At 38.1% G+C, this 72,089-nt stretch overlaps 4 protein-coding genes across 5 annotated transcripts; 2 read left to right on the top strand and 2 right to left on the bottom strand.

Moving 5' to 3' along the window:
- Positions 1–40,898: 40,898 nt before the first annotated feature.
- Positions 40,899–43,826, top strand: LOC125219026 (WAT1-related protein At1g44800). Its single transcript, XM_048120868.1, has 7 exons — positions 40,899–41,154; positions 41,242–41,304; positions 41,932–42,048; positions 42,245–42,485; positions 42,734–42,892; positions 43,024–43,175; positions 43,445–43,826. The coding sequence occupies exons 1-7, from the start codon at positions 40,967–40,969 to the stop codon at positions 43,614–43,616; spliced, it is 1,092 nt and encodes a 363-aa protein (XP_047976825.1). The 5' UTR covers positions 40,899–40,966; the 3' UTR covers positions 43,617–43,826.
- An 811-nt stretch (positions 43,827–44,637) lies between these two features.
- Positions 44,638–47,543, top strand: LOC125222976 (gamma-glutamylcyclotransferase 2-3). Its single transcript, XM_048125904.1, has 8 exons — positions 44,638–44,870; positions 45,666–45,742; positions 46,436–46,489; positions 46,586–46,642; positions 46,728–46,768; positions 46,841–46,912; positions 47,131–47,210; positions 47,305–47,543. Exons 1-8 carry the CDS (start codon positions 44,762–44,764, stop codon positions 47,385–47,387), a joined length of 573 nt encoding a protein of 190 aa, XP_047981861.1. The 5' UTR covers positions 44,638–44,761; the 3' UTR covers positions 47,388–47,543.
- Positions 47,497–50,204, bottom strand: LOC125222975. Of its 2 annotated transcripts, none has more exons than XM_048125903.1 (6): positions 49,825–50,204; positions 49,645–49,750; positions 49,102–49,313; positions 48,974–49,001; positions 48,684–48,792; positions 47,497–47,834 (listed from the first exon to the last, which is right to left on the bottom strand). In XM_048125903.1, exons 1-6 carry the CDS (start codon positions 50,086–50,088, stop codon positions 47,753–47,755), a joined length of 801 nt encoding a protein of 266 aa, XP_047981860.1. In that variant the 5' UTR covers positions 50,089–50,204; the 3' UTR covers positions 47,497–47,752. The 2 variants fall into 2 exon arrangements, with proteins under 2 accessions (XP_047981860.1, XP_047981859.1); XM_048125902.1 differs by having other exon boundaries at positions 47,497–47,823.
- Positions 50,205–51,331: 1,127 nt separating this feature from the next.
- LOC125220400 lies at positions 51,332–52,189 on the bottom strand. The gene has a single exon (XM_048122574.1). The coding sequence runs from the start codon at positions 52,187–52,189 to the stop codon at positions 51,332–51,334; it is 858 nt and encodes a 285-aa protein (XP_047978531.1).
- Positions 52,190–72,089: the final 19,900 nt, after the last annotated feature.

Raw genomic sequence — 72,089 nt, 5'->3', positions numbered from 1 at the left:
AAGGGCAAGCCTCCCTATAAAAGAAGCCACTTGGAGAGAGAGAAGGAGTTTCGGAGTTCAAAAGTTCGCAATTAGAATTCTCTCTAGAAGATCAGTCCTTCAGCATTGTCCAGTTTTCTCATTCCTCGCCACAGCTATGGTCACCTGAGTCCAGAAGTCCACCGGAGAAGTTATCATCCCACCGTTCCAGCCAGTTGGTCGTCGTAGTATAGCAGTTTCACCGCCTGGAGTGGCAAAAATAATTTTTACTCGCTTTCTAGTTTAATCTTTACTTGCTTTCTTCGTTGGATCTGTTGCAAACATTTTTTTTGTTGCCTTTTTAAGTACTTGGTGAAGATCCAAACGTTTTAGTTATGAAGTTTCTATTTCGTATGTCTCTTTGGTTTGAATTTGCTTCGTTCTGCCTAGGAAAGTTAGATTTAGTTGTCGCTTTTAATTTTTAAGTGTTGCGCATGTTCTTGTTAAGTGATCTAACCCTGGAGTTGTTAGCTAAAAATTTAAGTTATGTCTCGCTTTACGTTTCTGTGCATGAGTTTCACACTTTGCGTCACCCTAGCCACTTCGCGTGTTAGCCAGTAGGAGAATCCTGCAGTTCGGTCATTAATCTTAATTTGCGCATTTCTAATTAATGGATCTTGAGTTTGAAATTATTAATCTGAGTTCATCCATGGAGTTCTAGTTCATGTAATTGCTGTTGATACTTGTTGGAGAAGAAAACATCACAATCTACTTTTGCTTTGGACCACTTTTACTTTTTGGTTACTTTTTGCTTTTGCCTTTTACTTTTCAGTTGTACCATCTAGACCTGTCAGAGCAGCCACCCAACCACCAAATATACCCTGATTTCTAGTTTCCTAATTTAGCAACTGTCTACTTACCTTGATCCCTATTTCCACGAACACAACCACATGTCGGTCATTTACACGCCCACCAGTCAGTAAAGTACCACCTTTATTTCCCGCCTAGGTAGAATCTCAATCCAAAAGCGTGGTAGCTAAACAAAACCACCCAGGAATATCACCACAGTTATCCGAACGTGTCCATCCTTGTGGGATTCGACCCTTACCTCCACTATACTAACCAGTAGAAGTGGGTTGAGGAAATTTGTTTGATAGCGTCCTAGGCTCCGGTCGTCGTGTCAACGGCTCAGCTAGGTTGGGATTCTCATCATGATCAGTTGGATACACCCTTGCATTTACTCACCCGACTGAAGATACCTCAAGGCCCACCAGTCACATATTAAGTCGGCAGAAGAGAAACTTACTCTATACATATATGTGAGTGATGTATTTTCATGGAGGACAAAAATAAAAGTTCTTAGAAGAAAAGAGGCGAACGAGAGCTATAACAAATGGAAATGGAAATAGATTGAAGTAAATTTTCATATATATATTTTTGTTAAGTCTAGAAAATATGCACACACAAAAGTCACGTGTATATATATGTATATAGTTTTTTGAATTGAATTTTCCATATGCTATTTTAGGATAAGTGGAAATTAGTAGATGGAATCAGGAGTTCAATTCAATAACATATCGTATCCAGGTGTGTATAAATCACACTTTTAATTTTACATATTTTATGTGATTGATTGTTATGTATTAAATTTGAGTGAATATTTGATTTATATGATGCGAGACTGAAATAGTTATGTGTTATTTGATATTGATGGTGTAATATGATGGTGATATGTGATTGGTGTAATAGATATATTTATCTATAGTATCAGAGTTAATTGGTGGAATATATGGATATGTAATTGATGCAATAGATATTATTTGCATATGGTATTAGAATTAACTGGATCATTGGATTAAAGAGGATCTGTGATAGTCTTGTCCTGGATCTGAAATCACAGTGGACATAATGGGACCTTCGGGTCAATCATATTGGGACCTTCGGGTCAAATCATATTGGGACATGCGGGTCAATTCATAGTGGGACCTACGGGTCAAATCATAGTGGGACTGAAGAGGACACAACTAGTGTGTGGGTAGTCACTGTGTGCACAGAAAGAAATAACAGGTTTCCTAGGTCCAGCAAATCCGCTAGATCACACGGTCTAGGAACTCAGCTGGTCGTCGGAAAATCCTGGTCGTCGGACACACAGAGCACTTCTTCAAAAACCCTCAACCACTTTACTAAAACCTAGCACAGGAAAGTAGGGATCGATCCCACATAGATGGATGCGTAATAATCATGCTCAAAGATTTGGGAATTGTTTTTGGGTTGGCTGCTGCCACGCATTTTTTTGGGTTGAGGAAATTAAACTTAAACTTGGGATTTTAAACTGCTAAGCTAACAGCTAGATCTATGCGAAACAACAAAAGCATGCACGTAAACTAGAACCGAAACAATCACTAGATCTGAGAAACTATTCTAATTACCTAGATCTGGGAGATAAACTGACGGTGGGGACCATAACTGAAAAAGCAGAGTAACGGACGGAAAGCTGGAAAAACAACTAACTAAGGTAATAACTAACAACGACATCATCTTCTCCAACCAATTTGCATAAAAACTCAGAAGAAAACAGCATGAGTGAAATCGGAACAGAGCAGACTGGATTTTCACAATTTTAATGAAGAACAATTAAGAACTAAACAGATCTATGGATGCTAGACGAAGCAAAACAGAAAGCAAACAGAAAACTCAAAATCCATGCATTACTCGACTTCCTCTGTTCAGATCCAACCTCGGACGCTAAATCCACTCCGGATCCAAGCATCCGACACAAACTCCAGCCAAAAGAAACATTTCATAACTTTAGATTCAACCAATAACCTCCAATCAACAACAACACCGCAGATCTACAGCCAAATTCCCAGATCGAGCACCAAAGTAACAAAAACAGAGATCAACATGCAACTTGCCCAAATAAAAACTCTTAACAGCAGGATCAACGTAGATCAACACGAAATAACACAAATATAACGAAAACTAAAATATGCATAGATCATTGGTAACATCAACAACCAAATCGACTTCCAAAAGTGAAGTTCGAACGAAATAGAGTGCAAAAGAACTGAAAGTAAATAGATTGTATCTTCGCCCTCATGCGGACGGTGTTACGACGGAATTTCTCTGAAGAATTGACCCTTTGAAACCTAAAACTACCCCAGAACTCCCATTTCCCAAGTGTGTGTTGTGTGTGAGCTAAGAGTGAACGAAAAAAAGTGATATCTTGTGCGTTGCATGCTCCTCTATTTATAGGCGTTGAAGTGGAGCCCAGCGAGGTATAGATAGACTTTGTTACCCTCAGCTATTGACTCCCTTCTTTTCCTTAAGTTCTGCTCACTTCTCCTTCATTTTTTCGCTAGATTGTTTCCTCCAGCATCTCCTGGATCTAGCGATTCTGTCACACACCTGGCTTAGAAACTGTGTTAGACCAGTAAAATGTAGTGCTTTTCACTATATAACCGATGCATGAAATTAGCCTTATCAGGACCTTCGGGTCAAATCATACTGGCATATTGGAAATCCCGGGCAGATTCCAGGCTTGAACTGTCACAGAATATTAAATTGAACAGAGTGGCATATGCATATGTACATGGAATAATTGTTAATTTGTTGGTTATTGTTATATATATTGGTTAAAGAATATATTGATATATGAGATATGGAATTAAAGGTAAGGTTTATATACACTGAGTTGTGGCTCATATAAACCACTATTATTTTTCAGGAATAAGATATCAGTAAAGCTTTTGGTTGACGTGGGTCGTAGGAACTGCACGTATCATCAGGTTCGGCGGCTGACGCGTTTTGGAAACCTTCTCCTCCTCATCATTTTTGCATGTAGATAAATATATAGTATATAGAGTGGTGAGAGGGTCCCACTACAATTTAGAATGTTTGAAATATGTACTTGATAAATAGTGGTTTTTGAAATTATATAATATGTGCGCTTTATATACTCGAAATGTGGTTATTTGTTTTAAATATTTGAATTTATTTATAGTAAGTGCATACGTCATAAGGGTTGAGGTGTGACAAAAGTATTGTTTATTATTTATTAATTTTTATAATTAAAGTATAATCATTATAAGTTGTAACTTTTAGTCTTGTTCAAATTTATTATCAATAAAATTACAATTTTCACCTTATTGTTTGAATTTTATTTATGCATATTTTATTTTATACATAATAAAGACGAAAAAAGATAAAAATAAAATAAAATCAATCGCTCATACTTAAAGTTAAACCTTTTGATTTTTAAAATATCGATACTTAAATTGGAAGAGAGTGTATTGGATTATTCTCTTTAATAGTTACACATTCTTGGATGTGTTACTCTTTCTTTCAATGTGGGATAAAAGTCATTATTTATAACTATATGATAGATCTCACATCATTCTTTGTCTATATTACTCCCACTACTCTACCTTCTATTATTATAATTTAACAACAAATATTATTACATGAACTATTATTCATTAGTTGTTTATCATTATCGATTGCTTATGTTTGTAAATTTATGTATATGTTAACTAATGAATACTATTATACACATTAAAAGAATAATTATTATACAAATTGTATAAACATAACGATAACTATTATACAAATAAATATTTTTCTATATACAAATCATATTTCTCAATAATTATTTATATTTATTTTTATCTATCAAGAATATATTCAAACAATAATTTTGTTTATATATATTATACAGAAAATGAAGAAAAGTAAAAGACAAAAGAAAGTTTTGTATCCCACATTGGAAAAAGATGAATGAATGCTCTAAACATGTACTTATAAAAGAAAGAGTAAATGCAAAAACTGGTCCTGAACATATGATAATTTTATGATTTTGGTCCTAAACTTGATCTTTTGGAGTTTTTGGTCCTGCACATTTCAAATCGGATCACAATTGATCCTCCGTTAACCATTCCGTTAATATTTAACAGTCAACAGTATTAAATCCGATTTTGACCAAATTAAATTGTTAAATATGATTAATTACTACTTAATTTCATCTTCTTCCTCTTTTCTCTCTCACATCATGTTCGTCGCCACCGTCTGCAATTGCCGCCGCCGCTGCTTCTTTGTCACCGGGAGTCCAGTTAGAGCAGCTGCGGTCAGCCACCGTCAGCCCATCTTTCACTCTTCCCCCTCCGATTCACCCCTTCTCTGTCATACCTCTGTCACTCTCTCTCGCTGTTGTTGCCGACATATCGTCGCCACTGCAGGCATCGCCGCCGCTGCACTCTTGGAGTTTCACCAGCGGGTGCTGTCCGCCGGTTGCGAGGCTGCTGATCGAAGTAGGAGTCGTCGCCGTCCAGCCCCGCATCAACTTGGTTTGAAATCGAGATGGAATTGAGAATCCTCATTGCTGATTTTTGACTCACAGAACTCTCTGCTTTCACTAGGGGCTGGGGCTGGTCACGATGCACCAGCAGCAGCGAATCGCGAGGCACCGGACAGCAGCCTGATTTCGAGCAGGAGACGACGAGTGCTGGAACGATGGCAACCAAATCGCCGAAAAAAAGTTGGGTAAGGGGTTGTCTAACCAGGAAGGCCAATGACGTCGCCGGCGACTTCGTTGCTGAGAGTGAAGGAAAGGAGAAGGAGAGGGCGACGAATAGGAGTGGTTCGCTGATTTGTGAAGGAGAAGGAGAGGGCGGCGAGGAATCAGAATTAGGGAATTAATTAGTGTGTTAAAAATCAGAATTAAAATTTTAATTTGGTCAAAATTGGGTTAAACCCGTTGACTGTTATAAAATTAACGGAACTATTGACGGAGGACTAATTGTGATATGATTTGAAATGTGCAGGACCAAAAAATTCAAAAGATAAAGTTTAGGACCAAAATCATAAAATGGTCATATGTTCAGCACCAGTTTTGGCTTTTACTCTAAAAGAAAATACTTCAACACATTTTATCCCACATCGAAAGTTTAACATAAAACATTCAAGGATGTCTCTATAAATGAGAAAATCAAGAATGGTTTCATAGAATTCATAAGCAAAAAAAAAAAAAAAAAAAAATTAAAAGTGAACCGGCAAACCGGCCCGGAACCGATGGGTTTGGCCGGAAACCGACGATTTTGAACCGTCGCCAGAACCAGCGGTTTTTTGAATCGGAACCGGAACCGCCTAAACCCTTGGCGGGCCGGTTCAGGTTCAACAGTTTTTTGAACCGTGAACCGCCGGTTCCGAACCGGAACCGACAGTTTTTGAACCGTGTGCACCTAAGAGGAACCCAACAAATTAATAATGTCCCAATTTGCAATACCTAGCCTCCAAGATCATCTCTTTCTCATCGGCCGACGCCTCTCCAATTTGGCACCGCTGTCGTGTTCCAACCGCTGCTGCGGTGTAAAGTGGCAATAGATACTTTGATTCCTTTCTCATCTCTTCCTCGTCCACAGCTAGTTCCCCTTTTGGTCTTCTCTTTGATTCCTTTAATAAAATTGAACTACTACTTCATTCAAACAAAAGTCTTAGGATAATACAAATCCAAATCTTTTTGGATCCTAACAAAGCTCAACAAATACTCTTTAAATATAGTGTCAACTGTATAAATGATATCTGATTTTTTCATGGTACTAGATCTTTATTTTATATTCCTTCCGTCCGTTATTAAGAGTCTCATTTCATAGCGACATGGATTTTAACAAATGTTAAGAAAAATAGGTGGAAAAAAGTTAATGGAAGGAGGTCCCACTTATATATATTACTTCTAAATGAAATGTGAGTAGAATGAGTTAGTGGAAGGTGGGATCCTATTACCTTTTATGGTAAAAGTTAACCGGAACTCCTGTTCGGGGACGGACTAAAATGGAAAAATAGAACTCCTATTCGCGGACGGAGGGAGTATCGTTTTTGGTACCTATAAATCACATTTTTGGTACCTAATGCGATTTTTTCTTCAAAATATCCTCTAAACAAATACATTTTCCTATTTGTGTCATATTTTGTGCTTACACAAAACTAGTACCAAAAGTAATATTATAATACTTCTCTCATTCTCATCACTCTTTATACTAATATTATTAATCAATATTAATATTATTATTTGATATTATAAATTAATAATTTATTTATTTTTTAACATCATTCAAATATACTTAATTATAATTATAGTTATAATTATATTTAATAATTATAATAATATGTTAAAATACTAAAAACTAGTAGAAATTAATAAATAATTATAGTAAATTATTTAAATTATGAATCATATAATATTAATTATTATTATTATTTTATATTAAATTTAGCTAATCAATATAGTCTTAATAAATATTTAAAATTGTAAATTATATTCATAATGATATAAAAAGTTAAATATTTTTAGTTAGATGTTTTTCAATCCTAAAATGAGCATAAAATCATTTAATAAAAAATATTCAATTGATTTAATTACTTTAAATAATTAATTTAATTAAGTGTTTGTTCTTGATTTATATTATGAATGCAATTAGATGCACGTATAAAACAATAAAAAGAAAGAAGAAAAAGAGGAGAAAAGACAAAAGAGGAAACATAAATTAAGGAGAAAACAGAAAGAAGAAAGGAAGATAAAATACTAAAAAGAAAGAAGAAAATGAAGAAAAAAAAAAAGAAACTAAAGAAGAAAAAAAGAAATAAGAAAGGAAGAAAAAAAATCACATTTTTGGTACTGTTGAATTGAAAATTTTAAAGGAGTGAACCACAAAAATAGTCCCTGGACTATGCATTTATCTCGCCAATGAACCCTGGACTTTAAAAATATCTGTAGACAACCCTGGACTAAGCGTTTATCTCGAAAATGATCCTTTTTTCACTGTTTCGTGACGAAAATACCCTTTTGGGGGGTTTGGGCAATTTGGTCTTTTTATACTTTTAAATCTGATATTATTTCAGTGATGTACTAAATCTGATATTATTTCAAAATTATCACTCTTCTTCCCTTTTGCCATCCTTAACTTTGTTTCTTTATTTCGATATTAGATTTAATTTTATAAAATTAAATTTTAAATTTCAATTTTTAAATATCAATAAATTTTTTAATTATTCAATTACTATTAAATAACAAATAATAGTTTTAATCAATATTTGATAGTGTCTAATATTTAATCAATAAGGTACGACGATGCCGCCTTAGTTTAGATGCATATTTATTTAGGTGCATATTTATTTCGGAATAAATCGTGTTATATGATCTATTTATTTCGGAATTTAGATGTATATTTAGGTGCATATTTATTTCGGAATTCATAAATCGTGTTATAGATCTATTTATTTCGGATTAAAACTAAGGTGTCATCGTACCTTATTGATTAAATATTAGACACTATCAAATATTGATTAAAACTATTAATCTTTTATTTAATAGTAATTTTAATAATTCAAAAAATGTATTGATATTTAAAAAATCAAAATTTAAAATTTAATTTTATAAAATTAAATCTAATATTGAAATAAAGAAACAAAGTGAAGGATGGCAAAACGGAAGAAGAATGATAATTTTGAAATAATATCATATTTAGTACATCACTGAAATTATATCATATTTGAAATGTAAAAAGACCAAATTGCCCAAACCCCTCAAAATCCCCCAAAAGGGTATTTTCGTCACGAAACAGTGAAAAAGGACCATTTTCGAGATAAACGCTTAGTCCAGGGTTGTCTAGGATATTTTTAAAGTCCAGGGTTCATCGGCGAGATAAACGCATAGTCGAGGGACTATTTTTGTAGTTCACTCTTTCTAAAAATATCTTCCATAACCAAAAAATCACATGTTTGGTATCTAGGGTTATTTTTCTCCCGGTTATAAAAAACGATATAAAATAAAGATCATGTACCATTTATGGGGATGTCAATCTAGCCCAAAATCCGCGGGTCGACCTGAATAATCCGATAAAATCATAGGGTTAGGGCCGAAAAATCGCAACCCAAATACAGAATAGGGCTACACGGGTTGACCCGTTCGGGTCAGCTAGTTATGCAGGCTGGTCTGGGTGGGTTGCGGGTTAGCCCATGGGTTGAGCTTTTAAAATAAAAATATAATTAAAATTTTGGGTTATATGCTTATATGAAGTATATATGGTAATTACAATATTAAAAGCAACGTTGATATGAAATATATATGGTAATTACAATACTAAAAGCAGCATTGATACGAAGTATACATGGAAATTATGTATTCTCTCTAAAATTGAGAGTTAGGGTTATATGAAATATTACTTTTATTAAATGTCGCATTACTTCTTTCCTATCGAAGACAATGATCCGGTTGAAGCTTAATAAATTATTGATGTAGAAGAATGTCATTCAACTCCATAGAATTTATTTTTGACATACTACTATCTATATTATCTTTTTTTAACTACTTAGAATTTATTTTTTGGGTATACAATTAAGAATGTCATTTAACTCCTTTTAAATGCATGATTTCCATTCAATTGTTATTAGTACTAGTATCACGCATGTGTTATGCACAGATTAGTATACTTTTAAAATATTAATTTTCAATTTTGAATTAATTTCACAAAATTAGAATCAATATTAATAATAAACAATATGAGTAATAATTTTAGTTATATCAGAATTAAAAATCTATATAAATCAACATTGAAGCATAATAAATTTGAAAAAAAATCACATAATATATTCTTTAAATATTAATCATGATAGGAAGATAAAAATATATCAAAATAAAGAATTAAACACAATAGATAACTACTCATCATTTTTGAAACTTCATTATGCACTAACAAAATTAATTTGCAATGCACAAAATCAATGATCAATATGTATTGCTACTTTCGTCCAACAATTTGTATAGTTTTTAATAAAATTAAAGATAAATTCAATTATACACTAAATTTACCAATAGAATAATCCATTCATATAACTCAACCTACTTATAGATATGTATAAAAAAATTAGCCAATTATAATTTCAATATAAATTTTTTAACATGGATCAACTATAAAGTAACATAGATCGACTAAAAATCTAATCATTACTATTGAAAAAAATTATAATTATTAAAAAGAAAAAGAAAGAAAATGGTGGTAACATCAATCTAAAAAAACATAGTATGGAATAAAAATGGATGGAAAGAAACTAAAAATATAACTAAAAAGAAAAAAATACCAATGAGTTCATATAATATTAATAACAAATACGATGTTGTATCAAAATTGATATAAAAAAATGATGAGAAAAACAAAAAAATATAATTTAAAAAATTTTAAGAAAAGAAAAATAAAATTAATAAAAAAAAAGGAACGAAAACATAATTAAGAAGAACAAAATTAGCCAACCAAAGAAATTGGGACCTCGAGCTCACTGAGCATGGTGTGGAATGGTTCCATGGCGTCAATCTTTAAGAGTTACTCTTATGGTAAGAGCAAAAATAATATGCTTTAGTTTATAAGGTAAGGAGGTATATGTGGATATCCAGCCTTTAAATGACATATTTATAGGCTACAATATTATGCAGTAATCCTTGATGTAACAGCAAAATTTAGGGACTCATTAAATCACTCTTTAATCATACACAATTATTTGTAACTCCCACGCATACACAATCATGTATTTATAAATTAACAAAATACCTGAGTGAGCAGATAACCCCAGAAAAAAGAAGACTGAATTAGGCCTATGTAGCACTATTCCAATTAGTGAGCAGATAACCCCAAAAAAAGAAGACTGAATTAGGCCTACTGTAGCACTGTTCCAATTAAATTCGTTTGACCTAGGGAGTATTGCTATGCTCATATTCACCTAAAACAAACAAACAAAAATGTCAGTAATCACTAAAATCTATCTTATCTGGCTAGTATGAAACTTACAAACTTAATCAATAACCACCTACTACAAATGTAAATTTGGACGTGAGAAAAATGCACACATGGTGGAGTTGCCCCACTAATTTTAATTTATAATTTCTTTTTAACTTCCCACTCACTCCACTCTTTTAAATTTCTCCAAAACTCCCCCAAAACTCTCATTTTATATATTGTACCACTCACTCCACTCTTTTAAATTTGGGCTAACTGCTTTAAAAGTCACGAACTTTCTCCAAATTCCGGTTTTTCCCACAACCTATAAAATTGGCGTGTAAAGTCACGAACTTTGCCGGGTTGATGGTATCTCCCATTTTGACCCGACCCTGTGTTTTCCGGTAAATAAGTGTCCTATGTGGCATGCCTGAAAGCTGACATGGATATCATCGGAAATTCTGAGAATGACGTCGTTTTAAACACCTAAAACGACGTCGTTTCATCCCTAAGTCCAAAATTTGGTTTATATTCCCAAATCAAACATGAAAATTGAATCATCCTAAATCGCGATTCACCCACTTCAATCGAGATTTTTCTTCCCTCTGTGGCGCACGCTTCACCCGTAATCTCGTGGGCAATATCAATTCATTACCATTTGTTAACAAGGTAAGATCATAGCTTCAATTTTAGGGCTTGAAATTCTGATTTTTGAGACATCAGATTTGAAACCCTGAATTTTGAATATGCGATTTAGGGTTCTGTTGGTTTTGGGTTCAATGTCGTTTCTGGATTGAATAAACTTCTTCTTGATTTGTGGTTGGGTTTAGGATGTCCATGGCTGGGTTTAAAATTGAATAAACTTCTTTCCCGATTTTGAATGTGCAATGGGTATAATAGTTCATGATTGTGTTTTTGGTGTAGGATGTCCACGTCTTCGCGGTCTTCGAGCAGAATGACTTGGCCAGGTTTGAGGCAGTGGTCTGTGATCATGGTCTTGAAGCCGATGTGGTGACATCAAATACGGATGCCAATCCCGGACGACGCTTCTATCGTTGCCAAGTATGGAAGGAGGACGATTGCAAATTCTTTCGTTGGATTGATCCATCGTTGTCGCCGAATCAAGAGTACTTTTTTAAGAAATTGAAGATGGATAGGGACAACGTGCAAAGAGCGTTGAGAGATAAAGTTGCTATGCAGGATGCACTTGATGAGAGTGTCCGTCCCAAAACCGCTGAAGTTGAAGCACTCCAAGGTGTTGTCGCAGATTTACATCGTCAAAACCGGAACTTGAAGGTTGTCATTTGCATTTTATGTGTCGTCATTTGGATACTGACGTAGCTTATCTAATAGAACCAATGATTGTAGTAGACTATGCAAGTTGAACTCCAATGTAATACACTACGGAAACAATAATATTGTAGTGATTTTTCTCCTATGAATGCATTGATTAGTGAGTTCAAATATAACATTGAGTAATTATTTTTCCCTATGAATGCATTGAGTTACGAGTTCAAATTTAACCAGGATGCTATACATTAAGAGTTCCTGTCCAACAAAGAAGAAGAAATATAATAGAAAGAGGAAGCTGCCACAAAACACACAGTTGAATTGATCATAGTTTGCTGCCATAAAACACACTGTCTACACATAATTTAGTACCCAACCACATATAGTTTGGTGCTCACAAAACACATTGTTAAGACATAGTTTGGTGCTCACAAAAAAACATTGTTTTCTTCCACACATTCAACATCTTCAACCATTGTTGTTGCTTTGCTGCGTGAGGATTGAGCCATCACCTCCTCCCGAACCTCCTCCAGCATGTCCTCCAGCACGCCCTCCAGCACGCCCTCCACCACGGCCTCCTCCACGGCCCCCCCTTCTTCCAGCTCTCCCCGTAATAGCAATGGTACCATTTTCGGCATTAGATGGTGTCTTGCGAGGCCTTCCCATCTTGGCCTATAAATTGAGTAATTGCAATGTTAGTAATAATAGATAGAGATAAAATATAGTTGTACAATTAAAACTAGAGTTTAATACCTTTGGTTTAGGTTGGACTTCAACTGGATCGTTTTTGCAAGTTCTAGAGTTGTGGCCTTCTTGGAAACACTTCTGGCATGTCATTACACATATCTTTCTCATTCTATTAGGCCTAGCTGGATCCTTCTCGAATGGATCCCTCCTTCTTACCTTCTTGGGCCTACCGGGCATCTTTTTCACAGGTGGAGATACAACCGGGTACCCCTCAGCAACTGGCCATAATTTCTCCCCATTTAACGCTGGCAACCCATATCCATAAGCAACCTTATACTTGCTCAATGAGAAGTATTCATGGACATAATCATCAACATTCTGCTTGAGGAAGTGAATAACAGCACATGCATGAAGGCAAGGAATTCCAGTCAAATCCCATTTCCTACAACCACACTGCCTTGTGGAAGGAGTCACTACAAACCTATCCTCAAAGTGGCTAACTTCAAATTTCCCCCCAATTGCATGAATGGTGGTACAATTTCTGCTTTCATAAATCATAGCTTCAATTTTTTTCCTCACTTTTGGACACACAGTAGAACTACTCCCAGCAATCTCCATTTCTACACTCTTTCTATAAAGTCTCTCCATGAGTGTGGTTCGCATTTCCTCAAGCATGTCTACTACATGTTTGCTCCTAGCCTCCAGAATATAGGAGTTGAAACATTCACAGACATTGTTAAGAATAGCATCAGAGCATTGTACAGGTGTTAGAAAAGCCTTACAGAATCTGCTTGGGTTTTTGTCCATTAAATCAGCAAAAGCCTGTCCATCTTCCTTCTCTAGCTCTCTGCATGCAATCTCATACTCTTCCATATAAGTACATCTAACCAGCCTCCAGAAAAGCTGCTTCAAAAGTGGACCTTTGTTGGTTTTTTTCCAGTTAGCATAGATATGCCTTGCACAGTTTCTATGCTCTGCAAATGGAAGTAGATTCTGAACTGCATTCTCAAGTCCCTATCAAACAACATTGTAAGTGAAAACATAACAAATTAGACAACAATTCCAAATAAAACATATATATAACTGGCATAAATTAATAAGTTAGCATAGTATATACCTTTTGCTGATCACTGATAATGGTAATTCCTACTCCTTCACCCAATGCCAACTCTTCAGCAAGAATATTAATGAACCAAGCCCAACAAACTTCATTCTCAGCCTCAACCACTGCCCAAGCAATGGGATACATTTGATTGTTGCCATCAGTTCCTACAGCAGTTAACAATATCCCACCAAGATATGTCTTAAGGAAAGCACCATCCAGACCAATCACCTGTCTACAGCCCTCCTTGAAACCCTTTCTTAGACCACTAAAACCAATGTACACAGCCTTAAATACAGCACCCACATCCACATGTAATTCAAACCGCCCTTCTCTGTCAGACCTACCCAACTCCAGCATATAACTCCTCAGCTTTGCATAATGATCTTCCACTGTTCCCATCAGCATCTCAATTGCCTTTCTCTTGGAATGGTATAACCTCCACTTGGCTGCATCAAATGCAAACCGCTGCATCAAGTCCTTACCTAATTCCTTGCAACTGAACTCTGGTCTAAGCCTAAACACATGCAAGTATTTTCTGGCAATCCAATTAGATGTCACAATCTTGTTTCTCATAGCCCTAGGACATGTGTGCTCTGGTTCCAGTTTCTTAATTACTATACAACCCGTTTTACTCACAACACTCCCAGAACAGAACCATTTACAAGGACTTTTGCAACCTGCCTCAAATGCCTTCCTATTTGCTCTCTTGAAGTGGATCTCCCAACCATTTTCAACTGCATTGTCTGTCAGAGCATCTCTGGCTTGAAAACCATCAATAAATCCCATTCCAATACACAATTTTAAATGCTTATGATCACATCTTGGATCATACATCACTTTGGCATGTCTTTCCATCTTTCTTCTCCCTTCATCTTGAGAATCAGTTGAGCTAGAGTAGATATCACCTTCTTCTGAATTCTCATACTCAGACACATAGTCACTTATTTGCCCACCACTGACTAGGCCATAGAACATGTCATCAGTAACAACAAACTCTTTCTCCTTATTTTCTTTTGCTTTCTTCCTTCCTTGTGTGTATTCCTCATCCTCTGACACTAATTCCTCAACCTCCATGTCATCATCAGTTTCCTCATCTTCAGAAGATGGTATATAACTCCCATCATCCTCACTGTCATATCCCATACCCACTCCAATACTTTGATCAGGCTTATCTCCCACACTCTCATCAGGTCTAGCTCCCACATTCTCACCCACATCCTTAGATGTGGATTTACTAGCTCCCACATTCTCACCCACATCCTTAGATGTAGATTTACTAGCTCCCACAGTCTCACCCACATCCTTAGATGTAGATTTACTAGCTCCCACATTCTCATCCACATCCTTAGATGCAGAATTCCTAGCTCTCACACCCTTACCCACACTTTCAAACACTGACTTCTGGGAAGACTGGAACAAACTTTTCTTCACACTGCTTTCAACATTCTTTTCCACAGTATTTTGGGTGGAAACTGATTTGAACTTGCCAGCCTTTGAAGTTGTTTCCTTTCTACTCTTTTTGTTACACTTGCTCTTATTCACATACTCAACATTAGCCTTTCTCACTGACTCAAACTCAACCACTCGATGCTTGACAGCTTCATCACCCATAGTGTCTCCCCTACCCACGGATTTATCTTCAACAATTTGCTCTAGGCCACCCTTCTTCCCACCAACAACATACACATCACATACTTGATTTTTAACCGTGGTTAGAAACTTCAGCATTAACATCACCTCCGCATCACCTTTTATATCAATTTGCTGCACTCCCCATTTTCTCTTGAAGCTAAGTCTATCCCAACTGTCTAAACCTAGTTTGTTCAGTTCCTCCACTAGGTCGAAGTAACCAAATCTATCTGGATCAAACCCAATGCCTTCCCATACTTCCCCACCTATGTATTTCTCGCAAAACTTCCCATCTGGAATGAAATTCCCTCCATGGTAAATCCGAAGGAGAAAAGGCTTACTGAAAAATTATTGGAAAAAGTCAAAAAAACAGAACCAGATGGGGGAGGGGGGAGGGGGGGCAACGAATTTAAACAATAATGCAAGTGGGGACCAAGAATTTTAAACAAAATTGATGCTAACTGGGGACCACCGCCGAACCCTAAATTTAATCAAAATCGATGCAAAGCAAGATCAAGTTAATTTAAACAATGCAAAGTGGGGACCAACCAACGCTTTTGCAGTAAAAAGGGCAAAGATTCACTTACGGGTTCGGATTCGGCTTGTCCGGGAAGAAACCCGGCCACATCTCCATGTCGAAGAATCCTTACGCACTGCTCGTCGCCGTTGCAGGTAAGCCTATGGACTCGTCGTGGTCTTGCTCGTCGACCAAAGAGGGGACTCACGCACAGCTCGTCTCGTCGTCGGCGTGCTGCTTCAGAGAGAGAGATTTCGGATATACAATTTTTAGGGTTTGAGAATTTGAGGGTGAATTGAGGTTAGGTTAGGTTAATTTTGCTTGTAAAATTCGAGTGTAAATTATTTGTATTTACTGAATTTAAATTTTTTAAAGTATTAAATTTTATTTTGTAATTTTATTGTGTAATTTTCGTTGCATAGTCAATAATTATTGACCAAGTCAGCCGCCACGTCAATTAAAAGATACACGTCAGCTCACTCTTTGACCGGAAAAACCATCATGGGAAATCGGCGACTAAATGCAAAGTTCGTGACTTTACACACCAATTTTATAGGTTGTGGGAAAAACCGGAATTTGGAGAAAGTTCGTGACTTTTAAAGCAGTTAGCCCTTTAAATTTATACAAAACTCCCCTTTTATATATTGTATAGATTTTATTTTTCTTGATCACTTTGATTATACTATACTATTTGTGACAATTTGTTTTATTTTAAGTTAGAATACTGGATTGGATATTAAGTAACACATAAGATCACTTTTGGCCCGAATTACCCATGGGTTAGCTCGAAACCCGAAGATTTAGGGTTATAACTGAAAATTTATAACCCGAAAAATTCACAACCCAAATAACTCGCACTCAAATAGCCCGACGACCCAAGTGGTTTGGCCCGAACCCGAGCGGGTTAGCCTAATTGACATCCCTAACCATATATATAGTTCACTCTTAAATATAAATGAGTATAAAATGATAGTACATTTGTTAAACATGAGCAATATATGTGTATTAGATATTTCTAGATATACATATTGAAAGAGGGAAATGCTAAAATGACAACGCTATTTTGGGTGATACCGTACCACCAATCTGAGGCGTTAGATTTGGCGTGAGATGCAATTTTAAAGTGACACTTGGCAGACTCAATTTTCTTAAAAAAATAATAAAAAAAATGCAAAAGGCTATAACTGGGAATAACAATTCCAGCCGTTTCTCTCTTCACGCCAATTACGGTCTTTATCTTCCTTCTCTCTTTCTTCTATTTTCAGCATTAATCTATCAAATCTTTAGCCAAAAACCGCCCCCGCTATATTCAGTCTCTGCAATTCTTTTTATCTTCTGCGCCATATGCATTATGTTCTCCGTGATTTTTTCTTCAATCTTCAGTCAGTAGTCAATCCATGGAGAAGAAGTTCCCGCCGATATTCATTTCACTGATTTTGAAGACGGTTAGTGTATTCACAGTTTGTTGGTTTTCGATTTGTGATTATTTTTATGCAATCGTGTAGTTGTGAATTTTTTATACCTGAACTCAAATTCACGAATTTGATATGTGGACTACCGAATATGCATCTTCCTAGTTGAACTCGTAAATGAAATTTATGAATTTGTCAGGGAGTTCACGAATTTGATGAAGTTTATGAATTTGTCATCAAATTCACGAATTTGATTTGTTATGCTACATTGCTTGGTTAAGCATGTTGTGTTGCTTAGTTATGCCTATTGCTTGGTTAAGCATGTTGTGTTGCTTGGTTAAGCATGTTGTGTTGCTTAGTTAAAAATTTCATTGCTTGGTTAAATATGGTGGATTGCTTAATTGTTGGGCTCCATTTGCATTTGATTGTTGTTAAAAAATATCCTTGCTTGCTTTTCTAAAATTAGTAATAGATGACCAATTGCAGCGCTTTAAATACTGTATTGCTTCTATGTTTGCATGGCAGTGCTTGTTGTGCTTTAATTCAGATTGTGCATCGCATGTGCGCTTGACTGAATACCATGTATTGCTTGCCTCATTTGTAGCTAAAGCTTATTCTATATCCTACACAGTTCCTTGTGTGCCCGATTGCGATGACAAATTAAAACCATTCTTTGGCAAGAAATTCGACACCTTGGACAACGAAATTGCTTTCTATGATGCTTATGCTCGTGAATCGACACACGGAAACATGGAACCAAATCTTCACGTGAGTGTGTTACTTGGCAATATATTGTGTGCAAAAGGGAAGGGTTGAAGTATGGGATTGAAATGGATCACATTCATGCACGTGAATGATTCATTAAAAAGCGCAGACAACCACCTTGAAGAGGCACATAAGAAGGGAGCCGTTGATGTTGAAAAGATGCTGGCAGAGTTCCCCAAACCTTGAGTGGTGACTGTCATTGTTTTATAAAAATGGCAATAACTTTGTTTTGATTTGGATGTGTTCAGAATATTGCTTTGTTTTGGTTTACGGATTGCTTGGTTTTAGAATTTGGTTTACCGCTTTGGATGGTGAATATTAGCTGCTTTATTTCAAGTTTATGTATTGCTTGGTTGGCCATTTAAATTTGCTTGTCTGTGGAGTATATACTGATTTTTGGTTGGCTGTGTTTTTTTCCGTATTGAAAAATATGTTAACACTTTGATATATGCAAGCAATCTCCAATTCTCTCTCTCAAAGGTGTTCTTGGGAGTGTGTGTAGTGTTGGGGGCGGTAGCCGTATAATGATGCTTAACCCCAGCCTTTTTCTTCTTTTTCTTTTCTCAAAAATTGTATTTTCTGCAAAATAATTCGCCAAAACAGTGCACCCGACGTGAATGAATACATTGTAAAATTGACCCGGCCGTGTGAAGATTTTCGACCCCTTTCTGAATCTTTCATCGCAGAATTACCGTACCCGGCCGGGTGAATTTACAGTGTAATAATTCACCCGACCGCGTGAAAGTTTCTGGACAACGCAGTGTTCTTGTAACGGCCACAACTTCTTCTACCGAACTCCGATTGAGGCGTGCGAGATACCCCCGCGAAACTCTTTCAATGACGAAGAGAATGTAATGCATTACGGGCTGATTGGACTTCAAAATCACCACTAAAAATTGTCTCAAACCAAGGCTGTTGCACACCCACATATTTTGTACCTTTTTCTACACATTCTTAACAAAATGGTCAACATACCAACATAATAGAGAAGTAGATATAGACACGCTCAATAATAGACAAAATATGATCAATTTCATACAAAACCACCCTCTAAAACCATGTAAAATCCAAGTATGTCAATTCTCCCTCCATCCCATTAAAATATGGGCAATGGGTATGTCACGGGAATTAAGACAAAATTGGTAAAGTAAGAGAAATTAGGAGAATGGTATGGTAAAGTAAGAGAGGGGAGGAGAATGGTAGTTAAAGTTGTGTTAGTGGATAGTGAGAACTACATTATTAAATTGATATAACTTTCCAAAAATGGAATGCACATATTTTTATGGGACAGATAAAAATCGAAAGTGCACATATCTTTATGGGATGTGGAGAGTATAATTTATGAATAATGCGTGCAAAGGAAAAAGGACCTGACCCATGCAAGACTGCAACACTACTTTCCCATTATCCAAAGATTACTTCTATTGTAACTTTCTTCATTTAAATCCATATTTTTGTATCATCCCAATATATACTACTAACTGGGTGCATTCAGAGTTTTTGGGAACGCCTTATATTCTTTCTGACACTTTGATATAAAGAAAAAAACTGATTGATGCTTCACTGAGAAGGATGCTAAGAGACCTTGGTCATATCTCATTCTTACACTGGCAAAATTCTGTCGAGTTTAATCCTGTCTTATAATTATAGTGTTATATGTTAAAAATAAAGGGATGAAAGCCGTGTACAGGTGGTACTCTAATTATTATGTGTCTTAAATATGAAAATTAAGGTTGAAAATGTGTCTAATGCTACTCAAAATCAAAATATCATAATCATAAAGACACACACAATAACAAAATCGTTATCTGAGTTCTTAATGTAAACCCACTTATCACACTCATTGATAGTGAATCCATTTGACAACAACACATTGTCAAACTTCAAGTGTCATTGCAAAGACGCTTATTTTAATCCTATAGAGATCTCACTAGTTTACATTCCTTCTCAAGCCGTGTACAGACGGTACTCTAACTATTACAATCGAAAGGAAAATAACAACAATAAGTGGAAAGAAAATTACAACGGAAATAATAAAACAAACCAAACTATAAGTCGAGTCGAGGAAAGTCCTCTTTCCGCAAGACAAATCACGCCCTGGCTAGTGCTTACGGAATGAGTATTGTCCCCAAAGATAAAACGATTTCTTCCTAGCGTGTAGAAGCACCTCAAATTCGTTAGGCACCGGTGCACTTGATGGAGTTCAGATAATCGAGCTAGACAATGCTCCTATAATGCACACGTTTCCAACATTATACACCTACATGGTCAATTTTTTTTTTAGGCCATAAAGGTTCCTATAAGAGAAGTTTTTGTTTGATACCAATTCACCTCATAATATCACCTCAAAAAAAGATCATATTGCATTATGTCGAACATAAGACTTGTCCTCTATTCGAATATAAGAATAAATTCATTTTTTATCAATACCGAACAAATCACATTATGCCGAATATAAGACTTAATTCACTTGATTTGTAATTGAGATCTGAAATTTTCATCGCATTTATTGTTTTCCAGTCGTTTTCTGTCACATGAACGTAAGTAGGAATAGTAGATATAGATCTGTAGTTAAAAAAATTGTCCTCTATTCGAATATAAGAATTAAGTAATTTTTTTTTATCAATATCGAACAAAAACATTATGTAGAATATAAGAACTAATTCACTTGATTTATAAAACTTTTGCATTAAATGCCTTAAATGCTATGATATGTGAATTAATTGATGAGTGATTAATTGCATGGTGTCTTTGTGACCTATCTGCGTATGAGAATTTAGATTGAGTTGAATAGTCAAAGATGTGGAAAATATGACGTGGCGTTGAAAAGTCAAAGATGTGGAAAATATGACATGGCCGTGGAATGGTCAAAGTCGTGGAAAAAGATGAAGTGGAAGTGAAATTCAAATATGTGAATATTTGATGCGGAGTAATATAATTGTGGTGGATTATTTTCCTAAGGGATGAGTGAGAATTTTAAATAGGAGCATTATTTAATCATGTGGAATTATTCGATCCCTCTTATTATTATTTGGAGAAGAAATCCTATTTTTCTTGAATTTAATTATTTGTTTGGGATGATTATCCAAATTAAATCCAAAGTCCGATTATACTTTAATTCCACCTTGGAATTTTCGAAAACTCTACTTTGTTTTTCTATGAGATTTTCGAAAATCTCATATATTGTGGGAGAAGGGATTATTTATTTATTTGATCTCTTATTTATTCTATTCCATGAATAAATATAAATATGCTATAATATCTTACCATATCTTGCCATATCTAAGAACATATTGCCATATCCTAATTAAATTAGGATTTGATTTGAATCCCTTTGAAGAAGTCAAAAATACACGCCACCTTTCCATTTAATTGGGGGGAGAATATTATTATTTTTCTTGCTCCGTGATATTTTATTCTACTCCGTAAAATATTCAAATTAAATCATAGGCTAATTATTTAAGCCTAAATTTCGAAATCCCCTATATTCTCAACGGTTCCAACGTCACTTCCTCCACCAAATCTTATCCAAATCTTGATTTATTTAATTATGGGAGTATATCCTAACCTCTATAAATACATGAGAGATCCTAAACCCTAGCATTCACAAACCGGCGCCCCACTCCCCCATAATTTCGAAAATCTCTCTCCCCACTCTCTCCAAGATTTCTTCTACTTTTCTTCAAGAATTCTTCATCAATTGAGAAGAATCCAAGTTGAAGTTCAAGATTTTATTGAAGAATCAAGGCCATAATTTGTTTCTACCGTTCGTTCTTTTGGAAAAGGTACTTTAATTTTGATCTCCTCTTCTTCTACCGATTAATCGGTGTTCTTGAGTTCACATGCATATAGATCGAGTGAATGGGAGATATTAATCGGTGAATTTTTGGGAAACATGTGTGAGTGTGTGTGTGCGTGACCGTGCGTGTGTGTGTGTGCACGCCTCGGTCGGCGTGCACATGTGTGGTGTTCGTGTGCGTGTGTTGTGTGTGTAGAGCACTCATGCGTGACACGATTTAATGGTGAATTTGGAGTTGTTATTTGAATAAAAATGATATGCTAATCATACCTTGATTTTGGATGATGATATTAAAGATTTATCGATGGGAAAAAGGGAAACATGGGAACATGCATGATTTGAAATCAATGATTGAAACTGATTTATGATACGCCTAATTTAAAGGTGATACTTCGCGCTCTCAGCGTGATAAACGAGGAGAAGAGAATACTTTCGAGCTAAGCCGACGAGGTGGGCTTTTCTTTTAAAATAAGGACATTGTCCTAAACTGATATTGATGAGAATGAGATATGTGTTATCATGCCTTGATTTGTTTTGTCGTGCCTATCCCTCGTGGCTATGCCACTATTGATTTAATCGAATTCGGATCCTTGTAGAGCCGCAAACTCTACTTGGGTTAGTGTACACCAATGTTAGACCGAGTGTCAGCGTACGGGTTGGCCGGTCTAGTGACCTGGATTGCGGCCGCATTCCTTGTCATGTAGAATGAGGATATGGTAAACGTCGATGTGAAAAATGGTTGCGCGACCGTGATATTTGATAAAGAATATATTTTGGTGCCTCGGGTCTTTCTAAAGTTAAAACCCCGATGGACACTTGAAAATGGCATGATAACTATATTTGTGATAAAACTGTTTTCGGCAATGAGTCCACTGAGTATGATTATAAGTACTCAGCCCTGCATGTGTTTTCCCTATGTGCAGGTTGAGCGGTGACGAGCGGGCGGCGGTGTTGAGTAGGAAATAATATCATGATCTGTTGGAACTTTAAGTGTCGTTGTGTCTCCATACATAGCTTCACTTCTCTCTTGATCGCTTCCGCTATATTATGAAAACTTGTGATCTTTTGGTTGGGTTGAATACTTTTAAATTCGTGGGAATATTTTGGATATGGAACAGTTGAGAATATTTTGGAAACTTTGATAAGCATTTATTGTGATAGCCTTTTGTTGGATTTCTTTGCTAAGGCATTATTCTTCTTCCTACTTAATTGTTCATTAAATGCTTTGGTTAAATCCCTTTTTAAATGGAACCCTAGCCTATGATCTTTGATGCATTTAAGTCCGCCTAGTTAACGATCGCCGCATTTATTATACCCTAGATGGGCGGGTCGTTACAGTTGGTATCAGAGCCTCAGTTCTTTCCGCTCTGGACCCAAGAGTCTTGTTGAATTAAAAATCTGAAATTTGTGTAAATTGATTAATTGATAATCGTCGAAGGCTCAACACCGCAACTCGTCTCCGCTCAACCACGATGAATGAGGTAACAAGTATCTCTTGAATATTGATTTGAATTATGAAATATTGGAAGTTGAAGCGAATGGGAGTTGTTGTGATATTTGGAAATTTGTGATGGAGTATAAAATGATGATTATGCATGCATGCGAAATTGCAAAATGTGATTATGCAAAACAAATGATAAATGTTGTTATGCAAGTGATTATATGTTGAGACCGTTATGAGTTGAATGAATAAAACTCTATGAAAATTCTATATGATTGTGATTTGCGTGATATGTGATGAACGACATCTATGAGAATGAACTTGAGCATGCTGCTATACATAGTTGTAAGTCGTGTCGTGAATGAAAATTTTGTGATAATATCGAACTTGGAGGCATCAAACGCCGAATACGAGGCGAGCGACTTATGAGAACGAATTGCGAATCATCGAAACGCGAAAAATATATATATATATACACACCTTTTGGCACGGAAAGGAAATTCCGTTATTTCTTGATATGATATTATCTTCACACCTCCGTCGTTCGACGCATACACACACATATATATATATATATATATATATATCCATCGTACTCTCAGCATCAGTTGAAATCTTATACACTATTGATATTTTCTTCGATCCTTGTTCTGATGCTGAGATTTCTTTTGTAGATGCCTAATCATTATTACGCACCGATGCGCGACCGTTACGCGAAGAACAAGGTTTTCCCTGTCGAAACCTACCAAGAGTTTGAGTGGGATGGAAAGTCCTTTCTCCTAACCTACGTCACCGAATTCTACGATCGCTGGATGGATGCATACGCGTATGGAGGAGTTACCCATCACGCGGGGATCTCGAGATTGATCCACACTCTGCCGAGTCCTTGGAGCGAATGGACTGCCCAAGCTGCATTGCCATATACATGGTTCAGTCCGCCAGAGTACAAGCCTCGAGGCGATATAATCGGCTTGATAGGAGTGCTACTCCCAGCCATGGCAGCTGCGAGGGATGGACCGCCGCTTAGTCCCCCACCGCACAAGTATCCGCCAGGACAGGCCCGCCGATGGAGGTATCGTCGCGATAAGGAGCCGCATGTTGATCGTGTCCCTAATAGGCCAAGACTTAAGGCTAATGCGGCTAACCCTTTGATCATCCACGGGAATGTGGAGGACATGCGTGCGATAACTCCGCCGCCCCCGGATGTTGGTGAATATGGCGAGAATGAGGGACCGGACGAGGAAGGACCTGCTTTGGAAATGGATGAGGACGATGACCCCGAGGAGGATATGAACGATATCGACTAGGAGTGATAGTCGTGGAATATTTGTTTTGGCTTCCCCCATGTTTTTGGATTGATTTGTTGATTTTTCTACCTTATGATTTTTGCTACTCTTTTATTTTTCTGCAAATTGATACTAAGACCTCTATGAGGCAACGTTTTTGATTTATATGCCATGGGGAGATATTATTTTTGATGCAATAGATTGCCTTTCGTACATGGTACAAATTATCTATCACTATGTTATCACGCCATCACATCATGCCTCTTATCGCACCACCATTTTTGAATACCTTATGGCGCCCTGTACTCGCCACTTAAATTGTACGACTGCTTCTTAAGTGCAATTACCTTGATGATATGGAACATTGATCTTTTGATAACCTTGACGCAACCGATTTTTGGTAACAATGTTGATTGACACTACTCTTTGCAATCCGTCTACGTGACGAACTTTTGATATCTTGTGCTTGGCCATATACTCTAAAACAATTGACCCATGAACCTTGTTATTCAACTATACCACGTGACTATTGTTAGAATCATGGGAATATTTTGTGTTGATAAATCAGAATGCCACCAAGACGCCACCGAGAACAAACTCCTCAACCGGAGGAAGAGGACAGCGTGTCACAACCCATTCCGCATCCTCCACCTCCTCCGCCTCCGCCGCCTCCGGTCGATCGAGAAATCGTGAAGCTATTCTTGGAGCAAAAGCCACCTGTGTTTGATGGATTGGGAGAACCGGCCAAGGCTGAATCTTGGATCCGGGCAATAGAGCGCATCTTCGCGATTTTGAGATGCAACGATAGAGAACGCATGAGTTGTGTGACCCATCAGCTGACTGAGGCAGCCGACTTTTGGTGGGATACTAGAACGAAGACTATGCCACGAGACCAAGTAGAGGCGATGACGTGGGAAGGTTTCAAGACGGAAATATACAACAAGTATGTGCCGAAGAGCTATCGGAAAGCAAAGGCATCGGAGTTCCACAATCTGACTCAAGGACGCATGACGGTGACCGAGTACGATCGAGCGCTCAACAGCATGACCCGGTATGCCCCCGATCAAGTCGACACCGACGAGAAGCTATCCGACAAGTTCCGTGAGGGACTAAAACCCGAGATAAGAATGTCGTTGGCCAGCCGAGGGAGACTCCCCTACACCGAAGCATTAGCACTTGCGCTAGATATTGAGGCAGCAATGCCTAAGGAGAAAGCTAAGGAGAACACTACCTCGTCTTTGCCCCCACCGCACTACTCCAGAGAGAAACGGAAGTGGGATGAGCCTAGAACTTCACACGATGGAAAACGGCACCAGTCGAGCCAGCATCGATCCCAGCACGGAGGAGGGCAGCATACGTCTAGCCAGAGAGGAGACTACCGACCTAGGGCACCACAATGCAATGTGTGCTCTAAGTACCATTTCGGAGAATGCCGGTACCAGAACGTGATCAAGTGCTACACTTGTGGAGGAAACGGTCACTTCTCTAGGGAGTGTCCGAGTAACAAGATAGGATCGGGATCGAGACGGAACGATCAGGGATCCCGTCAACCGGCGAGGACACCGCCGAATGAATCGGGAGGAAATCGCGACTCATCGTCGCGGCAACAACAACCTCACCGCCCCAGACTTCCTCCCCAAGCTAGAGCGTTCGCGCTGGAACAGAAGAAGCCGAAGAAAGAGCAAGAGGATCGTGGGAAAGGAAATTTGACAGGTATGGGCGAAATTCTCAACACCCCTGTTGTTGTGTTGTTTGACACGGGCGCATCGCACTCGTTTATATCTGAACTATGTGTGCGCACTTTGAGCTTGCCTACTAGCGAATCTGAACGTAGAATGATGGTGTCCTCACCAGTAGGAGGAATGATAGAAATATCTAGAACGTGCTCGAACGTAGAAATTGTTATGGGAGAATTTAAGATAGTTGCTCATGACTTGCGAGTCATAAAAATGGAGGATATCGATATAATCTTGGGAATGGACTGGCTGACAACGAACTTTGCGACGATTCGTTGTAAGGAGAGGCAGATATCTCTACAAGCTCCGGGAAGCGAACCCACCATATACCATGGAATCTCGATGAACCGGCGAACCGCCATCATATCCGCGCTTCAAGCGACCGCAATGATGAAAAAAGGGCGAACTGCCTATCTTGTCTACCTCCATGGAGAGGAGAAGGACGAGAAGAAGATGGAAGATGTTGCTGTTGTGCAAGAATTTCCCGACGTTTTTCCAGAAGTGTTACCTGGACCACCGCCAGATCGACAATTGGAGTTCACGATTGACCTTGAACCGGGAGCCGCACCCGTATCAAAGGCACCATATCGAATGGCGCCAAAAGAGTTGGAGGAATTAAAGATACAACTCCAGGAACTCATGGACTTAGGTTTCATTAGACCTAGTGTCTCGCCATGGGGCGCACCAGTACTTTTCGTAAAGAAGAAGGACGGATCGATGAGGATGTGCATCGATTATAGGGAGCTAAACAAGTTGACTCTTAAGAACAAGTATCCACTGCCAAGGATAGATGACTTGTTTGATCAACTTCGAGGAGCAGGAGTCTTTTCAAAAATGGACTTGAGGTCCGGATATCACCAACTACGAGTTCGAAGGGAGGATATACCCAAGACTGCGTTTCGCACAAGATATGGCCACTACGAGTTTGTGGTGATGCCGTTTGGATTGACGAATGCCCCAGCGGTGTTCATGGATTTGATGAATCGAATATTCCATCCGTACTTGGATAAATTCGTTTTAGTCTTTATAGATGACGTGCTAGTCTACTCAAAGAACGAGAAGGAGCATGAGGAGCACCTACGAATCACGTTGGAGACGTTGAGGACCGAGAAGTTGTACGCCAAATTCAGCAAGTGTGAATTCTGGCTGAAGGAAGTGAACTTTCTAGGACACATTGTGTCGGCAGAAGGAATCCGAGTGGACCCCGCCAAGGTTGAGGCGGTACAACAATGGAAGTCGCCTTCAACACCAAACGAAATTCGGAGTTTCCTAGGATTGGCAGGATACTACCGAAGATTCATTGAAGGATTCTCCAAGATAGCGAGACCAATGACGCAACAACTTAAGAAGGGAGTCAAGGTGAATTGGACCCCAGAGTGTGAAGCAAGCTTTCAACTCTTGAAGGAAAAGTTGACAACCGCGCCAGTGTTAGCTGTGCCCGAGTCTGGAGTGAATTACGTAGTCTACACCGACGCTTCGAAGGTTGGATTAGGATGCGTATTGATGCAAAATAACAAAGTGATCGCCTACGCGTCACGACAATTAAGACCACACGAGTTGAACTACCCAACACACGATTTGGAGTTAGCAGCAGTGGTACATGCCCTAAAGATTTGGAGGCATCATCTCTACGGAGTTAGATGTGAAATCTTTACGGACCACAAGAGCTTAAAGTATTTCTTCGAGCAGAGAGACTTGAATATGCGACAACGAAGATGGCTCGAGCTAGTGAAGGACTACGATTGTGGCATCAACTACCACCCCGGCAAAGCAAATGTAGTGGCAGATGCTTTGAGCCGTAGAGATCATTCGCAAATGGCTACTTTCCTAACGGAAGAGGAGAGCTTGATACGAGAATTTAGCAAAATGCGATTAGAAGTGATAAGAGCACCCGAAACAGTGGAAGAGCGAATTGCCACTTTGGTGGTTAAACCAGATCTGAAAACGAGAATCGTTGCAGCGCAACGGATGGATGCAGAATTAGAAGAAATCCGAATTGAAGTGAGAACCGGTGAATCCGGAAAATTTAGTGAGGAGTCCGACAACACCCTCACCTTTGAAGGAAGGTTGTGCGTGCCAAACAACGAGGAACTTAAGAACGAGATCATGAGCGAAGCTCATGAAACTCCATACACTGCCCACCCTGGAAGCACGAAGATGTACCAAGACTTGAAAAAGTCCTTTTGGTGGAACGGCATGAAGAGAGATATCGCGGCATTTGTGGAACGTTGCTTAGCCTGCCAACAGGTGAAGGCATTACATCAACGACCACATGGAAAATTACAACCATTGGAGATACCCGAGTGGAAATGGGAGCACATCGCCATGGATTTTGTGACGGCCTTGCCAAAGACCCTAAATGGGAACACCGCAATCTGGGTGATTATAGATCGACTTACGAAGAGTGCGCATTTCATACCGATTCCGGTAACTCATGGATCGAGCAAGCTGGCTCGGATCTACATAAAGGAGATCGTGCGATTGCACGGAGTCCCAGTGACAATTACGTCCGATCGTGACCCGAAGTTCACATCGAAATTTTGGATTAGTCTACAGCGCGAGCTTGGAACGCGATTGAATTTTAGCACGGCATTTCACCCGCAATCCGATGGGCAATCCGAGAGGACGATCCAAACCCTCGAGGATATGTTGAGAGCCGTGATACTCGACCACGGTGGAAGTTGGGAGACCGTACTACCACTAATTGAATTTGCTTACAATAACAGCTTCCAAGCAACAATCAACATGGCGCCATATGAAGCCTTATACGGAAGAAAATGTAGATCGCCGCTCTACTGGGATGAAGTTGGAGAGCGACGGGTGCTAGGACCCGATGCGGTCGAAGAGATGGTTGAAGTCGTTCGACAAATTCGTGTGAGAATAAAAGGAAGCCCAGGACAGACAAAAGTCATACGCTGACGTCCGACGAACCGACTTACAATTTCAAGCCGGTGATAAGGTTTTTCTTAAAGTGTCCCCGTCGAAAGGGATAACACGTTTTGGTGTTAAAGGAAAGTTGAAACCACGTTTTATTGGGCCTTACGAAATTCTAGAAGGAATAGGACCCGTAGCCTATCGATTGGCGCTACCGCCAAGTCTTGGAAACGTGCACAACGTCTTTCACGTATCGCAGTTGCGAAAATATGTGTTCGATCCGAAGCATGTGATTCACTACGAAGAAGTCGCGTTGAATTCCGACTTGAGCTACGAAGAGAGACCCCAAATGATCTTGGACCGAAAGGTTCAGAATTTGAGAAATAAATCCATTGCTAGCGTGAAAGTACTATGGAGGAACCACGAATATGAAGAAGCCACGTGGGAGCTTGAAGACAAGATGATGGAACTGTACCCGGAACTTTTTCCATGAGGTACCAAATTTCGGGACGAAATTTCTTTTAAGGGTGGTGGAATGTAACGCCCCACTTTTTCAAACCCTAATTTTCGGGTTATAAAATTTTTGCATTAAATGCCTTAAATGCTATGATATGTGAATTAATTGATAAGTGATTAATTGCATGGTGTCTTTGTGACCTAATTGCGTATGAGAATTTAGATTGAGTTGAATAGTCAAAGATGTGGAAAATATGACGTGGCGTTGAAAAGTCAAAGATGTGGAAAATATGACATGGCCGTGGAATGGTCAAAGTCGTGGAAAAAGGTGAAGTGGAAGTGAAATTCAAATATGTGAATATTTGATGCGGAGTAATATAATTGTGGTGGATTATTTTCCTAAGGGATGAGTGAGAATTAAATAGGAGCATTATTTAATCATGTGGAATTATTCGATCCCTCTTATTATTATTTGGAGAAGAAATCCTATTTTTCTTGGATTTAATTATTTGTTTGGGATGATTATCCAAATTAAATCCAAAGTCCGATTATACTTTAATTCCACCTTGGAATTTTCGAAAACTCCACTTTGATTTTCTATGAGATTTTCGAAAATCTCATATATTGTGGGAGAAGGGATTATTTATTTATTTGATCTCTTATTTATTCTATTCCATGAATAAATATAAATATGCTAGAATATCTTACCATATCTTGCCATATCTAAGAAGATATTTCCATATCCTAATTAAATTAGGATTTGATTTGAATCCCTTTGAAGAAGTCAAAAATACACGCCACCTTTCCATTTAATTGGGGGGAGTATATTATTATTTTTCTTGCTCCGTGATATTTTATTCTACTCCGTAAAATATTCAAATTAAATAATAGGCTAATTATTTAAGCCTAAATTTCGAAATCCCCTATATTCTCAACGGTTCCAACGCCACTTCCTCCACCAAATCTTCTCCAAATCTTGATTTATTTAATTATGGGAGTATATCCTAACCTCTATAAATACATGAGAGATCCTAAACCCTGAGATCCTAAACCCTAGCATTCACAAAACCGGCGCCCCACTCCCCCATAATTTCGAAAATCTCTCTCCCCACTCTCTCCAAGATTTCATCTACTTTTCTTCAAGAATTCTTCATCAATTGAGAAGAATCCAAGTTGAAGTTCAAGATTTTATTGAAGAATCAAGGCTATAATTTGTTTCTACCGTTCGTTCTTTTGGAAAAGGTACTTTAATTTTGATCTCCTCTTCTTCTACCGATTAATCGGTGTTCTTGAGTCCACATGCATATAGATCGAGTGAAGGGGAAATTAATCGGTGAATTTTTGGGATACATGTGTGAGTGTGTGTGTGCGTGACCGTGCGTGTGTGTGTGTGCAAGCCTCGGTCGGCGTGCACATGTGTGGTGTTCGTGTGCGTGTGTTGTGTGTGTAGAGCACTCATGCGTGACACGATTTAATGGTGAATTTGGAGTTGTTATTTGAATAAAAATGATATGCTAATCATACCTTGATTTTGGATGATGATATTAAAGATTTATCGATGGGAAAAAAAGGGAAACATGGGAACATGCATGATTTGAAATCAATGATTGAAACTGATTTATGATACGCCTAATTTAAAGGTGATACTTCGCGCTCTCAGCGTGATAAACGAGGAGAAGAGAATACTTTCGAGCTAAGCCGACGAGGTGGGCTTTTCTTTTAAAATAAGGACATCGTCCTAAACTGATATTGATGAGAATGAAATATGTGTTATCATACCTTGATTTGTTTTGTCGTGCCTATCCCTCGTGGCTATGCCACTATTGATTTAATCGAATTCGGATCCTTGTAGAGCCGCAAACTCTACTTGTTAGTGTACACCAATGTTAGACCGAGTGTCAGCGTACGGGTTGGCCGGTCTAGTGACCTGGATTGCGGCCGCATTCCTTGTCATGTAGAATGAGGATATGGTAAACGTCGATGTGAAAAATGGTTGCGCGACCGTGATATTTGATAAAGAATATATTTTGGTGCCTCGGGTCTTTCTAAAGTTAAAACCCCGACGGACACTTGAAAATGGCATGATAACTATATTTGTGATAAAACTGTTTTCGGCAATGATCCCACTGAGTATGATTATAAGTACTCAGCCCTGCATGTGTTTTCCTTATGTGCAGGTTGAGCGGTGGCGAGCAGGCGGCGGTGTTGAGTAGGAAACAATATCATGATCTGTTGGAACTTTAAGTGACGTTGTGTCTCCATACATAGCTTCACTTCTCTCTTGATCGCTTCCGCTATATTATGAAAACTTGTGATCTTTGGTTGGGTTGAATACTTTTAAATTCGTGGGAATATTTTGGATATGGAACAGTTGAGAATATTTTGGGAAACTTTGATAAGCATTTATTGTGATAGCCTTTTGTTGGATTTCTTTGCTAAGGCATTATTCTTTTCCTATTTAATTGTTCATTAAATGCCTTGGTTAAATCCATTTTTTAAATGGAACCCTAGCCTATGATCTTTGATGCATTTAAGTCCGCTTAGTTAACGATCGCCGCATTTATTATACCCTAGATGTGCGGGTCGTTACAATATTATCCTCTATTCGAATATAAAAATTAATTCATTTTTTATCACATGCATATATATCAAATAGGAGTAAAATTGTTTTCCTCTTCCCATCTCCATATCTATATGTACCGAGGTCAACACTATTCCCATACAAAATTATAGTAGTCCACATACTATCATAAATTCTCAATCGTCTTACTTATCTCTTAAGAAATACTGCTGCAGTGACATCTGATTTTAATAATGATAGTAAGGATTAATTAGAATATTGGATCTTGATCAAAAGCATACTTTTGAGACATTAGTTTGATGAGGCATTAATTTAATTGAATGGCTTATGAGTGTTTTACACTTAGCGAAAACATGTTGGTCAATTGTAAGCCACTAAATAGGTAGGGTTGGTGGCCTTATCTTGGTGTGATGATAATGGTTTGACCAAATGCTTTTTAAGTTATGTTGTGGAGTAATAATTTAGACCAACTTTATACACTATAACGAGTTGCCTCATCAATTTAAATATGGAGGAAGATTAGTGGCTTCTCACTCAACTTCGTAGTCTCTTTCATTTATTTTAGATAGACAAAGATTGGGGTAATGTTTAATTGATACTATATGAAATCAGTCAAGATATTTAATAGAATGGTATTATCCAAATAAGATTCATAAGTAAAGAGTTAAATTTGAATTGGCGGAATAAATAGATTTTGCTATTAAAGGAGTTAAATTTGAATCACACCTTTTTTTTTAAGAAATAATGTATTTGTCATTCAGAGTATATGCAACTTTGGTAAACGTCACAAATTGATGCAACAAAATGTGTAAGTAACACATTATGGATGTTGTGTGGCCGAGTGAGTTACGCGGGCCAGTGTGGGGTGGGCCGAGATGGAATTCCTTTTATGGATATTTAATTATTTTTTAAAAATATTTGAGAAAAAAAATTCAAAATTTATCACACAATTGAAATACTATATCCGTTACACAATGGATTTCTGCCCTGTTTTATTTTCTATTTTTTACTATTCTAATCTTCCAAATAATTGTGTTCATGCATAAAAAATCTCTTATCCCTCAATTTTGTCCCTAAATTTTTACACTATGTTCGGCGGCGAGGACATGATCAATGAGTATAATGCTATGTCATCATGTCAGATATCCCCATGTTTCCGATGAGAATAGGCACCCCGTGATCTACCGGATTGCTACGCCTCATATATGAATTTTGTAATAATGTGCGAAAGAGAATTTTTTTTTAATGTACGAATGAGAATAAGTCATGAGATTAATTTTTAAGAATAAATTAATACTATGTCATTTATGTAATCGGCAAAGTTAAAGAGTTAATAGTATTCGTTGAGTAAGGCTCTATGAAAAAGGGAAACATTCAAAAATATGTATAAGAACACAATGAAACAAAAACTAATTATTCAAAGTCTTAGTTGAGTATGTATATATATGTATACAGGATATGATCAATTCGGAATCAAAGCCTTCCATTTTAAGCTTTCCAAATTGAGGTGGGAATCCACATAATTCAACAATATTGGAATCTTACCAAGAAAGCACATTGTTTTCATTAATTTTGCTTTGTCTCCCAACTTTTGTAGCCTACTGTTACAAATTTTATTTCATTCTTATTAAAAGAACTTTCACCTTTTACTCTTATTCTGCCACATATTTTTTCTGAATATTACGTGTGAATGAGACATCTAATAAAGATGAAATAAAGAGCTATTAATAAATTAATACATCATGCACTCTGTAACGAATGTTTAATAAACCATATCTTATACTCCCTTCGTCCCGCTTTAGCAGTCTCATTGACTTTTCTGCCCTCTTTTTGTAAAAATGATAAAAAATAGTTAAAGTGGAGTAATGGTAAAAATAAGAGAGACAATAATGTAGATAAGACTCTTTTCTATATTATTCTCTCTCTTAATTTATCATTTCTCCCCTTTAACTATTTTTTATCATTTGTACAAAAAGATGACAGAAAAGTCAATGGGACTGCTAAAGCGGGACGAAGGGTGTAAAAGTTAAGTGCATATAATATAAGTCTCCAATTAATCGAGTTAGTTTTCATTGGTGTCATATTGTTTTCCTTATTATGTACTCCTATTGTGTAGGATTATCAAAGAATATAAGTATAATGTATAATCCTAGAGTACACGTATGTGTAAAAGAAAATTGTATTTTGATTTATTCCCAACAATTTATTATAACATATAAAAGGTACATATATTTTTTGGTAGAACCACGACTCTGAAAATCAACATTGGAATAAAGAGGGGAATATTTAAATAATACTCTACTCGTTCCACAATAAGAGTCATATTTTGCCATTTTAGGCCGTCCCGCAGTAATAGTCACACTTTATTTTTACCATAAATGGTGAGTAGGTCTCGTATTCCATTAACTCCCTTAACTCACATTTTATTATAAAATCAATATAAAAAAATCATATTCCACTAACTTTTTCAACCCACTGTTCTTTATATTTCTTATAATCAGTGCCCATAATAAGAGTGACTCATATTATAGGACGCAGGGAGTACTCAATTTGGATCATTCAATTCCTATTTTCATTCCATTTGATCGTTCAATTCCATCTGTCGACTGTCATTTCATTGCATTATACAAAGAATGATCGAAAAGAAAGAGTGTTGTTGCATAGACACTAATGTGGATGAGTATTTGGATTTGGTTCCAATTTTTTCGAAAAATCAAAGCAAATTCGAAGCTTAAGACAACCACTAATTGTCGGTGACACTTATGGCCGTCGTTAGTTTTCCACGATATAATGACACGGAAGACTGGCGATGATAATTTTTTAATCTTATTTATACTATTTGTCAATGGATTAACGACGGACTTAAGATGAAATGTTGTAAAAAAAATTTTTACTGTAGTATATATGATATAAGTCTAATAGGTTAGCACGGACTTATTAACAAATGTGTGTTATAATGCTAATCTTTCTTAAATTGCTAATTTGCTAACTCATCAACACAGTGTATTAAAAGTGTCAACACGATTATATTAAAATGTTCATACAAATTGTAATTTGTTGACATTTTCAATATCAATGTAAACATAGTGTATAAAAATAACAACTTGTTGGGATTCCGAGGTTACAAGAGATAAATACTTGTCGGGCGTAATACAACCCAAAGAAGAAATACAAATGGAAAAACTGAAACAAGATAACAACTGAAATAATCGAAACATATAAACCGTAAAGAAAGATTAGCCGAGTTGAGGAGTCCTCTTTCTGCAAGACGAGATACGCCCCGGTAGTGCTCTCGGAATGGCGTTTCGTCCCCAAAGATAAAACGGCTACCTCTCGTTTGATGCAGCACCGCAATCGAAACGAGCTCCGGCGAACTGGAATAAGGTGAGGGCAGGGCTTCGACATAAGACAATGCAGAGAAAGAGCTTATGATGCAGATGCTTGTGAATTCTAGTGTTCGTTGGTATGCTAGAATGCTAGAATAACTAGCCTATTTATAGGCTCCATCCACGTGCAGGGGTCAACCATTCTTGATGGTTGTCATCATGGAGAGTCTGTAACCGTCGGAGGTTACAAAACGTTATGAATTTTGAATCCCAGATGTATCTAGACATGTACATCCTGAAGTGAGTTTGACTTGATCAGGTCTGCAATCAGCCTTCGCTAGTCTGTGCCAGCTCCAGCCTGGTTCGTTAGACTTCGCCAGATCAGGTCACCTTGATTCCGCCAGCCAGCTTGATCAGGTCACCAGACTCTGCCAGTTTGATCATGGCCGTTCTATGAGTCCAAAGACCAATTGCCAAGATCCAAGTCCACAGACACGGGCGCGACGCGGCTCGGCACGACGGGTGGCGGAGCGCACGCGCTCTTCGACCCAACTTGATCCACTAGAATTTATTAAGTGTAGTAGAACACTTAATTTATACACCTCAAACAGAGGCTCTCACTTCCAATGTGGGACAACTAACGCTAGTTGATTGCTCCCTACATTCAAGACTTCAAGCTTATATAAAGCTCAATCGTGCCCAACTTTAATCCACTATTTCTCACTCACCGGGAATGAGATTTGAGAAAGTGAATATACCACGATCATCTACGCGGAACGTAGACCGACGCTGTAGCATTTAGTTTAGGAAAATTAAATGTCTCGTCATATTTATTATTCGGTCAAAGTCCATTGACCGAGCACATTTAATCCATGATTCCAACACAACTAAGTTTATATTGACATTCCATTATAATCGTATTGACATTTTTAATACAATGTATTAATGAGTTAGCAGAATTAGCAACTTAAGAAAGTTAGCAACAGATCACACCTCCTTCTTAACATATATAGCAAATAAAAATTATTAATGATTGATACGAAGGATTTACGACGGTTAATATCTTACTAACGATGAAAATGTGTTAGATTGTGATAGCTCAGTCATCAAATGAGGAATTATTAAAATAGTTCAAAGGCAATGAGCATCGAGCTCATCTCAAGCTCGTGTGTTTCAGCAGCCGTCGGATGATGTTTTAATTGATGGATCTAATCTGAGCCGTCCGATTGAAACTATCCGTTGGATAGTTAGTTCAAGTTTGTTAAGTGTTGTTTTACTTTCTCATTCGTTCCCAATTCAGTTTTGTAATCTCTTGAGCTTCGATTGAATAAGATTTCTCTTTTCCTCTCGCTCAATTCATTCTCTCCGCAAATTAGCAGCTAGTTCTTGTTGTTGATTTGCGATTAGGATTCAAATCATCACAAAATGAGTATTAATAAACCTTCTATTCACCGTCTCTATTCCATTGTATTTTTTATAAATATTTAATTCTGTATTTTTCAATAAATCTTGCCTATATATGTCTTTGAGGAGCCTTCAAAGTGAAATTTTGAGATGCGTTCTTGTATGTTATCTCAAAGTTTTAGATTCAGTATCAATTAGTATCAATCAATGCTTTCGAAACACCAAATATTCCATATATTTATGTCCGAATTAAAAAAAAAAGTTATAAGAAATCAGTCGTATCTAATTGATGATTCAGCGAGGGCCCTAAAATAATTACGTTTTCACATATTTGTATATATTCTATTATGTGTCCGTTATATTGCTATTTTTTAAAGTTGTTAACTCTACTAACTTATCAACACAGTGTATTTGAAATGTCAACAAAATAATGTGTTGACATTATAATGTCATCTAATTGATATTTTTAATATATGACATTGGTGAATTAACAGAGTTAGCAACTTAAGAAAGTTAACAATTGATCACACCTCTATTCTACGTGATAAAAAGTATTTCCAAATAATTCTACACACCTCTATTCTATGTTATAAAAAGTATATCCAAATAATTCAATAGATTTGCTTTACGCATTGTAGGCTAAAGAGGATGATTCCCTTTCGATCGACTCAATGGACAAATAACTCTACGCGCACACCATCACAAGAAAATGGACATAAATCTTTAATCAAATTCCCTATCCGCCAACTTCGCTCACACATTTATTAATATTTATTTCGCATCTCTTTACAATTATTGAAAATGTATTGACCACTTCTGAAAATCTTTTTGCAGAAATACGACAATAAGTCTAATATTCTTTATTGAATTTTCTAAACACCAAACGGTGTTTAGTATTTTATGTGGTAATTTTTTATGTTAGTACGAAATTATTATATAATATAGATCTATTAACTTTTCATTTGTCAATTCGTTCCTCCATCTTAGTATTTTATGTAGATTATTTCTACTTTAATTTGTGCACGACCAAGTTTGTTACGCTGGTAAAAATTAGTCAGGTTCATACTAACAGACCAGATTTGGTTTGGTAATCGGTAATCCTAATAATAATCAACTTCATTTATATCATGATTACCAAAGTTAGCATTGCATGGATTTAAACTAGGATACCATCACACACCAAATAGAAGAACTCATTCCAAAATACCAACCTGTTAGTAGGGATTGTCCATTTAGTCTATAAATCTCACACTGATTGCTCTTATGGCCGATGGGGGACATTGGGTCTGTAACACAACCAAATAGAAGAATTCATCAGAAAAAACTAACTTGTTAGTAGAGATAGTCTATTTAGACTATTAACCCCACACCGATTGCTCTTACGGCCGATATGGGACATTGAATCTATAACACATAGTACTAGACTAGTTGGGTAAAATCTTGGTATGAATTTGAATACAAACTATAACAGACTTTGTTTGGCAAGCCAATTGATTGAATTCATACCAAAATGATCAAACAATGATAATAAAATTTCAAATAATGCATACCAAACCATGCAAGTTTTCAATGCATTGTATTTGTATGGATTTACCCAAATCATACCTTGCATATCACATTTGCAACGCGCAACTCTAATAGGCTTGATATGAATGAACTCGCAACTCTAATAAGCTTGATATGAATGGACTGAGTTTATACCACGATTACCAATATTATGAATTTTAGAATATAAAATAAAAGCATGTATAATCACAAACAAGTAATAAATACCTTAAAATACTTCTAAACTGTAAGAGAACAATGTCGGAAATACTCCTTCCTATCTCTAAACATTAAAGTACTTGATAAGGCTAATTTCATGCATCGGTTATGGTGTGAAAAACGTTATAATTTGCTGGGTCTAACACGTTTCCTAAGCCAGGTGTGTGAAGAAAAATCGCTAGATCGAGGAAATGGTGAAGGAGATGGTCTAGCGAAGGAAAGGAATGAAGTGAGCAGGATTTAAAAGAAAAGCAGGCGTGACAGAGGGAGTCAATAGCTGAGGGCAACAAAGTCTTATCTATACCTCGCTGGGCCCCACTCCAACGCCTATATATAGAAGAGCATGCAACGCACATCATATCACTTTTTTTCACTCTCTTCTTAGCTCACACACATTACACACACTTGGGAATGAGAGATCTGGGGTAGTCGGGTACGAAGGGTTCTTTTCTTTAGAAGTTTCGCAGTTGCAACACCGTCCGAGTGTGGACGAAGATACAATCTCTCTTAATTTCAGTTGTTTTACTCTTTTTGCTGTCGAACTTCACTTTTGGGAGTCGACTTGGTTGTTGATGTTACTCGTTACCTTTCCGCTTGGGTTGATTTGCGTTTAGTTGTTAAATTTCAAGTTGATTTACGTAGATCTCGCTGCTGAAAGTTTATTTTTACAAGTATTATGTCGATCTCTGTTTATTTTGATGTTGTGGTGTTTGATATGGGAATTCGGTGATAGATCTGTGGTTTATTGACTGTTTGGAGATTGTTGTTCGAATCTGAAGTAATGAAGTGTTTCTGTTGGTTGGAGTTCGTGTTGGACGCTTGGATCCGGAGTGGATTTAGCGTCTGAGGTTGGATCCGAAGTGAGAAAAGGAAGTTGTTAGATGGATTTGAGTTTTCTTCTTGTTTTCTGTTTTGCTTCGTCTAGCGTCTGCAGATCTGTTCAGTTCTTCGTTGATTATGCATTAATTTGTCTTAGAATTAGTTTGCTCTGTTTATGCAATTTGGTTGTGGAAGATGATGTCGCTATTAGTTAGTACGAGAGTTAGTTATTCTGCCAGCTTTTCGTCCGTACTCTGTTTTTTTTTCAGTTATGGTCCCCACAGTCAGTTTGTTTCCTATGTCTAGGTAAGTAGAGTAGTTTTCTTAGATCTAGTGTTTGAGCAGTTATTTTTCTCGCAACGTTCTCTTGTTATTTCGCCTAGGTCTAGTTATTAGCGTAGGAGTTTTAAAATTCCCAAGTCAAGTTAAATTTGTTTTCCTCAACCCAAGAAAAAATGCGTGGCAGCAGCCAACACCAAAAACAAACCCAAATCCTTGAACATGAGTATTACGCATCCTTCTCTGTGGGATCGATCCCTACTTCCCTATACTAGGTTTAGTAAAGTGGTTGAGGGTTTTTGAAAGAAGTGCTCTGTGTGTCCGACGATCGGGATTTCCTGCGACCAACGAGTTCCTAGACCGCGTGATCTAGTAGATTTGCTGGACCTAGGAAACCTGTTATTTCCTTTTGAACGCACTACGAACATAAATTGTAACCTTTCAGTACTGCAACACTATTATCAATTCCCATGCCCAAAAACATCTTCATTTCTGTCTACATATATACACTTACAGAGGAGCATTATAGTGATATCATAGTTTAAATGACAATTTAGGCAAACAATCTGTGGTACATAGGCAAGCAACTCGGCATATGATTCTAAGCAATCTGCGATACGAAATCAGAGATAATCAAGCAATCAGCGATACATAGAAAGCAAGGCAGACTAAGTTTGAATCTGCTCCTAAATCTAAGAATTCTCATTGGTGGTACATTATCATTTTAATTGTGGTTGTCATTTTAGTATAATCCTACACTTACTTAGAGGTATATATACGATGCTGCTTGTACAATAATTAATGCCGAAAAAAACATGAAAATGATAAGAAATAATTTTATAAGCCATTTTAAGAAAAAGTGTCCACTCGTCATCCACAAAAGGAAATCACATCATCAGCTACACATTTTCAATCACAAAGGACCACTAGCTATATACCCCTAACCCTAACACCATGGAACCATGCAAAATTTCCTCATTGCTTTTTGTGTGTATAAAAAGGGCACTCTTCCAATATTTATGCATCCCATGCAAAGAGTGAGAAGAAGAGACTAGAGAGAGGGAGAGAGGGAGCAAAAATGGGGTGTGAAAGTTTGAACAAAATGAAGCCATATTTGGCTATGATTACACTTCAGTTTGGATATGCAGGAATGCATATTATTTTGTTGCTCTCTTTCAAGAGAGGTTTTAGTCATTGGGTGTTCGTCGTTTATCGCCATGCGGTTGCCACCATCTTTTTTGCTCCTTTTGCGTACTTTTTTGAGAGGTAAGGTTTTCATTCTATGGTACTATATATTTTTATTTTTAACTAATTCATAATTATTTTTGTGTATAATTCTATTCTTCCATGCAGGAAAACAAGGCCCAACATGACGAAATCAATATTCTTCAAGATAATGCTGCTTGGTTTCTTGGAGTAATGCTCTTAAACATATTACTCCTCCTACTAATCAATTTCACTTATTGCTACAATATGCATGTGTTACTTACAAAGTAGTGAAATTTCCTATTGTTTGTTTGATTAATATCTACTGCAAATTGGTAATTTCGTAATTATATATATTGCACGTATTATGCGTAAAATATTAAAAGATTGAATAGTGGAGTATATATTTTTGTAGGATGCGTGCAATAGATTATTTTATTTGACTTTCTCATCTTTTCATTTGATTGAATCGTTGTCGGGCTCAAACTTTTTTTATCATCTTTCCATAAACTCGATTATGTGATTTCATTTGAAATTGAAAAGTAATACTAATACTTTATTGCGCCAAACTTTTATGAGTATCACCCCATCATATTTTTGGTCACTGTTAAATTATTAAAATCATATCCATCTCTTTACTTTGTTATTATAAACAGATTTAACAGTTTTAATGTATGTATTTTTCTAAAGATTATTTACTGTATATACTATGCATATATATGCTATATACCGTATCAGAAGTTATTTCACTATTATAATATCATTAACTTTACTGCATGCTCTATAGTACTGTATTATTTGGAATAATTTCTGAAAATTTAAAATTCAAAATTATAGGCCAGTTTTGGACCAGAACTTGTACGGTGTCGGAATCCAGTATACATCGGCGACATTCGCGGCGGCGACCGTCAATATTCTCCCTGCTGTCACTTTCATTATGGCTGTCCTGTTCAGGTATATTATATAGATCTGTTTAAGAAACTAGAGCATAGTAATATCATAACTTTGCAATGATCTAGTACTATATAATTCATGTACTTATTTATTCCATAAAGTTCGTTCAATAAATAAAATATTCCACAATCTTTTTAGCTAGTGTTGTTTTTAAAAAAAACAATATTGATCCTAAAAGGAAAGAATGGCACTGCAGGATGGAAAAGGTGAATCTGAAAAAAGTGCAGAGTGTAGCAAAAGTGATCGGAACGGCGGTGACGGTGGGCGGAGCAATGGTGATGACACTGTACAAAGGCCCCACCGTGAACATCTTGTTCTTGTCTCACAGCGGCAGCCACCACGAAGCCGCCAGCAGCTCGGCGGATGAGCACTGGGTCTCCGGCACAATCATGCTGCTCGCTTCTATTGTCGGCTGGGCTGCCTTCTTCATTTTGCAAGTAATATATACTATTCCCTCTGGCCCTTCCCTCTCTACCTGGCTAAGCGAGACGCTCTTTTTTGCGCTCATTTTAAAAAATTTAATAATTAAAATGGAGTATTTATTATTTTTTCAAAATAAGTGCAAAAAATGAACATCTTGCTTAGCGAGCAATTGAGGGAGTACCATAGTAACATATTTTGAAAAGGATATTAAGGAGTAATATTAAATAAAAAATTGATTGATATATATGACAAAATTGGGCAGAATAATACATTGAAGGAGTATCCCGCAGAGTTGTCATTGACGGCGTTGATTTGTCTGATGGGAACGGTGGAAGGCGGCATTGTGGCGGCGATAATGGAGCGCCGCCCGTCCGCCTGGGCTATTGGTTTTGATTCTAGGCTGCTCGCTGCTACATATTCTGTTAGTTCAATTTCAACATCATTTCAATATTGTTATATTCTACACATTATCCTAATTTTGATAGAACATTAATTGCTAATACAATTGGCCTGAAAATTCTTGATTTTGCTGATTAAATTATGCATGTATAGGGACTTATATGCTCAGGAATAGCATATTACTTGCAAAGTGTGGTGAACAAGGCACGAGGTCCGGTGTTTGTGACATCATTTAGCCCTCTCAGCATGATCATCACTGCTATCTTGGGAGCCATCATTCTGTCCGAGCAACTCCATGTCGGAAGGTAATATATACACTACTCCCTCCATCCCATAAAAATAGTGGACAATTTTGAAACGTCACGGATTTTAGAACACAATTAGTATAGAGAAATAGAGTGAAAAAGTGATTTGCTCATTGTTAGTGAAAAATGTGGTCGTCTATGGAGAAAATAGTTTTCTAGAAGTAGAGTATAATTTTATGCGATGGATAAAGTAAGTAATTAGTAACAAAATCAACAACTACTACTAGCCAACTGTCTTCAATTTTGACTTACTTTATCGATTTTGACAGTGTGATTGGAGCAGTGATCATTGTAAGTGGGCTTTACTGCGTGGTGTGGGGCAAAGCTAAAGAGGATTCCCCTTTGATGGGGAAATCCCAAGAGTTGCCAATTGTAGGAGATAAGATTCCTTCAGACAACGGAAGTGCCAAAACTACTCAGAAAATCAATTCCTTGGCTTGATCAGCAATGTATAATACTCCTAGCTACTATCTTGATTAATGTTCAATCACTCATGTGTAAGAGTTGATTTCAATTGTTCAGTCTTCTGTTTTCAATGTTACTTTCACTAATGTATGTTGATTTCATGTCAAGGTTTGCCCTTATGTATGTTTAACTCCCTATTTTGCGATTCTCTTGCAACATTTAATAAAGTACTCCCTCCGACTATGATTAACGGTCTCATATTTGATTGCTTGGATTTAAAAAATTGTTTAACTTTGTAAAAAAAATGATTGTAAAAGTTAGTGGTTTGTGAGTCCTACTTTTATATTTTAATTTTATAATAAAATATAATTAGAATGAGTTAGTAGAATGTGGTGGAGTCCATTTACCAGAAATAGTAAAATTGAAATGAAATATTACGGAAAAGAAAAAAATGGAACATATTTAGTAGAAGGAGGAAGTACTCCATAAGTTAGTGCATGAACAATTATTTGGATTGGATCAGTTTGAACCATTGATACTTAGCATGTGAAAACCTGACGTCAAGTGATTATGATGAAGAGTTTACTCAAAAAATAATATAACAAATCATTGTTCGATTTGAAAGATTATATTTTCTCTGTTCTTTATATAGTTGAGTTGTATTTCTTTTTGGGCTGTCTCATTGTAGGTGAGTCTTTTTTTTTTGGCAAAAAACGAACCTATTTTTTTATCCCTCTGTCTTTTTCCTTTCATACTTTATTCTTTCTTCACTTACTCACTTTTAATACAATATCTTAAATCTCGTGCTGAAAAAAAACGCTTCTATTATACATGGGCAAAAGAAGTATCTTGGTTCATGAAATATATATAATTTTATAATTAATCATAGCAACCAAACGACATCATTCAATAACTCATTTAATTGTCTAGGAGAATCGGAGATTTTATTAATAAGCTGGATCAGCCCAACAAAAAGGCCCAAAATGAACAACTGAATTACCCACCTGCTGATGCCAAATGTCGCCCCACGAATCGCAATCTTAGGAGTATAAAGCTGTCGATGATTCACTCCGATTACTGCTGCTTCTTGTCTCTGCGCGATCGATCATCCTCTCTGGTCTCTCGCTCATCTGGGCCTCCGACTTAGGTTGAGTTGAGTGAGAGGAAAATAAAGAAGAAAAATGGCGATGTGGGTATTCGGGTACGGGTCGCTGATATGGAAAGCGGGTTTCCCTTACGATAAGCGGGTCGTGGGTTTCATCAACGATTACCGCCGTGTCTTCTATCAAGGTTTAATTTCCTCTATTCTAATAATCCATTTTTTCTTCTCTCCTTTTCCCCCTTTTTTTGGTCTAGTTGGAGAGTAGAGAAATGTAAGGTTTAGCACATATCTTGATGTTGTTTTCAAGAAGACGTTCTTCTTGATTAGTACTCCCTCCATTCCACACTAATAGAGTCATTTTACCATTTTAGTACGTCATAGTAATAGAGTCATTTTGTCATTTTGGTAAGTTCCACAATAATAGAGTCATTTCCCTTTTCAGTAAAAGTCAACACATTTTTCCACAACTACTTTACTCTCTATTACTTTTTTCTCTCTTCATCTATCTACCTTTTTCATTTTCCACTTTATTCTCTCTTTACTTAATTACCTAACACAATTTTTCTTAATCTCTGTGCCGAAAAGTTTTGCCTCCATTATTATGGAATGGAGGGAGTAGTAATTTTTAAAATGTGATGATATCTTCTCAGAACTTACAATATTAGACAGTAAAAAATGTTCATCTTTGGATGACAGTGTTCACTGTATTTTACATATTTGCCTACATGTATATGTGTGTGTGTGTGTGTGTGTGTAGAGTTTTGAGTTGGGACAAGTTTAAGTGATGGTTATGAGCTATAACCCACAAGCCTAGTGAAATGGCAGCTTTGTAATTAAAGCATTCAGTCAGTTATGCTATTCATCCCCTAAATACATGATTCAAGAACTGCACTACTGATTTATGCTTGGTTTTTACAGTTTGTCAATCCCCCAAAATTCATGATTCATACACTAATTTGTAACTGTTTTTATATATTTTGCAGGAAGCACAGATCACAGAGGAACTCCAGAGTTCCCTGGAAGAACAGTCACGTTGGAACCTGCAGAGGGCGAAGTATGCGTAAGTTTCTCTCTTCTTTCGTCATTTATGCATTTGATCCTATGCTTTTAGTCTCTTCTTCTCTGCTTCAGCAATTTTTGTTCAGTATATCGCAGCCTGTACTTTCAATGCCAGTTTTGTAGTATGTGTTGTGTGTGGTTATGAAATCCTGTTATCCCTTTCATGAACTGCTGATATATCATATTTTCTGACTGGAGTGATATGTCGATGAACCACTGTAATTTCCAAAACAAACAGTTAGTTCTGATAAATACTTTGATTCCCTTTCGACTGTATTAATCCGTGCATTTGAGCGTAGCATAAATCTGATTCGGATCACATTTTAGAGATAGTTTTGCCAACCCTCATTTATTGTGGGATCGTGCATAATTGAGTGCTTTCATTCTTTGTATAACAATCTTGAAGCTTTATCATAGTTTCTGCATTTAGCACAGGACACTGATCATCTTGATTACTTTTGTGGTGATTGCAGCATTTGAAAGAATCCAAAATTATGGGATCGTGCATAATTGAGTGCTTTCATTCTTTGTATTAACAGTCTTGAAGCTTTATCTTAGTTTCTGTTTGCATCTTTCTCTTACTTCATGTTGTGCTTATAATCTCATCTATCATCTAAAATTATGTGAAAACGATGTTACATCATAATCTTTCGCGATGAAATTGAATTTAACTAGTTTATAATATGCACAACAGTGGGGTGCTGCGTACAAGATAACCAACAAGGAAGATCAAATAACTGCATTGGAGGTTTGGAGCTTGAAATTTATCAAGATTCTTTGTTTTGTAAGATCAGTCTTTTTATTTAATCTTCATAAACCATCACATGTACCATGTTGCCTGTAGCATCTCGAGGTGAGGGAGAAGCAGTATGACCAGAAAGTTTATGTAGATTTCTTCACTGTAAGATCATTTTTTCTTTCAAAACTTGTCATTGGGATTTCATTTGGGGCGTCTTATCAGAGTTTGTCGTTTTGATTTGTTACAGGACGCAAGCTCTTCCACCCCTCTGGTCTCTAATGTTATGGTGTAAGCTGCAGGAGTTTCTGATTTCTACAACCGACTGTTTCTGTTTGAAATCTCACATTTCCGATTGTTCAGATACATCGCATCTGCAGACAAGAAGCTCAACCAGAACTATCTGGGACCTGCCTCACTTGAAGAAATCGCCATGTACGAATCTTTCTTGTTAATTCAATTCACGTCTCTCTAACAGCAAAGTGTGTCTCGAGCACCTTTGGAGTTACAAATGTCATTGGATATGGGTTTCGATCCTGATTTTAGATAACCATATAGTGGATCATACCATCTTACTATGATTTAATTTATGTTAAAGTAAGAATGTATGCCTCAATATTTTGGTCTCAGTTCCTTCTTTTTTAATTCTGCAGTCAAATAGTTAAGGCAAAAGGCCCCTCAGGGCCGAACACAGAGTACCTCTTCAAGCTGGAAAATGCCCTTGTCCAGATAGGTAAGATTGGCTGTATGCTTTAGTTTAATTTCATCATAATTATTAGACTGTGGTTTCATTATTTTTGACATTTTTTTGCGGTTTCTAACCATAGGATTCGAAGACAAGCATGTAAGAGACCTTGCAGATGAAGTGAGGCGGATACTCTCATTACAAGGGGAGCTGGTTGATTATTGATTGATTGATTGATGAAATGAAACATGAATTAATCTTCTTATAATCCCTTGTATTAAAACTTAATTATTTACCTAGAATGCTTGCATAAGGATTGCTAGAATGTACGAGATGATAAGGATTGCTGGTTTCTAATATTGAGATGCAGAAATTTATACATGAGCTTCAGACATCATAATCATGGCGATGGAGTCTGAAATTCCATCAAATTGTTCACTTTATGTACATTTGACAATGAACATAGATATTTACAGAAGTTGAACATGAAGAAATCAAATAAAACATACATAGAATAACAATCCAACCCTAGCAAACTTTCTTACACATGTACATCAGAGGAAAGTTTTGGCATTCGACGAAGGCAATTCTCATAGGATCTTCAGAGCTGCTTTGCTCGAGTGGTGAACCCCAAGTGTAGCGAGTCTCAGAATAGCGCGACCTTGGTATAAACTGAAAAATGGAATTTCAATTGATAAGGTCAACTTACTCCCCGAACATCTCAACTGAAATGACATATAAGATCATGGCCCCCCAGCTCAAAATGAAAGAAACCAAATTTCCGCATTCCAATTTACATGTCAGTCTGGCTCCTCGAGTATGACAAAATTAAAATTATAAGAGGTTGCAGTCGAAGAAGACCCATGTTAATAATTCTTAGGTTACTAGTACCATGTTAATTTGCAGTGATAACTTTGTATCTAAAACAAAGAATCTCCTAAAACTAATCAATGGCCACTGGAACATTTGAATTTTTTTTCTCCTTAAAGCTGGTATTTCCTCATTCAACTTCAAACCTTAGTTCACTGGTGAATATTTCTTATTAAAGCAAATAGTAATTCTAATTTGGCCCAATATGGACGGTGGTATTTACAATTCCCATATACCTCAGTCCTACTATAACTATTACATGAACTGTACGCAAGGATCAACAAAAATCAAATCTAAAAAGTACAAAAAAAAACATCTAAACTGTAGTTTGCTATCTTGGTATTATGTTTACTTGGAATTTGAATGATTCTACTCATGATCTTATGCTTGCTCTCGGATGTTTTATGAACAAATTATTCTGTTTGAGGCTAGCCAAATCAAAGCTATGTACGAAGTTAGAACTTCGAACAGTCTGAACTACTTATAAGGGCCAAAGTCAGAGTTAGACATTAGTGCAAGTAACGTTATAACAGGAAGAGTGCTACCAAGTGGGATTGTTCCAGAAATGCAGCAGTTTCAGAGGGGTTGATACAAATTACGTAAAATGAACTTAACTGGCAGTGAAACTGCTCTTAGAATTTCGAAACTTACCTCGCTAGGGCAAGACTCCACATGGCTAGGGTGTAAAATAGCTTTCCAGCATGCCAAATGTCTACCATTTTCTCTAATTTATTCGTTCCTTTCAGAGCTTTCATTAGGGCTGCAAGATACAAAATACCAATGAGAGAGGCACCATATGTTGCAGTGCTCGCATGTGGGTTGAAGTTGGCAAAGATATTAGCCTTCAGGTCAACAATATATTTTTCATGTCTGTTATTGTGGGTACAGAAAGCATCTTTACTGTTTAAAAATCACCAAATTACTCGGGAAAATTATCCTACCTTTCTGTAGCTCCGAAGGAGTCAAATTCTGCATTGCCAGAAAAAATAGCATTAGTTGTGAAGCTAAACAATATGTAGAGTCATAACAAGATATATAACAGAAAGCAGATCAACGTCAGGTTACAAACCACTGAATTTGGGTTCGCCAAGATGCATCTAGCCAAAAAAGTAGCAACTCCATCCACCACATGCTCCTCAGTTACACATACATAATTTTCATTGTCAATTCCACTCTTCTCTTCAGTATTTTTAGGGACCATATCATCAGAGACCCAGACCCACCAACTTGGTTCTTCGTGATCCATGTTGATCAAGATTTCTGCTTTCTCCAGATCAGCGCCTGATTACATTACCAAACATTTTTGCAAGATATACTATCATATATGCCACTGATATCGACACGAATCAAAACTTTTTAACAGTTGCATGGATGTATAATCAAGAAACATGTGTTTAACCAGAAACACTAGCAGAAATATTTAGCATACAATCCATAAAACTCCAAATATATATATTAGTAACATGAGGATGAGGTATCCATTAGTATATTGCAATGGATGGAACTTGCCCCAGCATATCAAGTTATAAACATAAATCCTTAGTTTATCAAGAATTCACATGCGTCACCACACAGACAAACAAATATAAGACTTAAGAAAAATAGGCAAAACCAGATGGCTCATCAAATGGAAATGTGCAGGTAGTGTTTTGACGGAGGAATTCAAGCTCATTCACGAAGCTCTCCGACTGAACAGCATCCAGAATCCGATCATTCAGCTGCAATTCATTAAAAATTCACACTAATTTCCCCCAATTCGAATAATTTGAATATAATACTAATAATTACATACATTGGATGGGCAATTATGCATCAACGTAGGTGAACTTGATATATCCTGCAGAAGATTGAGGTTTTTTTCAAGCAATTGACGTAGTCGTTCGTTTTCCGCTCGTATACATTCGATATCAAAATCAGATCTTTCTTTCGATTCTGGCGGTGATGGCTTCGGGCCGTCGTGGTGGAGGTGGTGGTGGCAGCTCTCCACGGCGGTCCATGCCACATCAGCGACCTCAATCACCGTCTTCGCTACTTCCACTGAAACGTGGCTGACCATATCTTATATCTCTTGATTTTGTAGCTCTGAATTAGGGTTTCTGGCGATAGATGATAATCCTGAATTTGCTTGTTTGGTTGGATCAACGTTGATTTTGTTGCTTCTCATTTTCGTTTTGATTTTGATTTTGATTTTGATTTTGATTTTGATTTTGCAATTAAGTACTAATACTATGGGGAAATCCCTAAACACCCCCTCGCATATTACTGAATTTGATATCCGAATAATTTCCCTCAATTCAACCTCTAGAACATTCTCATTCGTGCTCTTTTTTTTTTTTGATAAGTAAATCAAATATATTCCATGAAAAGAAAGAGATTACAGAAAACACATCTCGCGCAAAGCCCAAATGCAAGAAAGGCCCCGTACAAAACCACGGTAACCCTAGTACAAAGAGAGCAGGCAAGGCCCGCGATCCAAACATCTAGGCAACTATCATAGTGCTATCTATGTGCAATGGGCCTCATTAAAACCTTTTGGGGCCAAAAACCCCAAAGGGAAAAAAGACACCAATAAGGAAAAAGAGTACCCCAAGATAGCACTATGTGGATCTATGAACAACAAAAAGTTCCATCTCCCCGGCTTAAGTATGATCTGGCACATGGAGCAACACTTGTTCATGAGGGAACTTAGCATACAAAATGCTATACACTGATGTCTTTATCTGAAATAAGACTCGGGCGGTAACGAACGCTTTCCCCTCCATGATAACAGCGTTCCGTGCAAGCCAAATATAGTAGATTGCCGCCACAAGAGCAATTCAGCCCGCCTGTCGTGGAATCCGAGAGTGCCTTCTATCACGCAACAGCCACTTTATTGCACTCTTTATGGTAGTCGGCCTTCTTCTCATGCCGATCCAGTCCCGAACCTTGTCCCAAACACCCCAAGTTTCACGACACCTGAAGAAGAGGTGATCTGCACTCTCATCGTCCCTCGTACAAAGGCTGCAAGTAGCATCAATGTCTTCCCATGTAATACGATCTCGAGTAGAGAGTCTGCCTCGCAGCGCCAGCCACGCTATGAACGAGTATTTCGGAGGTATACTGTCATGCCAAATGTATTTCGCCCAAACCCGTCGGTCTTCCCTTGGCCGGAACCACTCATAGGCAGCCTTCGTGTCCGCCAAGATACTCCACTGAGTTAGGAGTTGTTGCGCTTCCTGTCGTGAGCTTCTCATAATCATTTCATCTCTGATGGAAAAAATATGCTTGATAAGGGTGGAGTGCTCCTTCACATGCGGCTGTCATTCCCAAAAGTCGGCATCTTTTAAAATTTCCGTGTGGATCCACTTTATCCACAAGCTATCTGTCTTTGTGTGCACATTCCAAAGGATCTTCGTATGAAGAGTAGTATTCCAAGTGCCAATATCTCGGACACCCAGACCGCCTTCTTGCTTCGGCAGGCAGATGGTGCTCCACGCCACTTTCGCATGTTTGGAGGCCCAAAGGAAGTTGCGCGCAACGGCAACTATACGCGACGCCACATTGTCCGGCACCGGGAAAGCTTGGAGCCAATATGCCTCGATCCCCTGCAAGCAAGACTTGATTAGCTCCAATCTGCCCGCACAAGATAACGACTTACCGTTCCATTTTTTAACAGTGGACGTCATTTTCTGTATAAGGTCCGAATAGTCCGCCGTTTTGAGTAATTTTGACGCCAAGGGGATGCCCAAGTATTTGACCGAAAGCTTTGCACTAGTGTAGCCAAACATGTGCGTGATGTGTGCCTTAGTATCCTCGGCCATCGTCCCTGCAAAAAACAGGTTAGATTTGGCTTGATTGACTTCGAGCCCTGAGCACGCCGAGAACTCCTCTATTGCATCTGCAAGCACCTGCATCGAGTAGTTGTCCCCTCTCCCAAAGAGCATAAGATCGTCTGCAAAGGCGAGGTGAGTAATGCCAAGCCTCGCACATCCCGGGTGGAAGTTGAAGCCTCCCCCATGTGTGTGCAAGGCAAGGAGGCGGGAGAAATATTCAATGCAAAGAATAAAGAGAGACGGGGACATGGGGTCACCTTGCCTTAGTCCTCGCTTACCTGGGAAGAACCCGTGTGGGCTGCCATTGATCATGATCGAGTAAGAAGGAGAGGTGACACATTCCATGACTCGCTCGACAAAGATGGGGTGAAACCCTAGTCCAAGTAGAACCTTCTCCAAGAAATCCCAGCTAACGGTATCATAGGCCTTCCGGAGGTCGATCTTTACCGTGCATCATGGGACTGTTCTAGCTCTATCATATCGTCTCATCAGTTCTGTGGCTAGGTGGATATTATCCATAATGTTCCGGCCTTTGACGAAAGCAGACTGAGCCTGGTTGACAAGTTTAGGCAACAAAGAATCCATTCTCCTCGAGAGGATTTTGGTTATAATCTTGTAGAAAACATTGCAACGGGCTATAGGTCTATAGTCACTAACCTTCGGGTTACTTACCGTTTTCGGGATGAGCGCGATGGCAGTGGCGTTATAGCTCTTAATAAGGCGGCCCGACTCAAAAAAATCCGCTACTGCTTCAATAATGTCCGGTCCTAAGTCAGCCCAGTTCCGTTTAAAGAACGCCGACGAGTAACCATCTGGCCCCGGAGCTTTATCATCTTTGATTGCAAAGAGGGCCCCTTTGATCTCATCATCAGTAATCGGCATAATGAGTCTATTTGCTTCCTCTCCATCAAGAGTATAACCATTGCTTAGAACCTCAGGCAGGATCGGCTCAACTGGCTTTGGGGCCCCGAAGAGCCCTTGGTAGAAGTGCACAAAGCTGTCCGCAATGGCCGCTTGATCTTCCATAAGGGATCCATCCGGCCGACAAAGGAAGGATATCGTATTCCTAGTGTTATTTGTTCTGACCATGGCATGAAAGAACGCCGTATTGCGGTCACTTAAGAGTCTATGCTTCAAACCGGCCTTTTGGCTGAAGTAGTGTTTCTCCGCCGTGACTAAGCGCTCCGCCTTCTGTTTATACTCCTTAACTTGAGCCTGGAGCACTCGGTTGGAAGTATCAACATCAGCCTGCAGTTGGAGCTGTTCAAGCTGTCTTGTTGCCTCTTTTGCTTTAGTGGTGATATTGCTGAATTCACGGAAATTAAAGTCTTTAAGGACTTGCTTAAAAGCCTTGCTTCTCTGGAAAAGGCTGTACTGTTTCGAGCCCATCACATGTATTCTCCAATTCTCCTTAAGCACTCTCTCAAACTCCGGGTGATCCATCCAGAAATTGAAAAATTTGAAGGGCTTGGGTGTGGCTTGGACGTCGGCGAACACCTTAGTTACAACGGGGGAGTGATCTGTCTGAAATCCAGATGGTAGAAATCTTGTATTTGCTATGTACCCCGCATCAAGCCAATCCTGATTCACCATCACACGGTCGCTGAAAGTATGGCCATTCGTCCATGTGAAGGAGCAGCCCGTGGAGGCCACATCGTGTAAGCCAATCATGGCGCACGCTTGAATCAGTCCATCCATCTCACGGTTGTCTGGCTTCCTTATGCCCCGTCTCTCATCCACGTGCATAACCGCATTGAAGTCACCACTCACCATGTAAGGCAAGCCCTGCAATCCAAACTTAACTATCGAGTCCCAAAGAGCTTGTCGTATTGTAGGTGAGTGTAGACCATAAACCAAAGAAAAAAGAAAAGAATTTCTGGAACGAACACACCTAACCCGGGTATGGATGGCTTGTTGCTCCAAAGTGTCTACATCTAGCATCACCGTTTGGGGATTCTAGAGTAGTAATAACCTGCAAGTATCATTTCTATCCGAAAGAACAAAAGTATACTTCCAGGAGGGGAAATACCTGGCCATAAAAGCTTTTAGGCTGGTCATTTTCATCTTCGTCTCTACAACACCCATGATATCGACACGGTTCCTTTTAATTTGGTCTGCCACCACCGGGTGTCGTTCCGGGGGCTGCATGCCCCTTACATTCCATGTCGTGATAATCATTGGGGGGGTGGGACGAAGTCCGACACGCCCAGGGGATGGCTGTTACAGGAAAGGCCACGCCTGGCCTTCCCGATCTTCTTCTTTACCGAAGTACCGGTAGCTACCTCCTTCCTTGGTCCACGGCTCTTGGATCTGTGCCGGACACTCGGGGGACTTGGGTTTCGAACAACTGTCTCAGTGTTGACAGTATGTTTCTCTGTCGGATCGATCTGCGTATTTGGAGTTGCCTTGGTAGTATGCTCGGTGCTACCTATGGCAGCTGGATCTGGGCTCTGGATAGGCTTCTTCTTCTTCTTTTTGCCCGAGGAAGCTGCAACTGCATCTGCGAGGAGTGGGAATTCCGTGGTGTTAACTATAGAATCTTGATCCTTCCTCAACGTCACATTCATCCCATTTGCACCCGAGAAGTGGCCCTCAAGGCCGTCCGTGTCAGAGTCCTCGACTCGAAGTTCATATAGGTTGTCAATATGCATGGCCTCTTTCTCATTGCTCGGCCCCTCTAGATGAGATTCCGGTATGTTATGTTCCTCTAAAGTATCATGATCTTGGAGTTCCCTGAATCGGTTTCCCAAGAGTGGGTCCTGGCTTGATGAGGGCACATCACCCTTGTAGGCATTACTCTGGTTTATCCCCGTGGGCTTCCAAATACCATGCGTGACCACGGTGGTGTCATGAGTTGCCCTGCTATTCACCGAATGCCTAACAGTGGTGTCACGACCCCGGCTAGGGTCTCTCGCATTTAGCCGCTGCCTGGAGAGGTCCCGTTTCCTATTCTCTTCCCTGATTCTTGCTCTTTCCTCTGGGCCAGGGCAGCCAAAAGTAGCATGGCCAAACACATGACATGTATGGCAGATTTTAGGCAAGTTCTCAAAAGCAATCCTCTGTTGCAGAGAGGATCCATCAGGTAGAAAGAGTTCGATGGTGTCTCGCGGGTCCTTCTGCATATCAAGGATGATCTGGACTCTAGGGCCATCTAACGTTTGCCTCCGAATTGTGGCCTGGTCCACTGCAACTGGAGTTCCAATGGAGGAAGCAATTTTCTCCACAGCAGATCTCGTCCATAGAGTGAGTGGTAGGTCTGGAATACGGATCCATACTGGGATTTGGAGCTTGACATTGTCTTCAAAGTTAAAGTTTGCCGGGGTTGGCTCCAGTATGAGCGGCACACCAAAGACAGCGTACGGTCCTTTGTTGCGCACCTTCTCTAAGTCAGCATTGGACCTAAATCCAAACAAAATCCAGCCCTTGCTATGATATGCCACATTCGTGGGGACACCCCATCGTTGCACCAAGTTGTAGACTGCGGGCTTTCCTGGAAATCTTCCTGCAAATTTCCCGCACAAAGAAGGACCCCACCCTACCCTAATGGGTGGGATATCATCCGGAGTTAGTGAAATTGACGAAGTTTCAGTAGTGATACCTTCGGCCGGGACTAAAGTACGCGCAGCAAGGCTTGAATCTGGCTGAGTTGCCTGATATTCCGCCCTCCATGCACAATTACTTTTGAGTTGAAGTTGTTCCTCAACCTCAGTAATCAGTTCATCTTCCGTCTTGGGACTTGTAACTCCATTCTCAGTGGATTGAAGGGAGATCTTGAATAACTCAATCAGCGCTTGAAGATTATATTGTGCCCCCCCTACTTTGCAAAGATGGTTATAATATGCGTGCCTCCCGATTGGGTTCAAGGAGCTCATAGTAATCTTAAATAAGAACATGGAGGTAGGCAGACCCACTTTCACTCACACTCACATCCATGCTCTTCCGCAAAGACAAGCTCAAGGATCCCACCATTCTATTTTTCAATTTAAATACTTCAATTACTAAAAACATTCTACAATATAAAAATACATTAAAATATAAAAAATACATAATTGAATCCTAAAAAATAAAAATACATAATTAAAATCCTAGAAAATAAAAAAATACATAATTAAAATCCTACAAATTAAAAATTACATAATTAAGAATAAAAAATATCCCCGTGGAAGACTAGTAATCTATCCCCCAATATTCTTCGGGGACCCCGTATCATTGTCACATGTGTTGCAAGTTGGCGAGAGTTATGTTAGACCTATCGGTCACATTAAGTTGACCCAAGAGGGTCCACAACGAGTTGGTCGGGGGTTGAGGTGGCACAAAGGGAGCGGGAGCGGGAGCAGGGGCGGATGGAGTCGGGGCGCGACGACGGTTGGCCGTCGCCTTCTTCTTTCCTTGCGGCCGGCGGGAACTGCTCGGGCCAGCGTCGGGGCTACCCAAGTTAGTTCCGGCAAGCTGGGTAGCCACTTCACTGGAGGCACCGTCGGATAGGGCTACCGACCTCGACCGTTTACTGGAGGAGCTGGAGGAGGATGCTACTACGCCACCCCTATACTTCTCATGATTGTACGCCTCCTGCCATAAGATGAGGTACTTGAACGATTTCAAGTTCAAGGATTGGTAGGTCGCCCAGGCAGCACTGATGATGTCGAGCTCGCTCTTGCCGCTACCCGCCGACCGCTATTCCTGGAGGTAATACCCCTGGAACTTACCGATTGCGCCGTTGGCTCTGTAGATGGAATTGCGCACTATACTATCATTGCGATAGATGGTTCCCCTCGGTCGGCTTCATTGTACAGACGAGTGACGCGCCACCAAAACGCTTCCCCGCTTTGGTTCGTGCCAACGTCCGGATCTTCGGAGACTGCCAAGTAGGCTTTGAACATCTGCATCATCTCATCCAGAGTGTACGGGGTGCGGATACCACGAGTAGGAGGAGTAGGAGCAGAGTTGCCGCTCCCTCCCGATCCGGGTTCACCCGTATCGCCCATCGAGGGCATCTTGGTCGTCGACCGCATAAGGCCGGTAGTCACCCGGAACTTGAGAACCTTTGGTTTGAGGAGGGGCCGAAAATTGCGTTTTCAGACTAGGGAATGGCTCGGAGCCGAACCAATCGTGGTTCCAACCGCGGGAGCCGAACATTGTGTAGTGTGGTGGGAATTTAGATGAGAGAATAGATGAGAATAGATGAGAGAATTGATGAGAGAATTTAGATGAGAGAATATATGAGAATTGTATAGTTTGGTGGGAATTTTTTTGTGTTGAAGTGGGAGTATTTATGGATGAAAAAGGTGAATTTTGGGGAACAAATTTAAAAATAAATTAAAAGTGTGTAGAAAACGGATATAATTTATTAGGAAGTGGGAAAATATTTTTTTTATCTAAAAACGTTTTTTTTAATTAATTTATTTTTTTTAAAAATAAAAAATAAAAAATTAAATTTGCCAACAGCGATGCCGTTGGCAAATCGCAAGACGCCACGTAAGGCTGCACAGCGGCGGGGCGTGCCGCTGGCACTAATGGACGACCGCCGACTGTCGATGCTCTTAATAATCATCGCTTTAAAAATTATTTTTCTCAAATTTGGGGTGAATAAATCACACATCAGACCACAAGTTCAGTCAAATAAATTCATTATTTATAGTTGATCTGGAAACCACGTATAGGTAAAAGTAGGGATGTCAATGTAGCCCGCAACTCGTGGGCCGACCCGAATAGCCCGCCAAATTTACAGGGTTAGGGCTGAAAATTTCTAGCCCGATAAAATTATAGCCCGATTAGCCCGCACTCGATTAACCCGCAACCCGTTAGGGCCAGACCCGAAAACCCGATGGGCTGGCCCGAAAACCCGATAAAAATTCTATCATGCTATTTGTTTGACTCTAATTCGATTCTTCATTGATTATTTTATAATATAGATTACTAAAAAAATAACTTTCAATTTTATATATTAAATATATAAATTATATATTAACATAATAATGGATATACAAATTAGAAACTTCAAATTCACTGAAAAATATATTTAAATTTCTAAAACATGCTTTAAACTTTCTTTGATGTTTATGTTTTATTTGCCATAAATATAAAATATTAGTATTTGATCATGTTTATATTTGAGTTTAAGCATATATCTCAAATTTATCATAATTAAATATTTTACATTTTATAAATGTAACTAATTTTCACCATTATTTATTGGATTGAACGCGCTATAATTTTATCGGTAGCAACCCGATTAGCCCGCTGGGCTAGCCCGAACCCCGAGCTTTTAGGGTTAGGGTTGAACTTTTATAACCCGAAAAAATCACAGCCCGATTAACCCGCACCCGATTAACCCGCAACCCGAATAGGGTTGGCCCGAAACCCGGTGGGCTGGCCCGATTGACATCCCTAGGTAAAAGTAGATGATTAAAATTGATTAGTATGCTTGTTATTAAGTTTTACAATTTGATTGTTAGATTCAAGTCAATTTTATAAATGTGGTATTCTACTCCCTTCGTCCATTATTGGGACTCTCGGTCACTTTTGCGCACTTGTTTTATAAAAATGATACTTCATTCGTCCCGCTTAAGATGACACATTTTTCTTTTTAGTTTGTCCCATACTAAGATGACACATTTCCTTTTTTAGAAATTTTCTCTCTCCAATTAATACACTCAACCACTTTTTCTCACTCCTATTAAAATATCCATCTTTCTTTATCTCTCTACTTTAATACTTACACCCACCTTTTCTCTCTCCAATTAAACACTTTAACCAATAATTCCTAAAATCCCGTGCCGACTAAGCAATGTGTCATCTTAGTCGGGACGGAGGAAGTAATAAATAGTTCAAGTGGAGAAATGGTAAATAAAGTAAGAGAGAAAATAATGTTGAGAAGAGTCTTCTTGACATTATTCTCTCTCTTAATTTACCATTTGTCCACTTTAACTATTTATTACTCTCTCCGTACACAAAAAGTAGAGCACATTTACTATTTTTGGCCGTCCACAATAAATAGAGCACATTCATTTATGGAAAATTTTCAACAAATAATGACCCTATACATCATTCTACTAACACTACTTCTCATTTACTTTTTCTTCTTCTTTCTTACTTTATCAATTCTACATAAAAACCCGTGTCATAACCAATTGCTCTATTTTTTATGGACGGATGGAGTATTATTTTTATAAAATAAGCGTGTAAAAGTGACTGAGACTCCTAATGGTGGACAGAGGGGTAACAAACTTTATTTAATTTATAGGAGAAAATAGGTGAAAAGGCGTTAAAAGGAGGAAGAATAGACCTCCAAATGATACAAGCTCGAAATCAAAGACTCTTACTTGACCAGCTAGGAGTTGGGCATGAAATTTCACCCGTTCAGGGGGAATAAAGGCATGTCCAGATATTTAACTAGACATGATGCAAGTCAAGTTATTAAATTAAGCTCACTTGGTTGGCCAGTCCTACCCGACTGGGTAGGAATTGATTTTTGGAAACCACCCAATTGGATCTAGCTAGGCGAACTCCCGAGAAGACTACCCGAGAAGGTATGAATCCATTCAATTAGTGTAATTGTATGAATCCATACATGAATTACTTTATTTTGTTATATTTCCTACCCATGAGTATAAATAAGGAGGAGTTAGGACACAAAAACATTTTTCAAATCTTATATACTCCCCGGTTCCCTGGAGAATATGAACTCTTTCTTTTTTAATCTGTTCCTAAAAAGTATGAATTTTATAATTTTGAAAACTCAATTCTCTCAAATAAGTTGAGATCCATTCTCTACTAACAATTATTTTTAAACTTTTTAGTTTAATCACTCTTTTACTTTAACATTTGTGCATTAAAACTCGTACCGAACCAAATCTCCATACTCTTTTTAGACGGAGTAAGTATCACTTTTACGATCTAGACTAGAACTCACCCATACCAAAGAGTGAAGATGAAGAATAAAGAGCGAAGCTTCCCCGTCTTCCAAGAAAGAGACTCCAATCAATTGATACAGGAGAGGATCCCCTGTTGTGGTTAATAGCACAATAGGGCGTGCTATGCTTAAACACTTTTTTTATTCTATGAAACAGCAAACCACTCAAAAAGGCGTTTGCATATAAGAATATTTTATTATGCATTATTGACTTTAATTATTAGTGAATTTAAATGCAAAAATTATAGTTAATTTTTTTTAATATTCACATTTTTTTAAAATATTTCATTTTTCCCAGCTTAAGTGATTGACTGCTATTTTCAACTTAATTTGTACTCCCTCCGTCCCGCTTAGGGGTCCCGATTGATCAATTTTGGACGTCCCGCTTTAGGAGTCCTGGTTGAGATAAATTAATAAAAAAATACCTACAAAGTGTTAAAAGTGGATCCCAACATCCACTACAACCAATAAAAAAGTGTTAAAAGTGGGTCCCAACATCCACTACAATATTTATTTATTGGACACTCAATTAAAAGTGAGTCCCAACATCCACTACAATATTTATTTATTACACACTCAAACACTTTTTTATTAAAATATGTGCCGGACTCAACTGGGACTCCTAAAGCGAGATAGAGGGTATATATCTCAAAAAGAATACGACTCAACTTAGTTGAGATGTAGGGTGTACTATTTTCAATTCTGACATACTTTGTGATTGGAAATAGATTTCTTTAATAATTAATATGTTCTTTTTTATTGTAAGATTAACAATTTCAGAGGAACTAGACTTGGTGTTACTATAGTTTAATTTAAATTATTTATACCTAATCCTTTTATTTGAGGAATGATGGTCATAATAGTTATTATTAATTAGTAGTTTTACTTATAAATAGAATTCCTATATTTTTAATCGAATTTTATACTAGTATCATGAGTTTTTAAAAAGAATAAAAAAGATGTACCAAAATACTCAACAATCCTATATGATTCAATTATAAATATAGGTGTAACACCCGCCCTTTTTATTCCTAAGAATTTTGAAAACTAACCTATAATTAATATATATTCGTTTCGCGCCTAACCTCTTTTACTTCTCAGTATGATCAAACGTTGTGAAGTATATTTTGAGTGATGAATGAAAATAGTGTTATTACAATATTTAATATCCTAATAGTCCGTATTTAAAGACCGAGCTTCAAATAAAAGTTCTACATCAAGTTCAACATTAGAGTAAAAATAAAAATACTCTACATTCTCTCCGGATCTTGCTCAATAGTCACGCCTTGAACCCCGATGGCTACACGAAAGGATAAGAAGCATGTTAAATCAAGACGAGGCAATCGACGAAATCACATCACATCAAGCACGCTTATCAAACGACGGCTCGCGTTTTCCAAATGACGGCTCACGTCTTTTTAAGCGACAAGATGTAATATTCTTGCCATTTATGGTATTAAGAATGATTGATTTGCCAACTTACCCCTTATATCAAAAAGTCATTATCTCTTGTGTAATAGTTTGCTTCCATGAATTAGGAATTTGACCATGTTTTTCCATGTACCCTTTTCCACTATAAATACCACTTAATCTCTACCCTTAATTCTTTTGTTCCTCCACAAAATCCCTATTCAATTTTTCTCAAAATGAGGATGCAAGTAAGTGCTTGAGGAAGAGGAGTGAAATTTCTTACACACACTACCTTTCTTCAACTTCTTTGCTCAAGGTAAACTCTTCCACATTAAACCTTACTCATAGTTTTTTTTTCATATTCTTAGAACAAGCATGAACATGATTTAAAGAATGCTCAATTAGAGAAAACCCAAGTATGATCATTTTCAAATTATTACTTCTTTTAATCCCAACGAGCACTCCACGTAATCATCTTCAAACCAAGTTCATTCCTAGCATTACATGTCACTAGCCAAGCATGTGCAAAAGAACTTAGAATGCTCAAACATAGCTTCTTGATAGTGCTAATCCCACCATAAACTTTTCCTACAATAGCTCTCGTGTCATGAATTTAGCAATTCCAAGCTACTTATATCCAAATAATCTTTATGCTAGATTTCTTAATCAAGTTGACAAAAACGTAATCTTTTTACCATCCGTTTCTTCAATATTCAAGTAGTATAGCCTTGCAATAACAATAAGTGTAATATTCATAAACGAGCATGAAATATAAACAAGAACTTAGCATTTTGGAGGTTTAAATCCTCGGAGGAGGGGCTGCTGTCGGTGCCCCGCGCACCTGCTGCCCTCGCCAACACAATACACACGCCGCTGCCTTAACCGGGGACTGCTCGAAGCTACTTAGCTACTGCCAAGCGACGAAGCCGCTACTCTCGGTGCTGACGTGCTGCTGCCTCATCTAGGAGGAGCATGTGCTGCTGCTCCGGCATAGCCCCTGCCCAATGGCTACTGCCCTTCCGACGTTGCCGCTGTCCACTTGACACACCAGTTGCCGACGAAGCTCCGGTAGCTGCAACGGCGAATCCGGAATAACTCCGCTGCCCCACACCTGTAACGGCGGCTGAGCACGTTGCTAGACATATTTTGAAGAGGAAAGGAGTAGGGGGGGGGGAGCATGTGTATGTGTATATGCGTGTGTAAATGTATTTGTGTAAAAGGGAAAGAGGAAGAAAAGAAAAGAAAGGGGGAAGAAGAAAGAAGGACTAAACTGGAGGACGACGACGGCGATGAGCTCGCCGGTGAGCCGTGGAGGAGAACGGATATCAGAAAGATGGACAGAGAGGAATGTGTGATCGACGTGAGGAGAGTGGATGAAGAAGAAAGAGCCCTCTTGATTTCAAAATATGATTTTTTTTTTTGTGAAGTAAAGTTAGGGGTCATTTTGGACTCGCACAAATTAATGGATGAAAGTAAGAAAATAACTACTTCTTAATTAATCTATAAATTTAATAAATCCCCAGATTAATTAATTTCAAGTAACTAAACCTTGAAATTGAAGTAAGCACTAAAGTACTGGATCGAGAAACTAAATCCACAAGTTTAATTATCACAAAGAATTGAAGTAGGTTGATCAAGATAAGAACGTAGGATTCATTTCCATATAGGATCATTGCATGTCATGCACCTTATGTATGTTTATAAGACTAACTGAATGAATACCTCTTTCAAGAAGGGCGTGTACAAGGAGTTTGTTTTCGAAGTCGAGCTTGTGTAGATAAGTGGTACTTTATTGGGAAGCATCGAGGTGGGCTTTATATCCAACACATTAAGTGTGGATAAAATTATCAAATATATGAAATGATTTTTGCTTGATAAAATCACACTTACCTTTTTTTAAAAATGTTATCATGCCATAAATTGTTTATTTTATGATGCCTATCTGTTTGGCGATGCCAAATGAATGAATGAATCGAATTCGGCTCCAATAGGACCAAGATCCTATTCGAGTTAGTGTACACAAAGGAATGGACCGTGAGTCATCGTAAGGGTTGGCCGGTCAATGTGATCGTGGAAGGTGGCCACCTTCCCGACACACAATGAACCATCAGATATGGAAGATTGTTGGAATTAACTTAGTCTGATCAGACGAACTTTATGAAAATGAACTTAGTAAGCTCGGGCCTTTAAGAAAAACCCCCGTGTGTTACTGTGATGGCATGATAATAACTTTTTCTTATGTGTAACTTTCCGCACTGTGTTCACTGAGTACCCCGTACTCAGCCCTGCATGTATTTCTAAATGTGCAGGTTGAGCTGTGATGAAATGATGGCTGTGTGGAGTTGGTGGTCGTCTCATCTCTTTTATAGGATTTTTTTTGTGGCATATGTCTTCACACATATGGCCATGCGTTTGCAACACCTTCCGTTGTGCACTATTGTAGTATTTTGTATTAGATGGATCGTAAGGAAAATGATTAGCAATGAGTGACTTGTGATAAACACTTTTTTTGATCTTCATGATCTTTCGTTGCCTTGTGAACCTTCTTTATCTTATTAAAACGTATTTGAGTGTCTTATTGTTAATTCTTTCATCCCCTTTCTATCCCCTCCCCTAGTTACGATTCACCGAGCAATGCTATCCTTAGTAAGGCGCGGTCGTGACAGAGCCTAGGTTTCATTTCCGCTCTGAACCCGAGAGTCTTTCTTCTTAAATGGTCTTGACTTGTTTCACTTGACTATGTGTCGACTCAACCAAAGCTCAGCACCAGTTCATCACACTCCACTAAAAAAAGGTAACTTACTTTTTTGAAGCAAAAGTTGAAAGTGTGATTTTTTATGTGATAAGCTTAAGAGGTTGAAGGAAATGAATAACTCTTTAAGTTGGTCTTTAGGATTTTATCATCGAAGAACATAAAATGCTTTAAGATGAATTGTCCCTTTTGAACCTAGTTTGAACTTAGAATGATATGTATGATTCGCTTTCCTGAGCAATGGAAACAAAGAGAATGACGTAACAATGAGTCATTCGGTATACAGAAGAAACAAACAAGATTAAAGAAAATGTTGTTATTGCTTAATAACATGGACTAGTCTTATTGATCAAGTGTTCTAAACCTTGAGGACATTTGAGTCGACTACTGTCTTAATTCTCAAGAGTGAATGAAACCAACTAATACCCGTTGTTTGCTAAATTTTTCCTTCCTAATGCTTGACCGTGACAAAAAAATTATGAGAAAAATTATCATAAATCCAGGCCCGACAAGGTGCCGATACTGAGCTAAAGTTGTTTTAGACCTGAGTCCTCTTAGAATCCTAGTTATACGTACAATGTCATGAGAAACCGATTGCCGAACAATGACAGACAAGAAATGAGTTTGAGGCAGGTCTATCGCGCCAACTTTTCTAAGAGTGATGTAAGAAGTCGTTAAAAAAATAAATAAATAAAAATCATCAGCACGAACGTCATCCGAATGAGGTGAGTCTATATACTCGACAAATATAGACCGACGAGGAGAAGCTATATGAAAATCCTTGGATTTTGTGAGTTAATAATAACAACATCGTAATATCCTAAAGATCTCTTATATGTTTCGACTTCTAAATTTTCACGGGAATGACTGTTGTGTTGTACCAAGACTACTATGAAGATATGTTCATCAACAAAAGTTACCAGACACGACTATAAAATGATCTCTATTAGGAACCTAGGATTTACCTAGTTTTCTCTTATCCCACTTACAAGAAGACGAATGTGGAGTACCGTCTTATGGATCACAATGGCGATTTTAACCACCAGTACTTACTTGGAGCCCCAAATTTTTTTCCTCTTTCTGATAAAGAAATTGATTGATTCATATTTCGAGATTGGTGTACCATTTTGTTCCTTTCTTTCTGCACCAAGTGGTGGTTCATTTTCCTTACGCGTAAGTTTGGGTCTTGCCCTCATCTTTTTAAAAGTCATTGATTGAAGTCAATATTCTTTGACTCGTCCTTTGTAAGAGTAGTGGCTTCATGAGTTCTACCAACAAATCTCATCTCTGAAACAATTATGCCTCTAAGGCAATTAACTTTCAAGAATAGCATATTGCCCTTGAATATCTCGTTGGCCGTTCTCTTTCTCAATATATGATTTGTAAATTCTTTTCTTACAAATTTAGGATTTACCTTTGCCACAAGACTCTTTCACGTGTCGTTAAATTTTCCTGAACTCCAAGTTAAATCTTAAATTTTACTTTCTCCCTAAGAGGGTTGCTTGTATTACCTATGAAAGACTTGGAAATCCATCAAATTCTTTTTCATGATTATGATGTGATGAATCGATATCAATTCAACTTCTCAACAATCGTATTTTTTTTAATTCCTCCATTAATTTGGTATGTCGGGACTTACTCGGATAGATTACATCATCCAATGTTCTGTCAACTCTTTCAAACCTATTTGGTCAACTGAATTGACAGTCAACTATGAGAATTTAGATTCGGTTCACTCATATCCTGCTTTCATAACTTATTCCATCTACCAATCTCCTAGAAGAATTTTCTATTAAGCTCTATGGATATAGCTTAGACCTTGTGAAATTATATGCCTCTGTTGAGTGGGTGTGATGAGCCCAATTGAACCTAGTTATTACTCTATTTTTTTGAAAATTAGCTGTTGCAAGCTATATGTAAGAGGTTGTTACGAAAATCCATGATCGCTTGATCAGACTAGTGACAGTCGTTTTATCCTTCTAGAGGACCTTGGAATTATTTCAAAATTCCAATTCCCTTTCAGTATCTACTCACTTTGTCCAAGTTAAGACTGGTAAATCCCTGAGATTCCTACATGAGGCATGAAAAAAGGACAATGCTTTAAATCTTTTAAGATTCACAAAAGAAGGAAGTGCCCTTAGGTGGAAATACACAAATGTTATGCACCGACCAGAAGATCGACATAAGTAGGACAAGTTTTATATATTGCGATGACCCTCTAGAAGAGCGAAAGTACGTTATATACATAGATAGTACGCTTTCAAGAAATAGATGTAAAAGTCCTTGTAGATCCTTACATCTCGTAGATCCTAACAAGCATAAGTAGATGATTGGTCGATACGTGAATGTAAATAATGTCGAATTGAAGTTCAAATGGGAGAAATCAACAAGGTCGAAACAACCGCCCAATGCTCACAACTGCAAGTAATGGAGATGCAACCTTAGCAGCCTCCCCCATGGCTACCTTAAATGTCGCCGCAACAACAACCCCGGTGACCAAGACTACACTTAAAGGCTCACGCCTATGCTATGAGACAAAAGAAGCAAAAAGGGGCAAAGGGAATCTAGCAAGAATGACCACACTTCTCGGTATATCTATTATTCTCTGTTTTTGTACGGTTGCTTTCCACTTTTTCGTATCAGCACCCTGCGTAGAAACTTTAGACATCCAAATAAAGCAAGCTAAACATAGAATTAGAATGTCGTTGCCAATGAGAGGAATCGTAGAAATTAGACGTGTTTGCTCGAATGTAGAAGTCTTATGGGAGAGCTTAAGATCATGACCAACAACATGAGTGTTATGTGAATGTGGAACACGAACATGATCCTGAGTTTGATTTGACTAACCGAGAACTATGCTACTATATTATGCAACCACGACCAATTTCTTTCCAAATCCCAAGAAAAAAAACCAACACGTTCACATGGAATCGCCAGGGATAAGCAAAAATCCATAGTAACCGCTCTACAACAGCGACAGTCGTGCAGATAAGTTTACTCGGTCTACCCTGTTTACCCAAACGCGAAGTGGGGAAAAAAATGTAAGATAAAGAAGTGGGGTGTATGTTTCCAGATGTGTTTCTCGCCAATCTACTTGGCTTAGACCTAGATTAGTCTTTGGAGTTCACCATTGATCTTGAATCCGGATCCACTCTAGTGTCCACAACTTCGTATCGAATGGCTCCCAATTAACTGGAGGAACTAAAGCTACAACTTCAAGAACTTATGAATCTAGGTTTTATCAGACCGAGCGTCTCGCCATGTGGAGCACCAGTACTTATTGTGAAGACAAAAGATGGGTTACTAATAATGTGTCTTGACTATAGAGAGTTGAACAAGTCGACCTTAAAGAACAAATACCCGTTGCCAAGAACTGATGACCTGTTCGATCAACTTCGAGGAACTAGTGTCTTTTCAAAGATGGATTTAAAGTCCGGCTACCACCAACTGAATATTCGACAAGATTATATCCCAAGGATGACTTTTTGAACCCGGTATAGCCACCGTAAGTTCATTGTAATGACGTTCGGCTCAACAATTTTCATCCGCAGTATTCGTGGATCTCATGAACTATGTAAAACACCCATAACTCAATAAATGTGTATTAGTATTCATAGACGCCGTACTAATCTATACAATGAACAAGAAGAAACGTAAAGAAAATATACCGATCACCTTCAGAACACTAAGATTTACAAGTTGTATGTCAATTTTTTTTAGCAAGTGTGAATTCTTGATCAACGAGTTGAACTTCCTCTGCCATGTTTTGACTGTCGAAGGAATTCAAATGAATCCAACAAAACTAGAGATCATGCAGAGTTTAGAACCCCCTACAACACTCAATGAAATACGAAGCTATTTTAGGACTTGAAGGACTATAGAGGATCCATTGAAGGATTCTACAAGATTTCAAGAGAGATGACGTAACAACTTAAAAAGCGCACCAAAATTTCGTGGACCTCAAACTTTGAAGAGAGTTTTCATTAACTGAAGAAGAAGCTGACCACGTCGCTACATTTTTTTCTTTTCTTTTAGTTGTCCTAAGACTGGAGATAAGCTATATAGTTTACACCGATGCGTTGAAAAAAATGGACTAGGCTGCATTTTCATGCAGAATGAAATAGTAATAGCATATGCATCACAACAACTCAAACCGCACGAGCTTAACTATCCTACACATGGTTTGGAGTTAGTCGCAGTAGTGCACGACCTAAAAATTTGGAGGCACCACCTCTACGGAGTTCGGTGTGAAATCTTTACAGACCACTTACAGACCACAAAAGCCTTAAATATTTCTTTGAACAAAAGGACTTGAACATGAGAGAGAGGAGATGATTGGAACTAGTGAAAGATTACGATTGTGGCATCAACTATCATCTCGGTAAGGCCAATGTAGTGGCCGAAGCTCTAAGCCGAACAACGCAACACTTGGCAGCCATGTTCACCCATGAGGAGAAACTCCTACGAGAATTCACCAAGCTCAACTTAGAAATGTTGAGCGCCCCATAAACGGTAGAAACAAGGATAGCTACTCTAGTGGTGGATCCATAATTGAGAGATCGTATTATCATTGCGCAAAGGCAGGACGAAGGCTTGGAAAGGAGACGAGTAAAGGTGAGGACCAATGGATGTGAAAACTACCCCGAGGAGGCAGATAACGCCCTCACTTTTGGAGGGAGGTTGTGTGCATCCAAGGATAAGAAGCTGAGAGACAAGATTGTGAGTGAGGCTCATGACACGCCCTACACCGCACACCCTGGGAGTACGAAGTTATATCAAGACCTAAGGCGGAATTTTAGTGGGACGGCATGAAAAGATGTATAGTATCATTTGTGAAGAGGTGTTTGGCTTGCCAACTAGTTAAAGCACTGCATCAACAACCTTACGGGAAACAACAACCTTTAAAAAAAATATATAGATAATAAATAAAATATAATAATAAAAAAAAATTCTGAATGAAGGTGGGAACATTTAACCATAGATTTTGAGATGAGTTACCAAAGACTAAGCAAGGAAAGACTGCCATCTGGGTGGTCGTGGATCGATTCACCAAGAGTGCCCATTTCCTGCCGATTCCAATCACTTATAGGTCCTAGAAGTTGTCTTAGCTTTATGTGCGAGAAACTGCGCACCTACATGGTATCCCGACCTCAATCATGTTAGATCAAGATGTGAAGTTCACTTTGAAATTTTGGAGAAACCTACAAGAAGAACTGGGTATGAAATAAACTTCGGCACTGCGCTCCATCCACAATCTGGCGGACAATCGGAGACAACGTTTTAGGCTCTTGAATATACGCATCGAGCTGTCGTGCTCGATCGAGGTGGAAGTTGATGCAATCCTATTATTTATAGAATTTTTTCCTACAACAATAGTTACGAGATGACCATTAATATGGCACCTTACATAGTGTTATACGAGAGAACGTGCAAATCACAACTATATTGAGGCGATGTTGGTGGAAGAAAGATGGTCAACGAGATGTCCAAATCATGCGACAAACAAAATGAAGGATCAAACAAACACAAAACAGACAAAAGTCATACGCAGATGCTCATCAGACCGACTTGTAGTTCATGTAGGAGAAAAGGTTTGCTTGAAGGTCCTTCAGAAGGGATAACACTTTTTGTGTGAAAAAAAAAGCTTAGATCTCGTTTAATTGGACTCTACTAAATGGTGAAAGAAATTGGACTGTGGCATATTGTTTGGCGATGCCACCAAGTTGTGGAAATGTCCACAATTTTTTTTACCATGTTTTAAACTGGACTCGAGTTACAGGGAGAAGCCCGAAGCAATCTTAGACAAAAATACAACAATAAGGAACAAATCTATCACTCCAATGAAGGTATTGTGGAGGCATCATGGATACGAAGAAGCTTCATGAGAATTTGAAAACAGAATGAAAGAGAAATTTCCAGAGCTGTTCGAATAGACCCTTACAAATTTCTGGACGAAATTTTTGTAACGGGGAAGGAATGTAACACCCGCCCTTTTTATTCCTAAGAATTTTGGAAACTAACCTATAATTAATATATATTAGTTTCGCGCCTAACCTCTTTTATTCTCAGTATGATCAAACGTTGTGAAGTATATTTTGAGTGATGAATGAAAATAGTGTTATTACAATATTTAATATCCTTATAGTCCGTATTTAAAGACCGAGCTTCAAATAAAAGTTCTACATCGAGTTCAACATTAGAGTAAAAATAAAAATACTCTACATGCTCTCCGGATCTTGCTCAATAGTCACGCCTTGAACCCCGATGGCTACACGAAAGGATAAGAAGCATGTTAAATCAAGACGAGACGATCGACGAAATCACATCACATCAAGCACGCTTATCAAACGACGGCTCGCGTTTTCCAAATGACGGCTCACGTCTTTTTAAGAGATAAGATGTAATATTCTTGCCATTTATGGTATTAAGAATGATTGATTTGCCAACTTACCCCTTTTAGCAAAAAGTCATTATCTCTTGTGTAATAGTTTGCTTCCATGAATTAGGAATTTGACCATGTTTTTCCATGTACCATTTTCCACTATAAATACCACTTCATCTCTACCCTTAATTCTTTTGTTCCTCCACAAAATCCCTATTCAATTTTTCTCAAAATGAGGATGCAAGTAAGTGCTTGAGAAAGAGGAGTCAAATTTCTTACACACACTACCTTTCTTCAACTTCTTTGCTCAAGGTAAACTCTTCCACATTAAACCTTACTCATAGTTTTTTTTTCATATTCTTAGAACAAGCATGAACATGATTTAAAGAATGCTCAATTAGAGAAAACCCAAGTATGATCATTTTCAAATTATTACTTCTTTAAATCCCAACGATCACTCCACGTAATCATCTTCAAACCAAGTTCATTCCTAGCATTTCATGTCACTAGCCAAGCATGTGCAAAAGAACTTAGAATGCTCAAACATAGCTTCTTGATAGTGCTAATCCCACCATAATCTTTTTCTACAATAGCTCTCGTGTCATGAATTTAGCAATTCCAAGCTACTTATATCCAAATAATCTTTATGCTAGATTTCTTAATCAAGTTGACAAAAACGTATTCTTTTTACCATCCGTTTCTTCAATATTCAAGTAGTATAGCCTTGCAATAACAATAAGTGTAATATTCATAAACGAGCATGAAATATAAACAAGAACTTAGCATTTTGGAGGTTTAAATCCTCGGAGGAGGGGCTGCTCTCGGTGCCCCGCGCACCTGCTGCCCTCGCCAACACAATACCCACGCCGCTGCCTTAACCGGGGACTGCTCGAAGCTACTTAGCTACTGCCAAGCGACGAAGCCGCTACTCTCGGTGCTGACGTGCTGCTGCCTCATCTAGGAGGAGCATGTGCTGCTGCTCCGGCACAGCCCCTGCCCAATGGCTACTGCCCTTCCGACGATGCCGCTGTCCACTTGACACACCAGTTGCCGACGAAGCTCCGGTAGCTGCAACGGCGAATCCGGAATAACTCCGCTGCCCCACACCTGTAACGGCGGCTGAGCACGTTGCTAGACATATTTTGAAGAGGAAAGGAGTAGGGGGGGGGGAGCATGTGTATGTGTATATGCGTGTGTAAATGTATTTGTGTAAAAGGGAAAGAGGAAGAAAAGAAAAGAAAGGGGGAAGAAGAAAGAAGGACTAAACTGGAGGACGACGACGGCGATGAGCTCGCCGGTGAGCCGTGGAGGAGAACTGATATCAGAAAGATGGACAGAGAGGAATGTGTGATCGACGTGAGGAGAGTGGATGAAGAAGAAAGAGCCCTCTTGATTTCAAAATATGATTTTTTTTTTTGTGAAGTAAAGTTAGGGGTCATTTTGGACTCGCACAAATTAATGGATGAAAGTAAGAAAATAACTACTTCTTAATTAATCTATAAATTTAATAAATCCCCAGATTAATTAATTTCAAGTAACTAAACCTTGAAATTGAAGTAAGCACTAAAGTACTGGATCGAGAAACTAAATCCACAAGTTTAATTATCACAAAGAATTGAAGTAGTTTGATCAAGATAAGAACGTAGGATTCATTTCCATATAGGATCATTGCATGTCATGCACCTTATGTATGTTTATAAGAATAACTGAATGAATAACTCTTTCAAGAAGGGCGTGTACAAGGAGTATGTTTTCGAAGTCGAGCTTGTGTAGATAAGTGGTACTTTAT

Source organism: Salvia hispanica, chromosome 4 (genome assembly GCF_023119035.1).
Source record: "Salvia hispanica cultivar TCC Black 2014 chromosome 4, UniMelb_Shisp_WGS_1.0, whole genome shotgun sequence".
Classification (NCBI taxonomy): domain Eukaryota; kingdom Viridiplantae; phylum Streptophyta; class Magnoliopsida; order Lamiales; family Lamiaceae; genus Salvia; species Salvia hispanica.
The sequence above is the reverse complement of the archived record's forward strand: the minus strand, read 5'-3'. Positions and strand labels throughout refer to the sequence as shown.

Coding starts and splice junctions, on each gene's coding strand:
- LOC125219026 (XM_048120868.1), top strand. CDS start 40,967: ATGGGGTGTGAAAGTTTGAACAAAATGAAGCCATATTTGGCTATGATT. Junction 41,305..41,931: donor ATGCTGCTTGGTTTCTTGGA/GTAATGCTCTTA, acceptor TCAAAATTATAG/GCCAGTTTTGGACCAGAACT. Junction 42,893..43,023: donor TGCTCGCTGCTACATATTCT/GTTAGTTCAATT, acceptor ATGCATGTATAG/GGACTTATATGCTCAGGAAT.
- LOC125222976 (XM_048125904.1), top strand. CDS start 44,762: ATGGCGATGTGGGTATTCGGGTACGGGTCGCTGATATGGAAAGCGGGT. Junction 45,743..46,435: donor CTGCAGAGGGCGAAGTATGC/GTAAGTTTCTCT, acceptor TATGCACAACAG/TGGGGTGCTGCGTACAAGAT. Junction 46,643..46,727: donor TTTATGTAGATTTCTTCACT/GTAAGATCATTT, acceptor GATTTGTTACAG/GACGCAAGCTCTTCCACCCC.
- LOC125222975 (XM_048125902.1), bottom strand. CDS start 50,088: ATGGTCAGCCACGTTTCAGTGGAAGTAGCGAAGACGGTGATTGAGGTC. Junction 49,751..49,824: donor TGCATAATTGCCCATCCAAT/GTATGTAATTAT, acceptor AATGAATTGCAG/CTGAATGATCGGATTCTGGA. Junction 49,002..49,101: donor TGGCGAACCCAAATTCAGTG/GTTTGTAACCTG, acceptor CTGGCAATGCAG/AATTTGACTCCTTCGGAGCT.
- LOC125220400 (XM_048122574.1), bottom strand. CDS start 52,189: ATGGAATGTGTCACCTCTCCTTCTTACTCGATCATGATCAATGGCAGC.